At 42.1% G+C, this 72,089-nt stretch overlaps 1 protein-coding gene across 1 annotated transcript; it reads left to right on the plus strand.

Annotated features, from left to right (window-relative positions):
• Positions 1 to 8,441: 8,441 nt before the first annotated feature.
• On the plus strand, positions 8,442 to 21,703 carry LOC136205893 (tricalbin-3-like). Its single transcript, XM_065996738.1, has 9 exons — positions 8,442 to 9,552; positions 10,753 to 10,994; positions 12,594 to 12,612; positions 14,444 to 14,649; positions 15,756 to 15,865; positions 16,900 to 16,998; positions 18,256 to 18,694; positions 19,857 to 19,990; positions 21,158 to 21,703. The coding sequence occupies exons 1-8, from the start codon at positions 8,666 to 8,668 to the stop codon at positions 19,943 to 19,945; spliced, it is 2,091 nt and encodes a 696-aa protein (XP_065852810.1). The 5' UTR covers positions 8,442 to 8,665; the 3' UTR covers positions 19,946 to 19,990; positions 21,158 to 21,703.
• Positions 21,704 to 72,089: the final 50,386 nt, after the last annotated feature.

Genomic DNA, 72,089 nt, shown 5'->3' on the forward strand with positions numbered 1-72,089 from the left:
TTTATGAAAATGTATATAACTTCATTAGATGAAAATACAAAAAGTATAAAAAGAAAACGGTAAGAAATCAAACCTTACAAGATCTACAACGAGATAAAAACAATTACAATGAGCAAAACAAACTATAAAAGGTATAAATAACACAAAAATATATACTTATTGGAAATCCAAATCCGTAAAAAAGCGTCTGCAATCCAAATTTCGTTCTTTCTTAAAATGTGAGAGAGTTGAAAAAAGAATATATTGGGCCATTAAATTCACATTTTTTAGAAAAAGAAAGAAAGATCGAAGTTTTGTTTCGCTTTTGGTATCCAAAATTTTGTTATATGTATACTATCATTTCGTAACATTTTTTCCTCGAAGTATTTTCATACGTGACATTTAATCAATTTTGAATAGAAAATTATTCGCATGACACAATTTTTAATACGTGACAATTGTTAAAAAAAATTCATATAGACTTAATATGTGGATAAATAAGAATTTTTTTTTTTCTTATTTATCCATATAAGTTTGTATAGCAAAAATAATTAAAACAATTGTAATGTGTAAATGCCACGTATAAAAAATTGTATCATGTGATAAAAAAAATTAACAATCAGTTAATTTTTTATTTAAAAATGTGTTAAATGTCACATATGTAAATACCTCGGTTTTAAGTGTTATCAAATGATATAAGCAGATGACAAAAATATGTAAATGTCACATATGCAAATGCCTGCTGTTAGCTATTAGCCGATTATGTTAGCTGTTATAGTTGATTGCCTTTTTAGTTAGCTGATTATGTAAACTTGTTTGATAAAACTTAGCTGATTGTTAATAATTATTGGCATAACACCCATTTGGGTCCCTAAACTTAGGCTTCAAAGTCAATTAGGACCCTATCAAAATCATCAATCAGGTCCCTGAACTAGCTAAAAATCATCAATTGAGTCCCTATTCTAAATAAAAATCTTCAATTGAGGCCTCATCGAAAATCATTCGGTTGAACAATTTCATACTTTCTTTCCCAAACCCATTTTTAATCAACGCAAATATTAATACAGTTTATATCAAATAGTCACAGTTTCCGGTTTTAGGATATGATAGGGACTCAATTGATGATATTTGCTTCGTTCAGGGACCTAATTGATGATTTTGATAGTTTAGGGTCCTAATTGATTTTGAAGCTTTAGTTTAGGGACCCAAATGAGTGTAATGCCATAATTATTTGTGTAAAATGACAAATAATGACATGGTTTAACTGATAGTAATTAATGGTAAAAATGTCGTTCAAAAGAGATGGAACAATAAACTAATTGAAAAACCTTATAAAACCAACTTTTTTAAAATTAACTTTTTGGATCGAAAAGCTCTTTTAAACCTCTTTTTACCCAACACTAATATTAAATGTTTGATTAGCCAAAACTTCTAAATGGCTCAAACCTCTAATTTTACACTAAAAAGGAACAACTTTTTAGATATGTTTTTTTTATTATTATTACAAAAATGTCATATATCATTCTATTAATTTAAAATGTACAAATACAATACAAAAATAAAGAGGAATAAAATATTTCACTCATAAAGGTTACAACCAATGCAAAAAAATAGACTACAAAGAACAATAAAAAATAGGGACAAGGTATCAAAATAGGCCCATGGTTTTTAGAAAAGTATCAATTTAGGTTCCACGTACAAAATAGCATCAATACATACTTAACATTTAAAAAAGATACAAATTTAGGCTTCAATGACGGAACACAACACATCATTCATATTATACCGTTAAGTTCTGATTTCTTTCTCCACATACAATTGATAGAACTTAACAGAGTAATATAAATGATGTGTCACGTTTTCAGGAGCGGAGCCAAGACCTATAGCTCGGAGGGGCTAAACCGTGGACAAAAAAAAATTAAATGCTACTTCAACATATTCATTAAAATAAAATGAACAATATAATAGACAAATTATATCATAAAATGAAAGTAAAAAGTATTTGTGTACTTACAGTAAGAAAATTAATTCCTAACATGTGACAATTTACCCTTCCGAGTTGTCATATTCTGAAAATTTTGTACAATTGCTTCATTTTCGACACCGACAAAAATTCTTTTCTCAACGTAATAAACGAAATTAATCCCCAACATAAAAATCCCTAAATTAGAAATCCAATAATAAACTCTAAATTAAAAATCCCTAAATTAGATTTCCTAAATTAAATCCTAAATTAATTGTAATTACTAAAGAATATTTAAGTAAACAACATATTAATAACAATCCCTTAATAATAAATCCTAATTTAGAAATTATACAAATTGAAAAATACAAAATTTACTTGAAAATTGGTTGATTGAAAGAAGAATAGATGGACAATTGAAGTTTAGAAGAAAGAATGGAGTTTTTTTGAGTATTTTTCCACCCAACTCAAAACCTTCCTCTGCTTTTATTTCTCTGCTCGCGAATATAAAAGAAAAAAAAAAGCGAGGCTAGGCTTTTAATAAGCCTTCTTCTCTTTCCCAACAGATGGGAAGGTCAATTTCATCCGTCTGTTTTATTTTTTGAAACGTAAAGGCCCAAAACGATATCGTTTTGGGCTTTTAGGTTTCAAAAAATAAAACAGATGGGAAGGGCGAAATTACCCTTCCCATCTGTGTTTAGTTTGTTGAAGAAAAAGTCTTTTTCTTCAGCTACCGCCATGGCTGGAGGGACTTCAGCCATGGTCCCTGGCGGAGCTAGGATGGAAAACTTCATTTATGAGGTTTTCTGGCGGGACCGGAGGATCGACCGACCCTTCTCGCCCCCTGACTCCGTCCCTGCACGTTTCGTTATTGAGATCTAAATTGGTATTATTTTTTAAACGTTAAGTTTATATTGATGTTATTTTGTACTTAGAACCTAAATTGATACTTTGTCCTTAAAAAAAAATATCGGTTTTGATATATGCAGCCTGTAGGGTTGCATATAAGCATTAAATACAATAGAATATTCTTTTGTATTTTCAAGATGTATATTTATTATGCATTGAACTTCTAAATACATCAAAATTCATTTAATGCCATCGTAAATTCTTTTATATTTTCTATATCTGTATTAATTTTTTTATTTTTTGAAAAGATATCTGCATTTATTATACATTGAACTTCTAACGTTTTTTTAAAAAGTGCAGATTTACTCGTAACTATGAATTTGTACAATTTTACCCCTAACAATATCAAGTAAGTTCAATTTTATTCTTACACAACAGAAAATTTGAACTTACTGATTTGACAGTTATTTGACTATCACATCAGATATTCCAAAGAAGTTCGTCGATAAAATAAAGCAGTTAATTATATTTTGATGGGTTGTATGCAGTTTTTTGTTTGTAACTTTTATCTATCAGACATAAACATTATCCTTTCGACAGGTTATTTGTAACTGTGTTATTTCGACAGGTTATTTGTAACTTTTATTCTGTTGCTAATACAGTTACAAATAACCTGTCGCAATAATAAATGCAGATATCTTTTTTTAAAAAATAAAAAATTAATATAAATATAGAAAATGTAAAAGAATTTATTATTACATTAAATGAATTTTAGTGTATTTAGAAGTTCAATGCATAATAAATGTATATCTTGAAAATACAAAAGAATATCTTATTGTATTTAATGTTTATATGCACTGCAAGTACCAAAACCCAAAAAATATAAGAGCATCTCCAATAGAGGGTGTCCAAAAGAGTGCCGGCTGATGTGGCATCAGCTTTGGCAACTTTTAAAGGGTGCCCACTATTGGAGTGATTGCGGGTGCTAAGGAAAGTTGCCAATTTTTTACAACCTCTTGGCAACATTGTTTATTATTTTTTAATATGAAATAGGTGGTCCATCTCTTAGAAATAATAAAATTTGTAGCCTTTTATTTTAATATTTTTAATAAAATAATAATTTCTATGATTATAATGGCAACTTTTCAAGCAACCTCTATTGTAGCATTTTTTAAATAAAGGTTGCCAAAAATGATGTGGATGAAAGAGACAATAAAATATTATATTTTAAAATTATGTGTCAAGTTTTGACACTCTTTTAGACACCCTCTATTGGAGATGCTCTAACAAACTCGGTAATGTCCAGGTGGGCTAAAATCCAAAGAAACAAAATCGCTATCCACCTTTAACTCCTCATTTCGAGGCTTACATTTTCTCTTTCGGATTCACATTGCTATCATTTATCACTTTTGTATATTTAATCCGATCGACCAAGATTCGCAACACATCTTTTTAGATTCTTTTTCTTTCAATTAATGTTTGGTAAATTGCACTTATGTCCCTAGAACTTTTATCTTATTTTCATGGCTTAATATATAATCCGTCTTTCTGCTTTTGTTCATACTTATGAGAAAGGAAATCGCACAGCTGATTGATTGGCAAACTTCGTAGAGACACTTCCTTCAGGTACCGTTTAGTACGTTGTAATGAATGTTATAATGGAATGCTCATTACAATGAATGCTTATTACCATGTTTGGATTAGCCTATTGTTTTTGTCGTAATGGAATCAACATTACATCACTCAATTTTTCTTTGCAAATCTATGTAATGGGGATTACATAAAAAATAGGCATGAATTCTCATTACGATTAGTTCAAATATATATTTTTATTATTTATATTTATTATCTATAATTCTTATTAAACGGTAAAACATAAAATGGGAAAAACATGGAAAATGCGAAGAACAGGGAAAATATGAAAACAAAAAACACGAAAATACAAAAATAGAAAAATATGAAAAACGAGAAAAAACATGAAAGACGAAAACCGAAAAAATGAGAAAAACACGAAAGATGGTGAACGTGAAAATGCGGAAACGGAAAATGGAAAAGACGTGAAAAACGTGAAAAATGCAAAAAACAGCAGAACGTGAAAACGAAAAAAACGAACAAAAGTTAACAAGTTTTTAACCATCATATATGATGTTCCCATGCATATGAACATTTGAAAATAATTAAAATTTCTAACTACATTTAACGAAACATACATAAATATTGTAATAATTTCACCATTTTCTTGAAATTTGTCAACAAACATTGTAATGGAATCATTATTACATTGCATTACATTACAACTTTGATTACATTACAACGTTGATTACATTACATTGGATTATGTCATACCAAACGGTACCTTAGGTCATCATAAATATGATGCGCCTCCTGCAGGCCTTCTTGACACGTTATTCCATGACCGTTGTGGCTCTGGTCACAGGCGTAGAATCAATACATTTTCTCCTTGTGTTTCTGGTTCTTAGGGCCTTTATCATTGATTTTGTTATGGGTTTGACTATTATTTAACTTTTCCGTTGAGTTTAGGAGATGAAATGATCGATTTGGCGATTTTAATGTTGAAAATCACAAAATAAGAAAGGAGAAAATCGAGTTTGAAAGAATATACTAGAAATTAATTTCTGTAATTTCGTTTTAGTTTTTAATTTTTATCTCTTCTAGTCAAGTAGTTCTTATTTTTATTTGTCAAATCGTCCTAATGATATATGCAGTCCAAACTCGACGAAAAAGTTAAATAAATGCCTAATTCATAATAGAATCAATGATCAACGGTCCAATGTGAACAAATAAATGATCATGAGGTTAATCCTTAATAGAATCAATGATCCTTAATATAATAAGAAACAAAATGTTTGTGTTTTATAATAATGTGATCTAACTTATCAATATTAAGAGTAAAATTATTTTTAGCTACCAACGTTATAGATAAAATTGCACAATTTTAGATGTTAAAGATAAATTACTTATTGTATAAATATTGGAAGTATTTTACACCTTATCTTTTTAATATCTAAAATTGCAAGTATCATCTTGTCAGAAAAACTTATAAAGCCATCAAATGTTTCCCAATATTTGATTTCCTATATTCTGGGAGAAGTATAAAATTTAAGGAAGAATTTAATATTTGAATTAATATATAATTGCAGATTTGACCTTATAAAATTTCCATATTTGACATTTTTATTTGCTAATTTAGCAGATTCAATGCTAATAGACCAATTATAAGTTTAAGGTATCAAATATAAAAGTGAGCTGCTATATACCGCACCCAAATTCCGGTCCACCGCCCATTTGTGACATATTTGCCCTCCTCACTTTTTGAAACAAGAAAATGGAATGTTCTCAAATCCTCTCTACCTTCTTTGGGTTTTCTCTCCAAAATCACAAACCCGAACAACAATAATTAAAATTATGAACATAATTGATATGTGACAATCCAAACTTTGAAAATGGATGATTACGAGTCGGAAACATTAAGATTTATATTTTTTTATCAAAGAACTCATGAAAATACATATTTTTCATGACGATTTTGCATTTTTCGTCACAAAAATTAGGAGAATTTTTAATTTTTCGTCACAAATTGAATGATTTAGTATTTTTCGTCACTAAAAATTTTACGATTTTGTATATTTCAAAATTTGGCCTAAACGGATGCGTCATACCACCCGACCCATGGCAGGAACGGATGCGGCGTACCACCCGACCCATGGCGGAACGGATGCCGCATCCGTTCCCACCATGGCGGGAACGGATGCCGCATACCGTCCGACCCATGGCGGAAACGGATGTGGCATACCGCCCAACCCATGGCGGGAACGGATGCCGCATCCGTTCCGACCATGGGTCGGGTGATATGCCACATCCGTTTAGGCTAAATTTTAAATTTTCTCTCAATTTTTTTTTCTCAATTTTGACAAAATTTTTATGGCAAGGGCAAAATTGTCCAATGGGGACGGTGATAGCAATTTTGGGTGTGGTATATAGCAATATCCATATAAAAAGGTGATAAATTTAAGTTTATAATAATATATTAAGGATTAAAAATATTATTAAATTAATAATTAAGAGCAGCTATGTTCTTAATATTGACAATAAATAACAAATTTAACTTCTTGAGAAGTTGGGTTAATTTGAGAAATAATTTATCAAAATGTCTTTTCAATCATGAATCGTATCATCTACCCTTCACATATGCGTAATTTTATAACTTATTAGTAATATATTACAATAATCATATGAATAAATGTGAATTACAAAAAATTAAAAAAATTATACTCTATTTTATACGAGTTAGTATTTTGTTGAATTTAAAATATTTATCTCCAATTCTATTATTAAATCACAACAAATATGAATTGGAATCAACCGATAGACAACTGATATAAAATAAAAAACAAAATATTTGTGTTTTATAATAATATCCGAAATTGATCCAATTTACCGACGTAAGGGTAAAATTGCTCTTCGCTATCGACGTTAAGACTAACATTGCAACATTTTGGATGTTAGGAGTAAAACTGTTGTTGACTGTCAATATTAGGGGTGAGTACAGTTCGGAGATTTGAAAATCTCTAGAATTGTATCTAATAAAGTAAACAAAATCCAGTTTGGTCCTAACAAAAAAGTCAACAGTTCAATCCGATTCTGGATATTTTTTTTTTGTATTTTGACCCGGTTCCAAATCTCCAACATATTTAGGGGGTGTTTGGGTGCTCCTTTTCGTGCTCATGTTTACATTTTCAGTTCGAAATGGAGAGTTTTAGGTGTTTGGTTAGTGACATTTCTATTTGCCTTTTACACTTGAAAAACAGTATTAGGTGTTTGGTTAGTGATCTCCTGTTTGCTTTTGACGTCTGAAAATCAACATTTTACAAAAGCAGAGAATCTCTGCTTTTTGGAAAAACAGTTTTTTCCAATAGCAAACAACAAACTGTAACAGCAAACAACAACAACAAGCAACAACAGCAAACAGTAGATAATTTTAAAAATCTCTAAAATTGTACGTTATTAAATCAACGGTACAATACGAAATAGTCCTATAAAAATTGATGGTTTTATTCAATTCTCTCGATCTTTACATTCGGGTATTCGATCCCGTTCAAGAATCTCTCGAATACATTACTAGTACATCACTAGTGAATGTTACAAGTATTTTTTTCATCTACCACTGTACTAAGCCTTTTAATATTGGCTTAATACACAAATAACCCATTGAATTTGTTCAAATATTGTAACTACCCCCTCAACTTTCAATTGTAACAACTTACCCCTTAAACTTGTCCAATTGTAAAACACACCTTCAAATTGAGAATTTTTTTACCCGTATTTGAGCAACCGTAAAAACATTTTTCCGGATTCGTATCGCGCCAAAGATCTGATTATAACATTCTACGAGCGTTGCAACTTTTGTATTTCACATGTTTCTTCAATTGTAGTCCATATAGCAATTTGAGGTTATATTTTACAATTTGATAAGTTTGAGGAGTTATGTTTTATAATTGGATAAGTTTGAGAGGTAAGTTGTTACAATTAAAAGTTGGAGGAGGAAGTTGCAACATTTTGAACAAGTTCAAGTTATTTGTGTATTAGGCCTTTAACATTTTATTCTAAATAAATTGCAACTTCCCTCACACCTCTCTCTAAATCTTTTGTAAACTTCGCTTTTTCTTTCTCTCTCTAGCAAATTCCCTCTATCACACAAACAGTCTCTTCAATCTCCTCCACATTCATCCATTAATGGTTTCTCATTTCATCATCAGACAAAACACTAAATTTTTTCTGCAATTTCAATGAATTTTCATATCTCATCACATTTAAGCTCCCAATTTTGTCTTCCTCTTCTTCTTCGTAGTGAAGATGACTGCAATTTCTTCTTCTTCTTCCCCTTGTAGTTCTTCTTCTGCTGTCTTTGATTTATCCCAATTTGTTCTTCCTCAGCTCTGTCCATGTAAATGCTTCATTCATAATCACCCATTAAAATCAATCCCTTTCTCTAAGAGAAGGCGGAGGAAACTTGTATCCACCAATTTTTCTTATCCGATTTTCCCCCAAAAATTAGGTTTCCAACCATGTTTAGTCTCCAGTAATGGCGAAAACCCTAATGCTAATTTGGATTTCGTTAGCCCTACTTCTTTAGATACTAGAAACCTCCTTTTGAAACAGATTGCTGCTGAATTGGAAAACGAACATGAGATTTCGAAAGAATCGTCTCCTTCTTCTTCTTCGTCTTCTCCATCTGCGTCATCGGTTCAAATGGGCTCGAATTTTACTGGATTCCAGGAAGATCCTATGTTAGATAAGTTAAGGACTCAATTAGGAGTGATACACCCAATCCCATCGCCTCCAATTAATAGAAACATACTCGGATTATTTGTGTTCTTCTTCTTCGTTGGGGTAGCTTTTGATAAGCTATGGACATCGAGAAAGATGGGAAAAATGGGTACCGGGCAAGGGCAACGTGGTCCATGGCCGCAAGTTCCGACGAGTTTCTCATCGTTTTTGGAGAAGGATTTGCAGAGGAAAGAATCAGTGGAGTGGGTAAATATGGTATTGGGGAAATTGTGGAAAGTTTATAGAGGTGGGCTTGAAAATTGGATGATTGGTTTATTGCAGCCTGTGATTGATAACTTGCAGAAACCTGATTATGTTGAGAGAGTTGAGATTAAGCAATTCTCTTTGGGTGATGAGCCATTGTCTGTGAGGAATGTTGAGCGCAGAACATCACGCCGGGCCAATGATTTGCAGTAAGTTCCATCTTTATCTGTCAAATTTCAAACTTTTGATGTTGAGACTGTTCAAATAGAGTGAGAAAATGAAGTTCAATCTGTGATTTTTCATCTTTTGCCTTCTCATTTTTGTAATGTGAGATTAGGGAAAATATTAGAGGTGGCAAAAGTACACACTGCATATGAAATCTACATGTAATTTTAGTGTTTGGGTTTAGCTTTGTAGCTTGATGTGTCATTTTAGTGTTTGGGTTTAGCTTAGTAACTGATGTGTCATTTTTGATTGACACGAAACTGGCAACCAAATTTTCGGGTTGGGTTAGGGTTGATATGCTAACCAAAAAACGACGTGAAATGACACAAATATTTAAAATTATTGTTATATTCTCTCGTATTTTTATATGTCACTTTATTAATAAATGTAATAAAATTGTAAGTATTACCTGCAAATATGATTCGAACTTTCTAAATTGTTATAAACACATTAGATGACCCCCTAACATGATATTAGCAAACTTTTCTATGGTTAGTGTTAACATACTAATCTAAAAATGACCTAAAGTATTTAAAAATAGTACTGTATCTTCTTATATTTTTAAAATGCATAACTAAATTACATGTAACCCGAAAACATGATACGAAATCGACTAACCCGAACATGTTAACACGAAAGTTTTTGGGTTGAGTTTTGGTTTACTCTTTTTAACACAAACCCGAAAATGTCACTACTTGAACACGATAATTGCCAGGTCTAGAAAATATTGCTTCATGGAAGTTAACATTAACATCCCATATGGATTGGCTTTAAAATTTCTTTTGCCCCTAGCCAGGTCAAAAGTCTCAAAACAACGGCAATAAGATGTACAGTTTTTCATCTGTTGGCGTGCAATTAGCACTTGCAGATGAAGATAGAGTGGTGGACAGGGGCGGAACCACCTTAACTACTCCTATAAGTTGTGGTTTCCAATAGCCTGGGGTGCGGTGGCATCCCTGTGTCCTCTGTCTCCGACTCTAGGTCCAGGTAAGAGTTCGGTTTTATGGGTTGCCCAAAATTGCTCCATGTACCATAATCTGGGCGCAAAATTGCTCCAAGTTGGAAACATTGAGTACAAAATTTTACTATTTCTTAGGTTAAGAGTATATCTAAAAGCGTTAGGGACAAAATTTTGACCTTTGATGAAGCATTGGACTTACTTTTATACTCTTTGATGATGTTAGGTATCAAATAGGCCTCCGGTATACTGGTGGAGCTCGGGCACTACTAATGCTTTCTCTTAAATTTGGCATTATCCCCGTTTCTGTACCAGTTGGTATTCGAGATTTCGATATAGATGGTGAACTGTGGGTCAAAGTCCGGTTGATACCCGCTGAACCTTGGGTTGGAGCTGTTTCATGGGCTTTTGTCTCCCTTCCAAAGATCAAATTGGAACTGTCACCGTTCCGGTTGTTCAATTTGATGGGTAAGTGATGGTTGAATTTGTGATGCATTTGAATTCGAAAACCTTTTCTTCTATCACATCTCCATAACAAATAACTATTGGAGCTAGTTAATCTGTAACTTTTGCTATTATAGCTGTCAATAAGTATGCGTGTATTGTTCGAACATCATTGTCAATTAGGAGGTTGCACAGACACTTCTAGTTGGTAGCGTTTCGTTTCCATTTTCGTTTGTAGGCTATTTTATGAAGGCTATGTTTTAGAAATAAGAGAGGGCGAGCCTTGGCGCAACGGTAAAATGTTGTTGTCGTGTGACCGAAGGTCACGGGTTCGAGTCTTAGGTGCAGCCTCTTGCCAAAAAATAGGCTTGCCCCAGTACACCCTTGTGGTGGGACCCCTCCCCGGACCCTCGCTTAGCGGGGACGCGTAGTGCACCGGGCCGCCCCATGTTGTAGAAATAAGGTTTCCCGTGTCCATGTCCGTTTCCGTGTCCGTGCAACATAGGGTTTGAGTATAAACCATACTAAATATTAATTACTCCTGAGGCATAGTTGTGACTAGAGGAAGCTTAGGGTTTATATTATCTTATATTTCTCTCATCAGGCTCAAAAGGCACTAGGCTCAAGGCATGTTGCCTCAGAAGCTAAAAGGCAGGCTCTGTTAAAGAGGCTCGCACCTGAGTGCACCTTTTTGAGCCTAGCGCGTTGCCTGAGGCACGCCTAGGCTCAAATTTAGAAGCTGCATATTGTTTTTTAAGATTCCAAGTTAAAAACAGGATGTTTAATCTTAGCCCTTTCCTATCTATATGATCTAAATAGAAAGAAATAAATAAAACACAAAGAAGATTTGGACGGAAATATCAGAAAGAACAACACAGGAAAACGTTGCTCCATTTTGAAGAGTTCAGAAATATCGCAAATGGAGACTTTATTCTTTAGATTTTTTTTTTCTTCATGAATTATGATTATGGAAGAGTTAGTTAATTTGAAATTTATTTCATGCATTTTATGATTAAGGTTATGGATGATTGGATATGATTTAGTATTTGACTATTTGTTGCATTCTGGAAATGTTGATTGTTATTTTATATACTATTTTTCTTTAGTGCACCTTGTGTCGCTTAGGCGCCCCCCTATTTCTAGGACCCCTTGTGCCTTAGCGCGCCTTGTGCTTTTAGTAACTATGATTTCTCACGTATTGTGAGATAATCATCTTCTATTCCTTCAGCAATTGTTACAATGTTCTTTTGAAGCTGTTGTTTAGCAAGGATCACACATCTTTTTTTTTTTTTGTTTCTGATGAGTTTGTTCGAAGGGGAGATCGATAATGTTGAAGTTATGGTTTTATTTTGTTTTGTTTCGAACATGTCACATTTGTGCCTTGCTTGCTTTAGGAGACTTCATTTTTTTATTTCTTAAATCAAATGATATATTTTAGAAATCAGCCAGTACTTCTCTAAACTTACTTTGTGGTTAATAGAATGAAAATTGTTTGAATACTGACACCATGTAAATGATCAAAGCAGTTCCTTATTTTTTACTATATTCATATCGAAGAAGACTTGGAAGATTCTGACATTTGTTTGTTCTTTTCTCATCCTTTCGTGCATTGGGCTCAAGCAGCGATTCCTGTTCTCTCAATGTAAGTGAAATTTTGTTTCCAAGCTAGTATGAATTTAATCGTGCAAGTTCTTTTTGTTTGTATTTAGTAATTCTTCGTTCCTCTTTTTTGTTTATGAACTGATTTAATTGATTTGGTGGAGTCTTTATGCAAGTTTATATATAAGGTGCAAAAATACCCCTAAGGTTTACAGACATTAGTAATTTTACCCTTAACGTCTAACATGGTGCAATTTTACCCCTAATGTTGGCAGCCAAGAGCAATTTTACCCCTAACATTGTCAAGTTGGGTCAATTTCACACATTATTTATAAAACACAGATATGTTGTTCCTTATTCCCCACCAATTACATGCAAGTTGATTCTAAAAAAAGATTTCATATTTTTTTTTTGTGATTTAATAATAGATTGGAGATTAATATTTTTAAATTCTGTGAAATATTTGATTTTTTTTTGTCCAACACGTACAAAAGACATTATATTTTTGAAATTTTTTTCACGCTGTTACTAACGAGTGATAAAATGACGCACATGTGAAGTGTAGATGACAAGATTCCTGACCGAGAAGACAATTTGATGAATAATTTCTCCAATTGACCCAACTTGTCAATGTTAGGGGTAGAATTGCTCTTGACTGCCAACGTTAAGGGTTAAATTGCACAATTTTAGACGTTAAGGATAAAAGTGCTCTAATGTGTAACCGTATAGTGTATTTTTGCACCTTGTCCCTTTTATTTTCAAACTCCATGTTTACTTCAACTTTCCGTAGTGACCTTTGAACTGTAGGAAGTATTGAGTTCGTGGTCTTTTTCAGTTTTAGTTTTATTTCAATGTTTCGCTTATGTGCTCATATGAATTACAGTTATGTGATTCAATATTCAAATTGTTACCTGATTTTCATAAAGATTGAACTTCTTTTATTTCTAGTTCAATAATGTATCTCAAAACCAATGCCTTCGAGCCATGCTTAACTTTCTTCATAAATTTCAGTTCCTTAATTTCAAAATTGACAAATTCAAGGTGCCAAACAACAAAAAGTTACAAGTTAGATATGTGATGATAGGTCCAAGTATAGGGTTCCAAAGGGCAAAATGTTACAAGTTTAGGTGTGTAATATGTCAAAGTATAAGTACACGGTGTCAAACGGCACAATGTTACAAGTTTAGGTGTTTAATTATGTATTAAGCCAAACATAAAAGTTCATAGTGGGAAAATTTTATGAGATGGTTGTTATATGTTTGTGACATACAATTTTTGTAACTTAGGCCCCGTTTGTTTGCCAGAAAATATTTTCTTGATTTTTCGGTGTTTGTTTGTTTAGGAAAATAAGTTAACCGAAAATTTTAGGTTAGTCAATGGGAAAATTTATGAGGAAATTGAGTAAATGTTTTACCTTTTTTAAAAGAGTAAAACATTTTCCTAAGCTTTTGGAACACTACTTCGTTCCTTCTTACCCTTTTGAAAACAGTAGCCACCCACTAATTCTTCTCGTTTTTCGGTGTTGTAGCCGAATACCGGAAAATATTTATTTTCCAACACAAAATTTTCCATTACCGAATATTTTCCGACAAACAAACGTGGCATGAGTTTTCGTAATTTTATGGATGCATGTCATATGGGAATTTTTTTTATCTTGTGTTTATCTATTTAATTTAATGCTTGGTTAATGATGATCTTTCAATATCTTGATTTGATTTTGCAATTTAAAAGTAAAGTTATGAAATGGTCGTATTTGGTGATTTAAGTTCGATATTTTTGTAATTTAATGATGTTATGCGGACTTTCTGCTAAGATGTTGAAATTTTGATGCGTTTTTTTCAATGAACTGAATTGATTTTACTGGATTTTATTAGGTTTTTGACGAAACTTCTCACCGAGGATTTGCCTCAACTTTTTGTACGTCCGAAGAAGATTGTCCTAGATTTTCAGAAAGGAAAAGCAGTTGGCCCCGTTGGAAATGACTTCAGATCAGGAGAAATGCAAGAAGGAAACAATGATTATGTTGGAGAGCTATCTGTTACTCTTGTTGACGCCCGGAAACTTTCCTATTTCTTCTATGGTACAGATGACTTCTTCCCCTCTTTTCTCCTGTCATGCTTGTTTCTTGAAGCCCGTTTCCTGCTGAAACTTTTGTTATGGTTGCCGTTATGAAAAATGTGGTTTATCTGCTTTGTTAACTACTGATACACATATTGGTGTCCATTTTCGTGGCTATTACGCCTTTATATTTTGATCTAATTTGAAATCTAAATGGTCTTATCTTCTTATGGCTCTTTTACATTGAAATGGTCGTCATTTATTTGTTGTTGTATGCCAAGGAACCATTTCACCCAAATGCTTAAGCTGACAAGTAAGACGGGTCAAATGCACCATTGGTCACTGAGCTTTCATGGCTGTCTTAAAATGCTCACTCAACTTCAATTTTTCTCAATAAAATAATTCAACTTTGAATTTTATCTCAATGAAGTCACTCTTGGCAGACTTCAAGAGAAAAAAGACACCAGAAATTGACGTGGCTTCTATGTCAGCACCAGTCAACTTTCACCATTGACCGAAACAACAAGTGGCTGCCACCTAGCTTACATTTATCGTTTCGGTCAACTAAGGTGGCAGGCACGTGTCGTTTCGGTCAACGGTGACATGCACCACGCGCTAATGCCTCTTGTGTTTGATACAACATTCCATTAACTAATGGAGTTGCCAGGATTTAAACCCTCGACCTCGTGGTCTTAAAGGCTCTGATACCATGTAAACAAAGGTCTGACTCGCCCCAAATTGTACCTTTTTTGAGATGAGCTAGACATTTTGTTTACATTGATGATGCATAAATAATATGCTGTCATCCCTTTGCCATTTCATGCTAAAATTCATGCTTATTGATGAATGGTTGCATCCTTTGATGAACTTAAACAGAAACTGAAAAGAAACAGAGACGGACACCGGAGAACGTTATTTTTAAGAAAATTTAGCTAGGAAACTGTAATGAAAATGAAAAAGAAACTGGAATGGACATGAAACACGGAAACACTAGTGAAGAAGAGTTTCCGTGCAACATAGGTTGCATGTTCTCTTATTGTTATTATATTTTTGTCATACGTCTGCACTATTCCTATATTCGTCAGCTCTGCATCTACTATATTTTGATGATTCCTCTATTTTTTTCAGGTAAAACAGATCCATATGTTGTTCTAAGCCTGGGAGATCAAACTATACGTAGTAAAAGGAACAGTCAAACTACTGTCATTGGGCGTCCTGGTGAACCAATTTGGAATCAGGTGAAGTTATGATCCTTGTTCATATAGTTTGTTGCCTGTTTTGCTACAACTTTCTTTTGGGTAAATTACAGCCATGGCCCCTCAACTTTGCCTTCACTTACTTTATGGCCATTGAACTTCAAAAGCAGACATTAAAGCTCCTGAACTTTTACATTTTACCGCAATGGCGCCTTTTGCCGTCGACCATGCTAAAATGACAAATGATGACCTCAAAATGGAAAAGTCCAAGAATTAAAGTTGTTTAGAACCACATTTCCTATGGAACTACCGTTTTTTTTATTTTCCAAATCACCATTTTCGAAGCTTTCTCTCTCTTAACAAACAACATCTAAATGAACTCAAAACTTTAAAATTAAAGTTGATTAGAATCAGGCCTGTCCCTCCCGGTTGCGGGATCCACCCTATTATTAGTGTTTTCGACCCCCTTGTTTCAGACAAATTAAGATTGGGGTGGTTCATTTAGCTCATTGAGTTCATTTTCAATTATAAAATCCAACTTGATTAATATAGGATAGGAGATAAATTTCCCTAAGTTCGTTCAAAATGATCCAATTTTACTTTTGCAGTTCAAATCTAGCTCAATTTTGACAAGTTTTATAGTGGTACGGAAAAATTGGTTCTGGACCACTCAGATGATAACATGTATATATGTGCAAAAAAGAAATTGAGCGAGTTCGATTTAGCACATTTTTTTATTTTTCGCACGCTGGTGTAAAATTGGCCCCCAACGGAGTAATCCTGTACTTGCCACTGATTAGAATATCATTTCCATCCTCTCTACAATAGAGGGTTACCTACTATGGCTGTAGTTACTTTGGTCAACGGAAAAAGGGCCGTTATGTTAGTAAAAATTAAGGGACTTTAAGTTCCAGTTTTGAAGTTCACGGGCCATTAAGAAACTAAGGGCAAACTTGAAGGGCCGTAGGTGTAATTTATCATTTTCTTTTCTATTATGAAACCATAAAGTTAGTCAAATGGATGCATTCTATCTATGCTGTAACGTCATCAGTTGGATGTTTTTGTGACTTTTGCAGGATTTTCATATGCTTGTTGCAAACCCTAGGAAGCAAAAGTTGCAGATCCAAGTAAAAGACGGTTTTGGATTGAAATATTTGACAATTGGTACTGGAGAGGTAAATTTATAATTGCCAATAATTCTTGACATTGCATGAATTTTCTTTCAATTTCATTTTCAGTTTGGTGTCGGAGTTATTAGTTGACGTGCATAGTAGGTTTTTTCATTTTCATCGACTCTTTCTATTGGTGTCCTTATAAATTATGGACAAGTTTGACTGACATAAAAGTCCCTGAACTTTGCCCTTTACTAACATTAAATTTGACTTGTGAATCGAAATCCTCATTTTGTGGATCGTGAATCGAGTTCAAATTCATAATATTATCATATCAACCAAGTACTTAAAATTCAAATCTATGCAAATGAATCCTAATAAAACTAATTCACAAATGGGTTTAATAACTTAGTGGAGATAGAGAGTTTGAGTTTTTGACTCCGTTTTTTTGCCTTGATAATGATGGAACTGAACTAGTTTGAGTTTATAACTTGATAAATAACAATAGGACTAGAGGATAGTGAGTTTAGTAGTTAGCATTGTTGAAGTTTTTGATGAACGGTGATGAAGATCCGGCTCGGCGCGAATTAGAGCTGAATCAAATCGAATCTTATAATCACTAATTGTAAGATTTTGTTATAATTTAGATCCGCCCTATAGATCCGGCTCAAAATAGAGCTGAATCGAATTGAATCTGACTTCTAATAATAGCATTCCATTGTAGACTTGATGGAAATAATATTCTAATTAACTTTAATTCTTGAACTTTTTGGTTTTGAGTCATCGGTGTTGTTTGGTTACGAGAGAGAGAGCTCTGAAAAAGGTGATTTGGAAAATAAAAAATGCGACTCCATCGAAAATGTGGTTCTAAACAACTTAATTCTTGGACTTTTCCATTTTGAGGTCGTCAACGGTCATTTGAGGTGATTTACTTTCACAAGGGACTTCTATGTTAGTAAAAGAAAAGTTCATGACTTTTATATCCGGTTTTGAAGTTTAGGAGTCAAAAAGAAAGTAAAGCCAAAGTTGAAGGATCATATTAATTTACCTGGGTAAATAATTTATTGGTCCTTACATTTTTACCTAACACATTGTTTAGTCCTCGTATTTTAGTAATATACTGTAGGATTGATAAATTATTTACCCTAATTTACCCTAAAATACGGTCAAATACCTATTTTTTTTTATCATTTTATTAATTGTTTCCTGCTGGTCTTTTTGCCGAAACTTGACTGCATTTTTATTGCGTTCTTTTGCAGTTTTATTTTCTACATTTATTACATGAACAATGTATAAGAAAGAATTCAATTACATCTGCAGGTTGATATAGGATCTCTTCAGGACACTGTGCCTACAGATCGAATCGTGGTTCTACGAGGAGGTTGGGGACTTTTCGGGAAGGGATCTTCCGGCGAGATACTACTCCGACTTACATATAAAGCATATGTTGAGGACGAAGACGACGACAAGGCTGCAATGGAGTCCATTGATACCGATGTTTCAGATGATGAGTTATCTGATGCCGATGAATCAAATGCTACTTTTGTGTCGAGGGCAAAGGATGCGCTCAATGACTCGGACAAAGAGTCATTTATTGATGTACTTGCAGCTTTGATAGTGAGCGAGGAATTTCAAGGGATCGTGGCATCTGAGACGGGAAGCAACAGAAACTCTGATGATGTCTCACCTACATCACCTCGTCTTAATGTTGAGTCCGCCGTGTCTTTGGATTCTAACGGAAGTACTAAAGAGTCTGGAGGTATGTTCTAGTTCTGGGGTAAATCGCACCAATGGTCACTGAAGTTTTGGGTATGTTTTACAAATGTCACTGAACTTTATTTTCTTTCAGTAATGTCGTTTATGCCAATTCAGATAGAAAAGATCACTGAAATAGTAAAGTGAAAGGATGTCCGTTTACCTATGACAAGACAGTAAAAAGAATTGATAATTTTTATTTACTTAACCTAGCTTTTGAAACCGGCACATGGTAGCAAAAAAAATGTAATTTTTTTTAGCTGCCATGTGGAAAAGTAAGTCATCTGTAACGTGGCTACTACATCACTATGCCGGTGGTTTTCTGTCTTAATTGGCGTGAACGACTTTAAAAAAAAAAAAAAGGGCGGCCCGGTCGCATTACGCGTCCCCGCTGAGCGAGGGTCCGGGGAGGGGTCCCACCACAAGGGTGTATTGGGGGCAAGCCTTCCCTTGCCAAATTAATTGGCAAGAGGCCGCTCCTAAGACTCGAACCCGTGACCTCAGGTCACACGGCAACAACGTTTTACCGTTGCGCCAAGGCTCGCCCTCTGGCGTGAACGACTTTATTGAAAGAAAATAAAATTTAGTACCTTTATGAAATAGACCGCAAATTTCAACGACCATCGATACAATCTACCCGCTAGTTTTGCATTTAAGGTTGGTCTTACTATTATTTAATGGAAAAAACGCATATTTAAGCTCTTAGTCAATTCAATTTATACCGATTAACCTCCTGGTCTTTTAAATAGATACATTAAATCTTGGGTAAAGTACAAAAAAAACCCCTATGGTTTTCGCTATTTGCAAACAGGTCTCCCAGTTTTAAAATTGCACAAACAAGGATATGTGGTAAATGCTGTTACCAGAAAAGGAATTTTTTTTTCAGATTTTTAAGTTGTTTTCAGAAGAGATTACCAAAAAAAGCTAGTAAAAATCCCTCGGCGCTTACCACATACCCTTGTTTGTACAGTTTTAAACCTCGGAGACCTGTTTGTATGGAGAAAATCACAAGGTATTTTTTTTACTTTATCCAAAAAACGATAGAGGCAAATTTGGGCCTTCTATGAAGAGCTTCGGGTTAATCAGTAAAAATTGAATTGCTCGGGGTCAAATATGCATTTCGCCTATTTTCATTATGCAAATCTGAATTGTGAATTGAATTGCAGGATCAGTGATTGTTTGGCTGGCTGTTGCAACAAGCATATTGGTTATAATAGCTTTAAATATGGGTGGTTCAGGTTTCTTCAACCCTTGATATAGGCATGGATTACAAATACTTAGTTTTCAACACAGGAACAAAGTAATTCCTAAACCTCCCCTCTTTTCTCACTTTTTCAATATAATCAATCGGGTTTACCTAACACATTGTTTAGTCATCGTATTTTAATAATACATTGTTTAGTTCTTAACTTTTCTTCTATTCAATAGTTTAGTTATAGTTCAAATATTTGAGGCATAGTTATTAAAGGCGCACCTCCGCTAAGGCTCCAGCCTTAGCGCCTCTGGATAACAGAGGCAGGCGCTGGCAGCCAGACGCGCGCCTTGGTGCCTCGGCTTCGTTAGGGCTGTTTAGGGCTTTGGGGTTTTTTTTAAATTCTTTTATTATCAGCCATGGATTACAAATAAGTTGAATGGCTGAGATTAGTTTAGAAAATAAAAGAAAAGGGCAGAAACAAAGTATCAATACTTTTTCATCGAGCTCAGTAGAATATGCCTTAGTAATTAATTAGAACTTAACTCATGCATTTTATGTTTTTATTATTGGTATTTGACTATTTGTGATTATTTGTGACTAGTATTATGAATTTATGATTTTTTTGGTGCGTTTTGCGCCAAGGCTCCAGGACCCTCCTTGCGCCTTTAATAACTATGATTTGAGGGGCTAAATTTTTTAATAGAACAAAATTTAAGGACAAAACAGTGTATTATTAAGGTAAAAAGCATCATGATCTTTCAAATTTTTGGTGGATTAAGTCCATGATCTTTTATTTGGATACATTGAACCCCTGAACTTTTATTTTGTGTCACATTAAGCCATCGCTTGTCAAATTGGTTAGTTGTGAATATCTAATACAATTAAAAAAATTGTTATTAATTATGTTTGCAATTATATATTTTACCACTCGGAATAAGGTTTTTACAGATTTCCTATAGTCACCTTACACATTAAAAACTGTTTCGAACGGTTAAAAATAAAAAACAGTTGAAATGAATAATACTCTGTTAATCGAGTTTATATTCAAACTAACTTTTATGGTCATCAGGGGCTTAATGTGACAGAAAATAAAAGATCAGGAACTTAATGTACCAAAAAATGGAAGATCACGGGCCTCAGAAAGCTTTTTGCCTATTATTAAAATAAGAGAATTAAAACGTGTTAAAAATTTAGAAATTAATAAATTATTTACCCTAATCAATAATAGTTTGTTTTGATTTTCTTTCGTTCTTTTTACTCTCATGTATGTAGTTGGCTCGAGTGATTGGTTATTTCGACATTCTTCTCCGTAGAAGCAAACCTTCTTTGACTAAGGGTATGTTTGGTTCAGCTGAAAAGAACGAGAATCTTAATGGGAAATTCCATGTTCTCGTTCTTTGCAACTTGTATTGTACGAGGGAACGAGAGTCCGCATTGTGAGGTAATGATCAAAGTCATCACATTGGTCCGGAAAACGAGATAAATGGTCAATTTGATTGTTCAAATCGGCAAGCTGGTCGAGTAAGTATAAACTAACCTTCTCCAATCACAAATTGACGTGTTCTCACGATTCGACCAATTAGATACTCAAACTTTATATTCTTCTTAAGTCATATTCTCAGTTATAGAAGAGGAATATTTCTTCTGGCAGAAGAAAATTTTGGTCTTTTGTTTGTATAGTGTATTCTTGGACTGTCAATTTCTGAAACCAAACAATTTTGGTAGAGCAGTCAATTTCTTCTGAAATGTAAGTATATTGGAGTATTTGTGTTTTAAGGATAAATTATATACGTGGAGTACAACTTTTATCATTTATCACCCCTGAACTTGTATAAAGTGTTCATTTTGCCTCTTGAACTTGCATAATATGTAATCAATTAATCATTCGGTTGCAAAAAAAAAAGTAAGAACTTACTTAGTCAATTATAAAATTTGTCTTCTCTAATATTAGAATCGCAAGCTTTTCAGACAAGTTCATGGAGCAAATGATATATTATATCTTTGGGTAAATAATTATAAGGTCCTTGTGATTTTACTTAACACATTAGTAAGCCCATCATATTATTATAAGATCCTTAAGTTTTACCTTAATCAATTCTTTAGTCATTCCATTTATTTTTGTAAATAAAAGTTTAAAATTGCCGCCTAGTTATGTACATAATTTTTTTTATCTTTTAGTGTCAAAATTAATCTAAATATTTTAATGAAAATTTTAAACTACATATGCTCCAAAATTAATATACTTGAAAAAATATATTATCTATTGATTCGGAATATCACCTTGAGGCCCAAAAGGCCCACCAACGTCCGACAATCAAATGGGCCAGGACGGCAGAGGGCCCGCGAGCCCAAGTCAATCCGCTATAAATAGGCCATTAAAGGAAGGAGAAGGGATCGGGTAACTCAATTCTCTATTTGATTCACACTTGATTACTAAACTCTCTAGAACCACTAACTGTCTTAATCTTCGGAGTGTCCACAGGGACCGATCCTCGCACAGAGCCGACCCCCAAAGAAGCCAAACCTCCCCGACGGAGATTCGGATCACTATTCCGCATTCCCTGATTATTTGGTGCGGTGAAGGTGGACTACAAGTGACTTCAGAGCTTCAAACAAAATGCAGACCCCTACTGAATCTGCCCCGACTACAGTACCCGAAATGGGAGCAACTAGCTCCATGACGCACGCCGAGCGTTCCACCCCGAACATTCCAATTTCCCCCAGAAACCTAGGGCCACTGATGGAGGAGGTGAGCCCTGAAGAAGAAGAGACCTACAACACTACTCAACTCCTTAGTGCAATCCAAGGTCTTCAGACAACCCAGGCGATTCATACGGCGACTCAGATGAAGATCATAGACCAACAAAGGAGCTTGCAGGAGGAGAACGCCAAAATCTGGCAATACCTTAAAGAGGCAGCAGAAATGCAGAGAGAAGGGACGTTGCCAGGGGAGCCCGCGGGGCCAGTGGTCATCGCAGGAAGAGGAGCCGGGGCCGTTACGGCCAGTGAGGGCGGAGCGCGGCGTGAGGAGACTGCAGCCGCGAACAGTGAAGACTTGTTGGAACTAAAAGCCCAGCGTTTTCTAGACAAAAGGGCCCTTGGGGGCATCATGGGAGGAAGCATCACCTCCAGCAAAACGCCACTGGTGCAAAGGATCATCGAGACGAGGTTCCCACGGGACTGGAAAGCTCCTCGACTGTCCCAGTATTCAGGGACCGAGGACCCGAACGACCATGTGGCATCATTCATGAGTACCATCAACTTATACTCGAAGGACGAGGACATCATATGCAAGGTTTTTCTGACCACCCTCTCGTCTAGTGCGCAAGAGTGGTATCGAGGACTTGCTCCGGAATCAATCGACTCTTTTGATCTCCTAAAAGATCTTTTCCTCTCCCGGTTTGCCGCAGCAGCGAAGGTTAGGAAGATCAGTTCAGACCTCAACGGGCTCAAGCAGCGAGCAACTGAACCTCTGCGCAACTTCCTCCCAAGGTTTCACCATATGGCCTCACAAGTTAAGGGCCTCAACCTGGAGGTGGCTCATGACGCCCTGGCAAAAGGGACCTCATGCGAGCCTCTAAAGCAGAAATGTTTCCGAAAGATCTCCGAAAGATGCCAAGATCTTTCGAAGAACTCATGACCATGGCACATACCTTAGTAAGATATGATGACTGTGACCGGCCCGCCGGGTACGAGGAGTCAGACAGGGACAAGGCCAGAGGAGACACGCACAAGCAGGAAAAAGGCAGACCGCTCCCGGAGTCACGTGAGGAGGCCCGAGCCCGCAAGAAGGCCCCAATACCTTTTCCGGCTCGGACCGAGCGGGCAAACCTGGAGCGTAGGGGAGATCGATCTCGTGGCAAGGAGGTACATTACGTTGCTCAGAGCCAACCTCGCCGATTCACACAGCAAATTCCATCCGTCGACAAGAGCAAGACCCGTACAGAAAAAGAGTACTGCAAATATCACAAATCTTCCGGACATTCCACGGAAAACTGCTATTAGCTACAAAAGGAGATCGAGCGGATCACGGAGCAGGGCGCGCCACCAAAGGTGATCAGAAAAAGGGAGCAGAGCCCGAATCAGCGGGAAACAGGCCGAGCAGAGGAGCCAAAACGGCCAAGGTACCATGGGGAAATACACGTCATAAGGGAGGGGGCGCCAGCGCTCTCCGTGCCACCGGAGAGCTCCCGTAAAAGAAAGGCAGTTGGACAAACCCTGATAGTACAACCACCCCTCTGGACTAGCCATTCGGAAGCTCTTGTTGTCACCATCAACATCGCCGGCTTTAAAACGCACCGAGTGCTAGTAGACACGGGAAGTTCGGTGAACCTGCTCACCTGGACGGCACTCCGCGCGATGAAGAACACTCACACTGCCCTCCGAGCCGGAACTTTCCCCCTGGTTGGCCTGTCAGAGATCGAAGTCCCGGTGAAGGGAGTTATCGCATTGCCGACTATCTTCGCCGAAGGGGTCGAGAAAATCAAGGACACCGCAGAATGGGTGGTGGTCGATATCCCCCTGGCCTACAACGCCATCATCGGAAGGCCCCTGCTGGCTACCTTGAAAGCCACGGTTGATATCTCCGGATTATGCTTGACCTTGCCGCTTCAGCACGGAAGGATCACCATCCAAGGAGATCGCATGTTGGCCAAAAGATTGCAGTGGGAGACGACTCAGCCTCGGACAGCGCTCTACCTGGAGGATGGCCTGATGGACATGAGGGGTTACAACCCCGTATCCATCGAGCCGATCGATGACTGTGTCCTCGGAGGTAACCAGACAATGAAGATGGGGACTAGGCTCGCGTCCCCTTTGGCCGACGAAATCAAGGCTGTCCTGTCAGAGCATTCGGATGTGTTTGCTTGGTGCACCGAGGACATCATGGGGGTCTCACCTGATCAAGCAGTGCACAGACTGAGCATCGACCCCTCCGTCGAACTCTTGAAGCAGAAGATACGAGTACAGGCAAGGGACAAGCAGGTCGCAGTAAAGGCAAAGCTTGACAAACTCCTAGCTGTAAAGTTTATTCGCAAGGTCCACTATCCGGACTGGCTTTCTAACGTTGTACTTGTAAAGAAAGCCAGCGGAAAGTACCGCATGTGTGTAGATTTTACAAATGTTAATAAAGCTTGCCCCAAAGATTCTTACCCGCTGCCTAATATAGATCAGCTCCTTGATCAAACTGCTGGTCGCAAGATCTTGTCTCAGTTCGATGCCATCGCTGGAATCCAGCAGATCCCTCTGGACCCAGCCGACGTCGAGAAAACCTCCTTCATTACGCATGAAGGCACTTATTGTTACAATGTCATGCCTTTCGGGTTAAAGAATGCGGGGGCCACGTACCAGCGTTTAGTAGATAAGATGTTCGCCCATCTCATTGGCAAGACAGTACAAGTGTACATCGATGACATGGTAGTCCTAAGCACCGAAGAAGGCGACCATCCGCGAGATTTGGCGGAGGTGTTTAAGATTTTCAGAGCCTACAACCTTAAGCTAAACCCGGAGAAATGTTTCTTCAAAATTCGCAGCGGCAAATTCCTGGGTTGCGTGGTGTCAGAGAAAGGCATCGAGCCTAACCCCGCGAAGATCGAGGCAATCTTGGCAATGGAGCCACCGCGCGACCTGCAGGGGGTTCAAAGACTCAATGGAAGGATCATCGCTTTGGGACGTTTCATCTCTTGCTCGGCACAGCGGTGTTTGCCCTTTTATAAAGCAATCAAGAAGGAGCATCCCTTTAAGTGGTCTACGGACTGCCAGGCCGCGTTCAACGCCATCAAAAGTTTCCTCGCCACACCCCCACTGCTGTCGGTGCCAATACCAGAGCGAAACATTCACTTATACTTCACCATCACCGATGAAACAGTAGGAGTCGTTTTAACTCAGGAAGAGGGGACGGAGCTTTACCCGATCTAGTTTCTGAGCAAAGTGTTGAAGGGAGCCGAAATCCAATACTCCGAGGTTGAAAAGGCTCTATTCGCTATAACTCAAGCATCAGAGCGTCTGAGACCGTACTTTCAAGCGCATACGGTTGTGGTCAGAACCAATTACCCACTGAAAAAGGCCGTCCAGAAACCAGAGGTCTCCGGTCGAATCACCAACTGGTCCGTTCGACTATCCCAGTTTGACGTACGGTTTGAGCCCCGCACGACGATCAAGGCTCAGGTTCTGTCCGACTTCATCGTCGAATTCACCGGCTCGTCTATCACCTATGGTAAGTAAGGGTGTGGTGTCTGTGTTGAGGAGTGAAATCACATTCTTTTTCCTATGGTAAGTAAATGCCATTCGAGAGTGAGTGAATTATTCCATTCCGTAGTGAGGCATGTCTGGCAAGTAGGTAACTCCTTATGAAAGAAGAAGTCTAAATTTTAAGATTTAAGGAAGTTCTCGACCAAAAAGGACACAATGTTTAAGACCAGCTTTAACTCTTCCTTGAAATCTTAGTATGCATCTGTTCATTTTCCTAATTGCACCATACAATCTTTGTTTCCCTCTTCACTGTCTGAAACAAATTTCATTCCTAACTCTTCTTCTGATTCCTTCTTACAATTTGTTGCTTGAGGATAAGCAAAGGTTCAATTTGGGGGTATTTGTTAGGCATGAAATTGACTAAGTTTAACTTGATATTTATAAGGGATTTGGGTGTTATTTATGCTATATTGCAAAGAATAAGGACTGATTAATGTCTTTATGCAGATTAGTGAAGATAAATGCTAAACACGCTGGAAACAGCTTGTTTCGCTACGGCCAAAGAGGAGTGGAGCCTTTCTTATGTCCAGCGGTTAAACGCCGGATTATTCAATGACGGACAGCGACAGATCAGAGGTGGCAGAGGCAGAGACAGAGCAGCATGTGGAGAAGTGTAGAGGCGGCATTACCTAAAGAAGCATGATGACATGAAGTATCAACCCTTGAGTGTTCAAGGGTCAAAGGATCTTTAATCATTTCAGTTTATTTTGTTGTAGTTTTTAGTTGACTTATTTTCTGGAAGGGTACGAAGGTTGTACCAATTTTGCCCCTGTCTTTCTCCTTTAAGTAGGCGTAGCAAAGGAAAGATAGGGAGTTCGGAATTTTAGTAATTTTTAGAAGTAGAATAGTTGTCTGTAGAAAGAAAGAAAAGAGAGCTCGAATGGAGTCTCTTAAGGTTTCAAGAACTACCGATTACTCACTGCTCGATATGAGTGAGTAGTCTATTTTGAATGGGCACGGCCAGGCCGAGCCGGTAATGTAAGTTTTACATCGTTTTTAATGAATATTTAGTATTTTGCCAATGCTGTGATTGATGAGGATTTAACTTTCATGCCTCGGCGTTTATGCATGTGTTAGATGGATGATAGGACACTGCTTACATCTTCACTGATATCTCTATTAATCTCCCAACCTCGAAGCTGACTAGTTAGATGGTTGTGTCAAGGGTTTTCTTAATTTGAAATGCAGTTTTGTTCTTAATGCAAGAAAGAACGTATCTTTAGGACGCTAAAGGTTCTAGTAAATCTTAGGAGCTTGAGAACACATGAAAGTTGACTCAAGATCACATTAAAACTGATACTTTGGCTTCATTAGCATTATCTTGTATTCATTGGAATGTTGTAAGGCTTAGCACAACCTGTTCGGCAGTGTCGAGCCTGTTCTATTTTCTAAATCATTACCAGGTTATCTTATTTCTTACAGCGTCAGTCCTCTTGCATCCTTCGTAACCAACATCACACAATCAAATTAAAAAGGAGAAACATGTTTGACCCACACGCTGTTTAGCAACAATTTCTGATATACATTTGAATCTCAATCCCTGTGGAGACGATACTTAACTTATCACTTTATTACTTGTATCTAGTGCACTTGCTAGAGTCTCATTTGAGGACAACAAGTTTTTGGCGCCGTTGCCGGGGATTGAAAGCAACAAACTTTATCTGAAATTTCTGAGAAACAGGGTGTTTTTAATCCATTTGCTAAGGCGTGCAGGAAACAAAGAAGTTCTCAACCTGTTTATGCGTAGAGCTGGACCTCCTGTTTTTCCTATCGATCTCGAGTTAGAGAGAACGTGTAGACGAAACAGAGCGGGAGCCCGATGTGCTAGACAGAGAGAAAGACAAAGAGAGAGAAGAATGGCTAGAAGGGTACCACCCGAACAACCAGTTCAACCAAACCAAGAAGAAGAAGGAGAGAATAACAACCCTCCTGTTATGCGAATCAGAGATTATTCGAGGCCAACCACAGAGGGACATTCATCATGTATCGTGTTACCCAACGAGGGGAACAACATGTTCGAAGTAAAGGGGTCCATGATACAAATGATCCAGGCCTCCGTACAATTTAATGGGTTTCAATCTGAAGATCCAAATGGGCATATTCAAGAATTCATCACGTTGTGCAACACATTCAGATCGAACAGAGGTGTTTCTGATGATGTAATCAGATTGAAGCTGTTTCCTTTTTCCCTGAGGGATAAAGCTAAGAACTGGCTAAGAAATTTACAGCCAGGAACAATCACAAGTTGGGAAGAGATGGTGCGAGCTTTTCTGATGAAATATTTCCCACCACGATAAGCCATCAAACTGAGAAATGAAGTGTCTCGGTTCATACAAGAAGAGGATGAGTCGCTGGCAGAAGCCTGGGAAAGGTATAAAGAGTTATTGAGAAGGGTGCCAAATCATGGTATCCCTATGTGGATGCAAGTGCAAAATTTCTACAATGGCGTGACCAACATTTACAAAATTCAAATCGAATCCATTGCTAACGGTAATCTAGAAGATCTTGAGCCACAGGCTTTGTATGACCTTATTGAGAAGGTAGTCAGCACAAGTTACAACTGGCACTCAGCCAGAAGTGAAGGGAAGAAGATGGGAAATGATGATGTTGTGTCAAAACTGACAAGTCAGGTAGAACAGCTTGCTCGACAGCTGGGAAAGATAAACGTGTCTTCGATCCACAATGAACCACCATTCAATGACATTTGTGATTTTTGCGGAGGAGCTCATTTCAACATAAATTGTCCCGGAGTTAAGCAAGGAAAGGGCACACAGGCTGAATGTGACTACGCAGGGTATAATCAAAGGAACCAGCCTAACCGTTATTCTAACACGTACAACTCTGAAACCAGGAACCATCCAAATTTTGGATGGACAGGCCAACCAGACCAGCTGGGACAACCACGGTATCAAGACCAGCCAAGGTATCAACAACAGCAAGGAGGACAGTACCAACGACAACCTCAGCAGCAATACAAGCAACCTGTGCTACAAAAGGAAGATGTAGAACCAGATATGAAAACAATGATGATGCAGTTCATGAAACAGACACATGCGTCGATCAAGAATCCGGAAACACAAGTTCACCAGATAGCTGCATCCATGACAAAAGGAAAGGGAATAATGCCAAGCAACACAGAGCCAAACCCTAAAGGGGACGTCATGGCAATCACCCTAAGGTCTGGTAAGGAAACTCAACCAATTGTTTTGACTGATAAGAATGCTGAGTGTGCAGGAACGTCTAAGGAAGCTGAAGGGGAACAGGAACAGGTCGTTCCCAGTAGTGAAGAAACAAGGAAGGCAAACTACACAAGTGAGCCGGACCAAGAGGAGGGCGAAAGAATGTATAAACCACCACCGCCGTATGTTCCACCTGTGCCATATCCAACGCGTCTAATCAACAAAAAGCTGGAAGAGCAGAATTCGAAAGTGTTGGATACCTTAAGGAAGTTACACATCAACATTCCTTTCGTAGAAGCACTGGCACAGATGCCGACATACGCCAAATTCCTCAAAGACATCCTGTCGAACAAAAAGAAGCTGGAGAACATTTCCATGATACAACTCAACAGAGATTGTTCGTCAATACTCCAAAACAAGCAGCAGCTGCCCAAGAAGCTAAAAGATCCAGGGAGTTTTTCGATTCCTTGTTCAATTGGAAAGCTAAATATTGAAAATGCACTATGTGATCTAGGGGCTAGCATAAACCTCATGCCGTATTCTGTATATGCAAAACTTGGAATAGGAGAACCCCAACCTACTCGTATGTCTATTCAATTAGCTGATCGTTCAGTATGCTATCCTAGGGGGGTTGTGGAAGACGTGCTAGTCAAAGTAGGGAAATTTATTTTGCCCGTTGATTTCATTATAATGGACATTGTTGAAGACTTGTATGTTCCTATCATCCTAGGTAGACCATTCTTAGCCACAGGCAGGGCATTGATAGACGTAGGCGAGGGACAATTATTTTTAAGGATTAATGGGGAAGAAGTCATCTTTAAGATGAACGAGGCAATGAGACGTGCAAATAATAATGATGACACATGCTGTTTCTTGGATGATTTTCAAAGTCTTTCTACTTTGTAGGAACAGGACACTTTAGAAACTTTATTAGGAGAAGAGGTGAACATATGCGAAGGAACAGGCTGTTCCATTGAATCCAGCCTACCGGCACCTCCTTTCGATCCTACTGTTCCTACTCATCGAGAGCCACCAGAGATACCAACTGTGCCGGTGACTAAACCAGAATTGAAACCGTTGCCTGCACACCTCGAGTATGCGTTCCTTGAACCACCCAGCGGAAGTCCGGTCATCATATCCTCAAAGTTAACTCCTGATCAAAAGGCCCAACTCATGGCGGTTTTGCGAAGAAACAAGGATGCAATCGCATGGAAAATTGATGACATAAAAGGAATTAGTCCTGCAGTCTGTGTTCACAGAATCTTGATGGAAAAGGAGCATAAACCAACTGTCCAACCGCAACGCAGACTAAATCCCCACATGAAGGAGGTTGTGTGAAAAGAAGTGATCAAGCTTCTCGATGCTGGCATTATTTACCCAATATCTGATAGTGTGTGGACAAGCCCTGTTCACGTTGTGCCAAAGAAGGGAGGAACAACAGTAGTCCTCAACGAGAAAGACGAGTTGGTGCCCACAAGAACAATTACAGGGTGGAGAGTTTGTGTTGATTACAGAAAGCTCAATGAAGCCACGAGGAAGGATCATTTCCCTTTGCCCTTCATTGATCAGATGCTAGAGCGGTTAGCTGGATATGCTTTCTATTGTTTTCTCGATGGGTATTCAGGATACAACCAAATTGCAATTCGTAGTGAGGACCAAGAAAAGACAACGTTCACATGTCCGTATGGGACTTATGCTTACAGAAGAATGCCGTTCGGGTTGTGCAACGCTCCAGCCACTTTCCAGCGATGTATGATGTCCATTTTTCATGACATGGTGGAGCGGACCGTAGAAATATTCATGGATGACTTCTCGGTTTATGGAAACTCTTTTGATAGCTGTGCTTGTGCGATGCAAGGAAACTAACTTGGTCTTAAATTGGGAGAAGTGCCACTTCATGGTCACGGGAGGAATTGTCCTTGGGCATAAAATTTCAGAGAAAGGGATGGAAGTGGACAAAGCTAAGGTAGAGGTGATAGAAAAGCTAGCTGTGCCTACCAATGTAAAAGATGTGCGAAGTTTTCTGGGGCACGCAGGGTTTTATCGCAGGTTCATCAAAGACTTTTCAAAGATTGCGCTTCCTTTGTCGGCTTTACTTCATAAGGAAGCCGAATTCTCTTTCAATGCAAACTGTGTGAAGGCGTTTGAGCTCTTAAAGACCAAGCTGATCAACTCGCCTATACTGGCAAGACCGAACTGGGAGCAACCTTTTGAAATGATGTGCGATGCAAGCGATACTTGTGTGGGAGCTGTTCTTGGACAAAGGATTGAGAAGAAGTTCCGGCCTATTTACTATGCAAGCAAGACATTGAACGAGGCCCAACAGAATTATACAACTACCGAGAAGGAACTTCTTGCAGTTGTGTATGCCGTCGACAAATTCAGACCCTACTTAGTGCTATCCAAGGTTGTTGTTCACACAGACCACGCTGCGTTGCGATACTTGTTTGCTAAAAAGGATACTAAGCCGAGGCTGATCCGATGGTTATTATTGCTTCAAGAGTTTGATCTAGAAATAAGGGATAAAAAGGGAACGGAGAATGTCGCGGCTGATCATTTGTCAAGGATTGATCACCAAGGCAGTCAGGAACAACCAGAGATTGTTGAAAGGTTTCCAGACGAACATCTATACACTGCACAGTCTGCGCCATGGTTTGCCGATATTGCCAATTACCTAGAAAGTTCGCTCAAGCCTCACAAACTATCCACTAATCAGAGGAGAAATTTTTTTGCTGAAATTAAATATTACTTTTGGGATGACCCTTATCTTTTCAGGTTGTGCGCGGATCAAATTATTCGAAGATGTATATCGCAAGAAGAGGGACAGGATGTTCTAAGCCACTGTCATGACCGTGAAGCTGGAGGACACCATAGCGCTAGCAGAACTGCAGCCAAGGTCCTTCAATCAGGTTTTTTCTGGCCAACGCTTTTCAAAGATGCCCATCTATTCGTTAGCACTTGCGATGAGTGCCAGCAAACAGGCAACATCTCGGCTAGGAATGCTATGCCCCTCAACAACATAGTTGTTTGCGAAATTTTTGACATCTGGGGCATAGATTTTATGGGTCCATTCCCTACATCCTTAGGAAATAAATATATCTTAGTTGTTGTAGATTATGTGAGCAAGTGGGTTGAAGCAATGGCTAGTCCCACCAATGACGCCCGTGTGGTAGTAAAATTCCTGAAAAGGCTGTTTGCCAGATTCGGTGTCCCACGAGCGATCATTAGTGATCAAGGAACCCACTTTTGCAATGCCAAATTCGAGAAGCTGATGGGAAAGCTTGGAGTCTCTCACAGAATTGCCACACCTTACCATCCACAAACAAGTGGACAGGTAGAGATTTCCAATCGTGAAATCAAAAGAATTTTAGAAAATACTGTTGGCAATTCTAGGAAAGACTGGGCAAACAAGCTAGACGATGCTCTTTGGGCATATAGGACTGCCTATAAAACACCAATTGGAATGTCTCCGTTTAGATTGTTATACGGAAAATCTTGTCACCTTCCTGTTGAAATGGAACACATGGCCTTTTGGGCATTAACTTTCTTGAATTTTGAGCAACAGGCTGTTGGAGATCAGAGAAGACTTCAACTCTGCGACATGGAATTGTTCAGGTTGTTCTCATATGAGAATGCCGTGAATTACAAGAACAAGACAAAGCTGTGGCATGATAAAAAAACTCCAGACAAAAACATTCCAAGAAGGTCAGAGAGTCCTCCTGTACAACTCAAGACTTAGGTTGTTTCCTGGGAAGCTAAAGTCAAGATGGACGGGACCTTATATGGTGAACAAGGTGTTTAATCATGGAGCGGTTGAGATTGGCAAGGAAAGTCAGGAACCTTTCAAGGTGAACGGGCAGAGATTAAAACCATATTTAGAGAATGATCACACAAGGAAGATTGATACCGTTCATTTCCAGGACCCCCCAAGCCAGTAAAAGCACAAAAAGGGTGTTCGCTACAAACACCAATTGTAGCACAAGTAATTTTGCATTTTAATTATTTTAATTTAGTTAAATAGTGTCAATTGTAGTAGATTCATTTAACGTAGAACTGTGATTCGTAATAGGTATCTCATGAACAGGCACAGTGGTAAAACTCAAGCCTTTTCCTAAAGGTGTAGTTTTACAAATGTACCTGTTCCGTAGGGGAGCAGTATCTTGGGAAAATTGGGCGGCAAAAAAAAAAAAAAAAAGTCAGAAAAAGTAGAGACGTCCAATCCTATCCCCATAGGCACCCATCTCGCATGTCTTCCTCGATGAAATCAAACGGATAGGGAGCAATTAATTCGAAATTTAAATCGTGACCGTTCGTCACCCTTGCTCCTATTTCGAATGAACATGCCGTTTTGCCAATCTGTCCAGGTGGCATCCTCTGAATCGACCTCATAATGACAGATTGGCAACGAGACGTTTCTGCTCTCCCTACTTAAGAGCTCTACTTCATTACGGTCATTCGCTCACTGTATTTTTTTCTTTCTTTTCTTTTTCTTTTCTTCGTTCGTTCTTTTCATTTAGACATTCCATGCTTTGTGCCCTTTACCACTGGGAAACATTATTTAAACTCGAGCACAGCATGAGAACCCGTGGTTCAGGAAAACACGTAAAAGTTGAGGGCTCATCCAAGAAAGAAAAATCGAAAGGGAAGATGACGGAGCCCAATACTGTAGCTTTTGTTCTAGACAAAAAACTGGTAAAGAAACTTTCCCAGTTCAAAGACGCAACCGTGCAGGCTTACTACGAAGAGCTGGCTAAGCTTGACTTCGGACCCATCCGAACAGTTTGTTGGGAAACCCTAAGGCGGCTAAAGCTTGATGCTCGTGTGCGCGCACTCATGGAGGCAGGCCACTTTGGATGCTTCTTTGAGATGAAGGAACCTGCCTATCGGGAACTGACACTCGAGTTCTTGGCCACTTTTAAGCACAACGTGGAGATAACCGATCCTGAGGAAGAGGGAAAGTTCAGCTTCCGACTCATGGGACACTCCCAGAGGCCTTCGCTCAACTTGTTCAACCAGATGTTAGGCGCTGCCGATGACGATGACCTTGAATCGGAAAGCTACAAAGAGGCATTCACCAAGACGCCAGATGTCTTTGACCCTACGGCTTTCTGGGAGTCAATTTCGGGACAGAAATACTATGACGGTAGCGTGTCCAAGGCTTCCAATGTTGATGACTATGCAATCCGCTATTTGCACAAGCTAATTTCCGGCACAATATTTGCCCGTGAAAATCAAGCCACCATGCCACATGCAGATCTCACCGCCTTGTGGAGTATGGCAGTTGGGCCGAGAATGAATCTAGGCTACTGGTTCGGAGAATACATCAGCACTTTCTGCAAGAACTCTTCACTCATCTGTTGTGGGAGCATCGTCACCAGGATTGCTGAATCGATCGGAGTTTTTAAACCCGAGGACCACTCTCGTCTCACGATTGTAAACCACCCGGACCAGATTGACCTCCGGAGCCTACAGAAGATGTTGTTCGGAAAGATGGTAAATGGGAAGTGGGTGTGGATGTCGGACTTTGTTACATCAAGGCAAACAGAAAGCCGAAAAAGGAAAAACGAACCAACAGTGTCGGTCTCATCGGATTCTGAACAGGTCGAGAAACCAAAGGACCTGGCCTTCTATCAGAAGTGTGCAAAGCTTTCCAGTGAGGATATAATGGACCGATTCAATGCCTTGTGTGCCCAAAATCAGGAAAACCGCGAAATGATATTCACCATGGAACAAAAATACGAGTCACAACAGAGGTCGATCGACATGCTCAAAACCATTTGTATTAAGGAGCATGACAAGGAAAGTCCCTCTGGTTTTTCTGAAAAGAGTCCGATAAGAAAAGTGCCTGAAACACATGCTAGTGCTCATGTTAATGCTAATGCTGGTACGTCCTCGAAAGAGGATGGCATTCCTACCACTGTGGATAGAGAGGTTAACTCTTCTCTCTCCCAACCCGCCTGATCTGTCCAAATTGTCGCTGTCCTAGCATCTGGTAACCTCTAACACCCTTACTCTCTCATGTTATGCTCTGCCTGTATTATTATGCTTTCATTTATCTACAATCTACTGCCGTGTTAATAACATTGAGGACAATGTTTGGTTTTCATTTGGGGGTGGGGATTGTGTATCACAATTTATGCGGGCATGACATGATAAATGCTTTAAATTTTGTTTGTTTAATTAGTAATTTGATGAAGAACAAATATCCCTTGAGAATCTCTGTTGCATATGTCCTTGGTAATTATTGTGATGCTTGTGTTAATTTTCTCTTCTGACCATTTATTCACCATCTAGTCAATTGTTTTGTGTTCAGCGGGAATCAAAGAACAGACTGTGCATGTTTTGATGTAGTAGTTTAGTGTTACTTGCTTGTTTGCATTTTGTGTCCCCAAATCAGGAAGTTCCAAAATTTTTCAAATTTTTAATTCCTCTTTCAAAATTAGTAACCCTTGCCTTACTGCATTTTCCCAAATATAGTGAGAACTTGAGCCTAAGATTGCATCTATGGTATGCATTGATTCTTTTCTGAGTGGGCCAGCGCTCACTATCTTTAGGGAGAATTTGCCTTGGTGCCCTGTTGAAATGGTGATTGGTTCTGACTTTCATAGGAGGAAAAAGGCATTTAGTTACCCTCTCCGCTACACAAAAAGACACATGTGCTTTGCACTCCAATGATTAGGATAACCAAGTCGAGCCATGACATGTTCTTTCTGAAAAACCACGAATGATAGCCCTCTCCCTTCACTTAAAACTCTAAAACACCCTGAGTTCTATCTTATGCTTCGAAAAGCCAATCGTTTAAAATAGAATCACGTGCTTAAGTTATGCAAAAATAAGCGGTTGAGCAAATATTGCTTAGGAAAAGACTGAAAGGACTTGGGAATATAATGTGGTGAGGAAGGAACCTTAATGAAATAACAAAAAGAGTACTGGGTCATGAGGAAACAGGTTGTATAGATAAGCAAAAAGGGTGAATAACAGTAATCAATGTCGGTTGTGTAGGTTAAATAAATTGCAAAAAGACAGAGTTCATACACTGAAATAGCCTTTCACTGTCAAACCTGAACCTAAGCCTAAGATTACAACCTTTATAAAGTCCTTTGGACTATGTCTGGAGGAACTTTGACCCTTAGATTCGGGACCAATAGGCAAACTCGCACCCTAAGGGTGTGGTGTCTTTGCTGAGGAGTGAAATCACATTCTTTTTCCTATGGTAAGTAAATGCCATTCGAGAGTGAGTGAATTATTCCATTCCTTAGTGAGGCATGTCTGGCAAGTAGGTAACTCCTTATGAAAGAGGAAGTCTAAATTTTAAGATTTAAGGAAGTTCTCGACCAAAAAGGACACAATGTTTAAGACAAGCTTTAACTCTTCCTTGAAATCTTAGCATGCATCTGTTCATTTTCCTAATTGCACCATACAATCTTTGTTTCCCTCTTCACTGTCTGAAACAAATTTCATTCCTAACTCTTCTTCTGATTCCTTCTTACAATTTGTTGCTTGAGGACAAGCAAAGGTTCAATTTGGGGGTATTTGTTAGGCATAAAATTGACTAAGTTTAACTTGATATTTATAAGGGATTTGGGTGTTATTTATGCTATATTGCAAAGAATAAGGACTGATTAATGTCTTTATGCAGATTAGTGAAGATAAATGCTAAACACGCGGGAAACAGCTTGTTTCGCTACGGCCAAAGAGGAGTGGAGCCTTTCTTATGTCCAGCGGTTAAACGCCGAATTATTCAATGACGGACATCGACAGATCAGAGGTGGCAGAGGCAGAGACAGAGCAGCAGGTGGAGAAGTGTAGAGGCGGCATTACCTAAAGAAGCATGATGACATGAAGTATCAACCCTTGAGTGTTCAAGGGTCAAAGGATCTTTAATCATTTCAGTTTATTTTGTTGTAGTTTTTAGTTGACTTATTTTCTGGAAGGGTACGAAGGTTGTACCAATTTTGCCCTTGTCTTTCTCCTTTAAGTAGGCGTAGCAAAGGAAAGATAGGGAGTTCGGAATTTTAGTAATTTTTAGAAGTAGAATAGTTTTCTGTAGAAAGAAAGAAAAGAGAGCTCGAATGGAGTCTCTTAAGGTTTCAAGAACTACCGATTACTCACTGCTCGATATGAGTGAGTAGTCTATTTTGAATGGGCACGGCCAGGCCGAGCCGGTAATGTAAGTTTTACATCGTTTTTAATGAATATTTAGTATTTTGCCAATGTTGTGATTGATGAGGATTTAACTTTCATGCCTCGGTGTTTATGCATGTGTTAGATGGATGATAGGACACTGCTTACATCTTCACTGATATCTCTATTAATCTCCCAACCTCGAAGCTGACCAGTTAGATGGTTGTGTCAAGGGTTTTCTTAATCTGAAATGCAGTTTTGTTCTTAATGCAAGAAAGAACGTATCTTTAGGACGCTAAAGGTTCTAGTAAATCTTAGGAGCTTGAGAACACACGAAAGTTGACTCAAGCTCACATTAAAACTGATACTTTGGCTTCATTGGCATTATCTTGTATTCATTGGAATGTTGTAAGGCTTAGCACAACCTGTTCGGCAGTGTCGAGCCTGTTCTATTTTCTAAATCATTACCAAGTTATCTTATTTCTTACAGCGTCAGTCCTCTTGCATCCTTCGTAACCAACATCACACAATCAAATTAAAAAGGAGAAACATGTTTGACCCACACACTGTTTAGCAACAATTTCTGATATACATTTGAATCTCAATCCCTGTGGAGACGATACTTAACTTATCACTTTATTACTTGTATCTAGTGCACTTGCTAGAGTCTCATTTGAGGACAACAGCAGACCATGGATTCCGATGCCATGCGTTTAGTTCGCAGTTGTCAAGCATGTCAGATACACGCCAACACTCATCATGCCTCGGTGGTTCCATTCAAAGGCATTGTCACACCTTGGCCATTCGCGGTATGGGGCATCGACCTACTCGGCCCTTTCCCGATGGCTTTAGCACAAAAGCGTTTCGTTGTAGTGGCATTTGATCACTTTACCAAATGGATCGAGGCTGAAGCAATTGCCAAGATAACGACAGATAACGTAATCGGTTTCCTCAAGCGAACAATCATATACCGATTCGGGGTCCCTCACTCCTTCATCACTGATAATGGGAGGCAATTCGACTGCAGTCAATTCCGCGAGTTTTGCGCGGAATGGGGCATCAAAGGGCGGTACACCTCGGTGGTGCACCCTCAGAGCAACGGCCTCACTGAGGTAAGCAACCGAACACTCCTGCGAGGAATTAAAACGCGTTTATCCGGCCAAGGCAGGGCATGGCCCGACCACATTGCGGCAATATTGTGGTCATACCGCACTACCCCTCACTCGGGTACAGGACGCACTCCTTTTTTCCTCGCTTACGGGGAAGAAGCAATGGCACCTTCTGAGGTCATCCTTCACTCCCCTCGACAGACCAGTTTCGAATAAATCGACAACAGCGCGGAGCTCGTGGAAGCTAGTGACCGACTAGAAGAGGAGCGCCTTAATGCTCTATTGCACATCACGGCCCATAAGCAGAACATAGCGCGTTATCACGATAGGAGAGTTCGCCCCAGCACTTTTCAGGTCGGAGACCTTGTGCTCAGAGACGCCGCAGCTGCACAGTCCCCATTGGCTCAAGGCAAGCTCGGCCAATCATGGGAAGGGCCATACAAGATCGACACTGTCCTCCACAATGGAGCTTACAAGATCGCCTCTTTAGACGGTTTGGTCTACGACAATAGCTGGAATATCCAGACATTGAAGAAGTATTATCAATAGCTTGTAAAGGAAATCATCAATAAAGGGTTCTCGTTCTCTGTTTTCCTTTTTTGTTGAAAAACCCCATCTTGATGACAACCGGAAGCGAGCTACCTAATTCGGTTCTCGCAATACAAGAGCATCTATATGATATTTAAAGGGCCTATCGAGCATCTCGATCGCCTTCGTAATCGACCAACAATCCCATATTGTTATCGATTGCTCAAAAGCGGGCACAACAATGCGTTTTCCTCTACAAGAGCATCTATATGCTATCCAAAGGGCCTATCGAGCATCTCGATCGCCTTCGTAATCGACCAACAATCCCATATTGTTATCGATTGCTCAAAGGAGGGCACAACAATGCGTTTTCCACTACAAGAGCATCTATATGCTATCCAAAGGGCCTATCGAGCATCTCGATCGCCTTCGTAATCGACCAACAATCCCATATTGTTATCGATTGCTCAAAAGCGGGCACAACAATGCGTTTTCCGCTACAAGAGCATCTATATGCTATCCAAAAGGCCTATCGAGCATCTCGACCGCCTTCGAACTAGCCTAGCAATCGCATATTGTTATCCATGATTTGCAGGCCGACATCGCATTATCAAAATGCTATCCGCAAGGCTAGTCGAGCACCTCTGGTGGTTTCTGGGCCACCGAAACAATCTCGTGTTATAACCACATTATCACGAACAAGTACTTCGATTCATGCTCCGTTAAGCAGCACTAGACAAACATATTAAACGCTCACTAAGGAAGAAATTTCAGGGTATACACCAACAAGCAAAACTGCATAGACTTATATTTTATAACAAGAAAAACATTCCACAAGTTCATAACAGAAGAAAGGCCCCAACCACGGCCAAAACACAGAAAACTACAGATCAAACACGTCACAATCACTCGAGAGTAGCACGGACACTGTCAGGGTTCGGGATAGCCTCCGCATCCATAAGGGCTTGATGCACTGCTCGCCAATCAATGCATTCGTCGGTGTTATGCCCGTTCTGCCTATGGTATAAGCATGCTTTCCCCACATGAGTCACTCGGTGTGCCGGATCGGCCGGTATAGGCCCCAGAAATCCCTGTCTTGAGAATTCAAGAAAAACTACGCTGCGAGGTTTCACCGGATCGACGAACGTCGCCCCATGGGGACGACTTGGCGAAGCATGGCGCCCAGGACGACGGTTCTCCAGCACAAGAGGAAGGTTCATAACCCTGTCTAGTTCATCGGCCAACAGCCGCCTAACCCAGGCAGGATGAGGATTTGTCACGGGCACCACTGACTCATCGGGGTTCAAGAACCCAATCCCATCCTGCGACCAGACTTTCTTCTCAGTGGAAGAAAAGGCGCTGATAACAACTTCGCATGAGTCCATCGCAGATCCAGTATAGGGTGCGGAACTCTCACTCTCCCCGTTTCGACTTCTCCGCGAAAGACTCCGGTTCATCCATACAGGAGAAGCATATCGCACTTTCTTGTCTAGCTCGTGATCATCCCTAGAGGGGCAATACACATAGGGATGGGGCATCGCCAATATAGCTTTCTGGACTTCGAGCACCTTAGCAGAATCCACGACATCCCGGAGCGACATCACAACGAAACTAGGAGTAAAAAAGGCGACTAGAAATATGAGCGCTTGAAGTAAGAGCACCACATGAACGAAAACCGCAAGCAAAAATCGACTCCTATTTATAGCGAAACAGGACAAGACTTGAAAAACACATCATGCAAGCTCAAATCAAATCAGAATGCAAAATGATGATCACATTAAACTGCCAAAAGATCCACAAAGATACCAACCGTACAGAAATTATTACACCTTTGAAAAACAAAAACATTGGATAACAGTCTCAATCACTTCTTCTTGAATCGACCGCAGAACTCTACGGCTTTCGCCTGGGCCGCCTTATCGTACACATTCGGAGAAAATATAACCTCCGGAGGCACATCATACCCGGCGGAGTGAGCAGCCGCGATCATCATCATCCTATCCATTTTGATCAGCTTCTCCTCGCGCTGACCCGCAAGAGCACGCAGCTCGCTAGCCTCCTTCTGAGCAGCTTCAAGCTCTCGCCTCAGTTTCTTATTCTCCTCACACAGCGTGTCGGCTTGCTTGGCTCTCTCGTCAATTTTCTCCTTCATTCGGCGAGTCCATAGGGTGGAGAACTTGAGCATAACCCTATAAGAGCGAATTTTCTCCACTTCCAGTTTCAATTTTTTCGCCAGCTCCACCCTGCCTCCTGTCTCCACCTTTAGCTTCTCGGCCAGCACAGCAATCTCGCCCTCTCGGCGCTCCAACAGCTCCCCGACGGCGGCTACTTTCCCATTCGCCGTTTCCAGCTCCTTCACCGCGTTCTGCAGGCCTTACTCCATATCCCGAAACAGGTTCTCATCATTAACACACATGTCAAAGACAGTGTTAGCATTTTGAATAGCCTGTATTAAAATAGCATAACTCATTGCACAGTGGTTAGAAACAAACTTAGGCGAACAAATCAAGAGAGCTTACCACACCAAGCACCGATAGGGTCTCCACGCCAAGGTTCATCTTGGACACACCGTCCATTCGGACAACTTCCCCGGGGACCTTAGCTACGCGAGCCATCGCCCGAGCTAGGTCAGATGTCGCCATATCCGAGTGGACCGACAAGCCCATGACATACTCGCGAAACTTGGCAATCTTAACATCCATTCTTTTCATCATTTCCGGATGATCGCCTATGCGATCCATCATCCCTGCTCCGAGATCGGAACCACCCTCGGTACACACTCGTTTAGAGCTGTCGGTTTCTCCACCAATATCATCTCCAGCACGAACTTGGTCGCTCTTCATCCCAGCAACGGCCTTACCTTTTTCTATCTTACGTTTCTAGGTAAGGGGCCCCTGAAGCTGCTTCTCAACCTGCTCCTCTTCAACAGCCATCACATCAGCAGTTTGCTCGGCCTCCTGCTCCTCCACGGGCATCCCTTGCGGAATGTCTCCAGCAACCTCAAGATCCTCATGCGCCGAGAGCACGCCCCCCATGCTCTGAACCACCTAGTTCACATCTTCAAGCGAAGAAAACGACGCCAGGGATCCGGAAGCAACATCAAAAGCTTCCTCCGCAGTATCGAGGCCAACACCAAACTCGTTTGGATCAAAGTCCATGCTGACACGGGAAAATTTAGACTACATAGACTACATAGTAACAACATCACATCGAAAGAAATGAACAAAACCTACAACCCCGACCCCTCACCTACAACAGCGACGTTCACAGAAATCGCTTCTAGTTTCGCCAACTCTCCGGCTTTGAAGTTGTATCCACGTTTCCACCTCTCAAAGTCCGCCGCTGTCCATCCGAATATCTGAGCCATTCGCCATTGATTCCAAATATAGTACCCGGCGGCTAAGAAATGATGAACAAGCTCGTCGACGTCTTGCTTACGATCTTTATCTGTCGGAAGCCCCTTTAAGTATGACACGAGCTACTCCTCAAAAGGCAACTTTTCTCGAGACTTCAGCCAACGGCTGGGATCCATGGACTCCTCGTTCCACACTACTCGGAAAGGGAAGTCGTCGTCCAGCTTTCGCACCAAAAAGTAATGGTGCCTGTACTCATGAACTTTGTCTTTCAACCCGCCAATCACCTTGAACTTTTGGTGCGAGAAGGTAACGTGTTGAGATCAGGGCCCCTTATTTGGCCGAAAGAACTCGCAGAATACCAACCCAGTTGCCCGATACCCAACCGATCGACATAGTGAGTAGAAGGCCACCATCATCCTCCACCCGTTCGGGTGAATTTGGCCTGGACACAGGTCATACTCCTTTAGAACCTCCACAAAAAAAGGAAGTAGGGGCAACCGCATCCCCGATTCAAGCTGCTCCTCGTAAACGATAAGCTCGTTCGTGCCACCCGCATGATGAGCATGGATATCTTCCTCGAGCGCGACTAACTCGTAGGGCTTCCCCAATCGATACACAGCAGACATAGCAGCCAAATCCTCGGTAACAATAATACTATGCGCATCTTCGACCGAAAAAGATTCTGGCCTTTTTGGCCGCTCCACTCCCTCAAACCGCCGACCATCAATACTAGTGACCTTCGCGGCACGAGTCCATACCCTCTAGCGCATCTCCTCGTAAATCAAGGCCAGGGGACGCTCTTCAGTAATCAAGCCCTCTGGTACTACAACCACTACCTCAAGAACTCTGGCGGCAACTCCTCCTAACGGCAGCTCAACACTAGGCGGCGCACGCTCTACGGTTTTCTTCCTCTTTGTCGCAGCAGAAGCACTCTCCTCTCCCGCGTTCGCGAAGCGTCTCGCAGCGTAAAATCACCCGGTGTCACTGGCGGCAATCTTCTCAGGGCTCCCCGTGAAGAACCCTCTGACATACTTCCCCTCCCTAGAAAAAACAACTAAAGAAAAGAGCGAAAGATAGGAGAAATTAGAGGTACGACTGACCTCGCAAAGGTTACGACAGACGTCGTAAGGAATGATCAGCAAAGCTCCATCAACTAATATGTCCGGTACCCAAGCAAGCGCGACTAGAATAGAAGAGCACCGACGGAACGATTGACAAGAAATAGCGGCTTCAAATATAGCACGAGACGGTACAAAAACACAAAGGGAAGAAACTCTGGCAAAATAAACCGCAAAAGAGGTTTTCCCCCTGCTTTTTATAGCCAGCCAAAAACGGAGGCGTCGGCAACACACGATGTTCAAGGTGTCTTTTACGGCGCATGCAGGGGCATTTAATGCAGGGGCAATAAATTATGCACTAATATCCACGGACGCATGCATAGTTCTGAAAGGTCTCAAATGGGCAAATCGGGCACCTTTCCATCCAGCTGTCCACCACTTGTTAAAAGGGGAATAAATCCTATTTTCATGTCTCCTCGCATGAAATGCTCGGCTAACATCGCCGGGGGGGACCACTTGATTCAGAATATCACATTGAGGCCCAAGAGGCCCACCAACGTCCGACAAGCAAATGGGCCAGGACGGCAGAGGGCCCGCGGGCCCAAGTCAATCCGCTATAAATAGGCCATTAAAGGAAGGAGAAGGGATCGGGTAACTCAATTCTCTATTTGATTCACACTTGATTACTAAACTCTCTAGAACCACTAACTGTCTTAATCTTCGGAGTGTCCGCAGGGACCGATCCCCGCACAGAGCCGACCCCCAAAGAAGCCAGACCTCCCCGACGGAGATCCGGATCACTATTCCGCATTCCCTGATTATCTATTTTCTTAAATTTTAATTAATTATTTTTTATTTTATAATATAATATCTTTAAACAAACATTAAATATTATTGTTATAATTTTTCTATGATTTTTTAAAAATAATATTTTTTTGTTCTTCTTTCCTAAAATGTAGTAGAGATGTAAACAATTACTTTTTACAATATTAATATTATAGTCTGACTCTTATTGAAACATTTTTCATTCATTTTTTTCAATAAATTTTACGTTATTAAATTAAAGTCTATAATTATATAAGAATTAATTAGGGAATGCGGAACAGTGATCAGGGTCCTCGTCGGGAAGGTCTGGCTTCTTCGGGGGTCGTCTCTGTGCGGGGAACGGTCCTTGCGGATACTCCGACGGTCAAGACAGTTAGTAGTTCGAGAGTGTATTCTAATCAAATGAGAGTGAGGTCGAAAATAGTTACCCGATCCCCTTTCCTTCCTTCATTGGTATATTTATCATGAATTGTCTTGGGCCTGTGGGCCTTCTGTTACCCTGGCCCTTTCGCTGGTCGGGCTCCGTTGGGCCTCTTGGGCCTAAGTGATATTCCGAATCAGGTAGTCCCCCCCGGTTAGATTAGCCGAGTATTGCATGCGAGGAGACGAGAATTTCAGCGGATCATGCTTTTCTCAACGAGTGGTTGACAGCTGTATGAAAGGTGCCCGATTTCCTCATAGAGACCCTTCAGATTGCTGCATGCGCCTTTGGGTTTTAGCGCGCAATTGATCGCCCCTTCATTAAATGCTCCTGCACACGCCGTAAAAAGACATTGAATGTCGTGCGTTGCCGGCGCCTCCATTTTTTGTTTGATATAAAATGCAGGGGGAGGCTCCATTTCTGTCTTATTTCGTCAAATTTTCTTCTCCTTGTGCGATTTGACCATCTCTTTTTCCCTTTGGAGCCGCTGTTTTTTGTCGATCTTTCCGTCGGTGTTCTGTCATTTGCTCGCGCTTGTTGGGCACCGGGCATATTGATTGACGGCGTTCTGGTGAAGATTCTCTACGACACTTGTCGTAACCTTTGCGAGGTCAGCCGTACCTCTTATTTCTCCTATCTTTAGTTCTTTTGTTTAGTATTTTTTTTTCTGGGGAGGGGGAGTATGTCAGAGGGTTCTTCACGGGGAGCCCTAAGAAGACTGCCGTCAGTGACACCGGGTGATTTTACGCTTCATGACGCTTCGTGAACGTGGATCGTAAAACGTAAAAGGCGGGCGAAGACGGGAGAGGAGAGTGTTGCTGCTGCGAGAAAGAAAAAGAAAATCGTAGACCGTGCGCCGCCTAGTGTCGAGCGGCTGGTAGGAGGAGTTGCTGCCGGCGTTCTTGAGGTAGCGGTTGTAGTACCGGAGGGTTTGATTACCGAAGAGCGTCCCCTGGCCTCAATTTATGAGGAAATGTGCCAGAGGGTATGGACGCATTCCGTGGGGGTCACTAGTGTTGATGGTAGGCGGTTTGAGGGAGTAGAGCGGCCAAAAAGACCAGAATCTTTTTCGGTGGACGATGCGCACAGTATCATTATCTCCGCGGATTTAGCTGCTATCTCCGCGGTGTATCGACTGGGGAAGCCATATGAGCTAGTTGCGCTTGGAGAAGAAATTCGTGCTCATCATGCGGGTGGTGCGAACGAGCTCGTGGTTTACGAGGAGCAGTTGGAATCGGGGATGCGGTTGCCCTTGCTTCCCTTTTTTGTGGAGGTTCTAAAGGAGTATGACCTGTGCCCTGGTCAGATCCATCCGAATGGGTGGAGGATGATGGTGGCATTTTACTCGTTATGTTGATCAGCTGGATACCGAGCAACTGGGTTGGTATTCCGTGAGTTCTTTCGGCCAAACAAGGGACCCCGATCGCAACATGTGACCTTCTCGCATCAAAAGTTCAAGGTGATTGGCGGGTTGAAGGACAAAGTTCATGAATATAGGCATCGTTACTTCTTGGTGCGAAAGCTGGACGGCGACTTCCCTTTTCGAGTAGTGTGGAACGAAGAGCCCATGGATTCCAGTCGTTGGCTGAAACCGCGAGAAAAGTTGCCTATTGAGGAGCAGCTCATGAAATATTTAAAGGGGTTTTCGACAGATAAAGATCGTAAGCAAGATGTGGATGAGCTTGTGCGTCACTTCCTGGCCGCCGGGTACTATATCTGGAACCAATGGCGAATGGCTCAACTATCTGGCTGGATGGCAGCGGACTTTGAGAAGTGGAAACGCGGGTACAACTTCAAAGCCGGAGAGTTGGCGGAACTAGAGGCGATCTCCGTGAACGTCGCTGTTGTTGGTGAGGGGTCGGGGTTATAGGTTTCGTTTATTTCGTCCTGTGTGCTGTTGTTACTATATATTTGATGCGTGGTTTAAATTTTCCGCTCTTTCTTGCTTTGCAGGTCCAGGAGATCCTCGTGTCAGTATGGATTTCGATCCGAATGAGTTCGGTGTCGGCCTCGACACTGCGGAGAAAGCATTTGCTGTTGCCTCCGGATCCCTAGCGTCGTTTTCTTCGCTTGAAGATGCGAACCAAGTGGTTCAGAGTATGGGGGCGTGCTTGCGACGCATGAGGACCTTGACGCTACTGGTGACATACCGCAAGGGATGCCCGTGGTAGAGAAAGAGGCAGAGGAAACTGCGGAGGTGATGGCTGTCGAAGAGGAAAAGGTCGAGAATCAGATTCAAGGGCCCCTTACCCGAAAACGTAAGAAAGACAAGGGTAAGGCTGTTGCTGGGATGGAAGGCGAAAAGATACGTGTTGGTGATGATACCGTTGGGGCAAACGACGGCTCTAAACGAGCGTGTACTGACGGTGGGTCCGAGCTTGGAGCGGGGATGATGGATCGGGTAGGCGATCACCCGGAGATGATGAAAAGAATGGATGTCAAGATTGCTAAGTTTCGGGAATACCTTATGAGCTTGTCGGTTCACTCCGATATGACGACGTCTGACCTTGCGCGTGCGATGGCTCGCGTCACTAAGGTGCTCGGAGAAGTTGCCCGAATGGACGGTGTGACCAAGATGAATCTTGGTGTGGAGACTCTATCGGCGCTTGATGTGGTAAGCTCTCTTGACCTTCTCGCTTAGGTTTGTTTCTAACAACTGTGTCCTGAGTTGTACCATTTTTATGCAGGCCATTCAAAATGCTAACACTGTCTTCGACATGTGTGTAAATGATGAGAATCTGTTTCGTGATATGGAGCAAGGTCTGCGGAATGCGGTGAAAGAGCTGGAAATGGCGACTGGGAAGCTAGCTACTGCTGGAGAGTTGTTGGAACGCCGTGAGGGCGAGATTGCCGTGCTGACCGAGCAGCTGAAAGTGGAGACGGGAGGCCGGGTGGAGCTGGCGAAGAAATTGAAACTTGATGCGGAGAAGCTTCGCTCTTACAAAGTTATGCTCAAGTTTGCCACCCTATGGACCCCCCGAGTGAAGGAGAAGTTTGACGAGAGAGCCAAGCAAGCCAACGCGCTGTCTGATGAGAATGAGAGACTTAAGCGAGAGCTAGAGGTGGCTCGGAAAGAGGCTAGCGAGTTGCGTGCCCTTGCGGGTCAGCGCGAGGAGAAGCTGATCAAAATGGATCGAATGATGCTCATTGCTGCTGCTCACTCTGCCGGGTATGATTTTCCTCCGGAGGTCATATTCTCTCCGAATGTGTACGATAAGGCAGCCCAGGCGAAAGCCGTAGAGTTCTGCGGTCGTTTTAAGAAGAAATAAGTGTAACTGATGATATCATCTGTTTTTGTTTTCTGATTTCAAAGATGTAATAATTTGGCTGTACGGTTGGTATCTTTTGGGATCTTTTGGCAGTTTATTTTGATCATCATTTTGCACTTTGATTTGATTTGAGCCTTCATGATGTGTTTGTCATGTCTTGTCCATTCTTGCTATAAATAGGAGTCGGTTTATGTTTGTGTTTCTCGTTCATGTGGCATTCTTGCTTCGAGTGCTCGTATTCTTAGTCGTTTGTTTACTCCTGTTTTCGTGTGATGTCGCTTCGGGATGTTGTGGCTTCCGCTAAGGTGCTTGAGGTGCAGAAGGCCATTTCGGCGATGCCTCATCCTTATGTGTACTGCCCCCCGAGGGATGATCATGAGCTGGACAAGAAAGTGCGATATGCTTCCCCTGTGTGGATGAACCGAGGTTTTTCGTGGAGAAGCCGAAACGGGGAGAGTGAGAGTTCCGCGCCTTATACTGGATCTGCGACGGATTCGTGCGATGTAGTTGTCAGCGCCTTGTCTTCTACTGAGAAGAAAGTTTGGTCGCAGGACGGGATTGGGTTTCTGAATCCCGACGAGTTGGTGGTGCTCGTGACGAATCCGCATCCTTCCTGGGTAAGGAGGCTTCTTACCGACGAGCTCGATAGAGTTATGAATCTTCCTCTTGAGATGGAAGGCCGCCGTTCTGGACGCCATGCGTCGTCGAGTCGACCTCATGGGGCGACCTTTGTCGACCCGCTGAAACCTCGTAGTGTGGTTTTTTTTGAATTTTCTAGATAGGGGTTTCTGGGGCCTATCCCAGCTGATCCGGCGCATCGAGTGACGCATGTTGGGAAAGCATGCCTGTATCATAGGCAAAATGGGCATAATACCGATGAATGTGTCGACTGGCGGGCAGTGCACCAGGCTTTAATGGATGCTGAGGCCATTCCTAATCCTGATAGTGCTAACGAAATGTTGTAAGAGATTGGATTTATCTTGTGTCGAGCGTCTGTGCTCCAGTGTTTGTATTAAGGACCTTTTGCTTAAGCATCCCAACTTTGTGTGGTTTATTATGCCTAATGAAAATTTGCAATTTCGGATTTCCTTTGTTAGTACTCCTGACCAAATCGATCCTGCTTGATATTTGTTCGCCCATTGCCTCCTCATGGGCACGCAGTTAAAGTGCTCAAAATTTGCACGACGCTGTGTGAGCGAGGATCGCGTTTGACGCCGCCCTTGGTTGGTTTATTGGTTAGGTGCTTCTTTGAGAAGCTTAGGAAGACTGTTTTGGGTCAATCCGTGCGAGGACCGTATAAAGTAGCTCGCTTGTTAGTTAATCGGTACCAACATAGGGTTGTTGGCACGATTTGAGAGGCGTTTCGTGATGAACGAGAAGCCTGGAGAGTAACGTTTTGAGCTATTCAGTGTGAGGACCGTATAGGGTCGCTCGCTTCTTGTTTAATCGGTAACAACATGCGGTTGTTTGTGCGATTTAATGGGCGTTTCGAGATGATCGAAAAGCCATGAGAATAACGTATTGAGTTATTCAGTGCGAGTACCGTATCGGGTAGCTCGCTTCTTGTCTAATCGGTAACAACATGGGGTTGTTTGTGCGATTTAATGGGCGTTTCGAGATGATCGAGAAGCCAGGAGAATAACGTATTGAGTTATTCAGTGTGAGGACCGTATTGGGTAGCTCGCTTCTTGTTTAATCGGTAACAACATGGGATTGTTTGTGTGATTTAATGGGCGTTTCGAGATGATCGAGAAGCCAGGAGAATAACATATTGAGTTATTCAGTGCGAGGACCGTATCGGATAGCTCGCTTCTTGTTTAATCGGTAACAACATGGGATTGTTTGTGCGATTTAATGGGCGTTTTGAGATGATCGAGAAGCCAGGAGAATAACATATTGAGTTATTCAGTGCGAGGACCGTGTGTAGCTCGCTTCTTGTTTAATCGGTAACAACATGGGGTTGTTCGTAAAAAACAAATTCTTATTCATGATTCGCATTACAGGAGGCTATTGATAATACTTCTTCAATGTTTGGATGTTCCAGCTATTGTCATAGACCAAACCGTCTAAAGAGGCAATTTTGTAGGCTCCGTTGTGGAGGACAGTGTCGATCTTGTACGGCCCCTCCCATGACTGTCCGAGCTTGCCGTGAGCTAGCGGGGACTGGGCAGCAGCGGCGTCTCGGAGCACAAGATCTCTGACTTGAAAAGTGCGGGGACGAACCCGCCTATTGTGGTAACACGCTATACTCTGCTTATGGGCCGTGATGTATAATAAAGCATTAAGGCGCTCTTCCTCTAACCGCTCACTTGCTTCCGCAAGCTCCGTGTTGTTGTCGGCCTCCTCGAAGGTGGTCTGCCGAGGAGAGCGAAGGATGACCTCAGATGGTGCCATTGCTTCTGACCCATAGGTGAGGAAAAAAGGAGTGCGCCATGTGCCGGAGTGGGGGGTTGTGCGGTATGACCACAATATTGCCGTGATATGGTCAGGCCATGCTCGGATAGGCGCGTTTTAATTTCTCGCAGGATTGTTCGGTTGCTTACTTCAGTGAGGCCGTTGCTCTGAGGGTGTGCCACCGAGGTGTATCGTCCTTTGATGCCCCACTCTGTGCAAAATTCGCAGAATTGACTGCAGTCGAACTGCCTCCCGTTATCGGTGATGAAAGAGTGAGGGACTCTGAATCGGTATATGACTGTTCGTTTGAGGAAACCGATTATGTTGTCGGCGGTTATCTTGGCGATTGCCTCAGCCTCGATCCATTTGGTAAAGTGATCGACTGCGACCACTACAAAGCGCTTCTGTGCTAAAGCCATCGGAAACGGGCCGAGAAGGTCAATGCCCCATACTGTAAATGGCCAAGGTGTGATAATGCCTTTGAGTGGAGCCGCCGGTGCGTGATGAGTATTGGCATGTAGTTGACACGCCTGACAACTGCGAACCAGACACATCGCATCAGAATCCATGGTCTGCCAATAAAGCCCCTGGAGCCGGGCTTTCTTCGCAATCATTCGAGCGCCCAGATGCGAGCTACAGACGCCCTGATGTATCTCCTTTAGACAGTGATCCCCTTCCTCTTCGGATATACAGCGCAACCAAGGGTGTGTGGTGGACTTCCGATAGAGTAAGCCATCATGCATCGTATATCGCCAGGAATGCCGAACCACGAGGGATGCCTGCGTCCGATCTTCCGACAGTGTTCCATCTTGAAGATACCTGATTATCGGACTTCTCCACTCGCTTGCTGCTGCGTCCGCCGTGTCGATCTGTAGCGAGCACTCTGCGTGAATGGCCGGGGCCACATCAGTCTCGATGAGGGTATGCAGATCACTGGACTGCTCTCCTGCTGCGAGAGCGGCAATAGCATCCGCCTCTTCGTTCTCCTCCCGTGGGAAAAGCATAAGGTCAAAGGTTACTCCTTTGTCTTCGAGATCCTTCAACAAGGATTTTGCAAGGGCCAAGTATTGACACATCGTTGGGTCCTTCGCCTTGTAAGCGCCGCTGACATGGCTAACGACGAGTTTAGAGTCCGAATATACCGCCAGATGTCCGTTCACCATTGTTGTGGATAACCGAAGAGCTGCGACCAGGGCCTCGTACTCTGCTTGATTGTTTATGGTCGGGAAGTCGAGACGGATGGCATACCATATTCGGAGATTATTAGGTCCCTGAATCACAATGCCTGCTCCTGCCCGTCCTAGGCTGCAGGATCCGTCCACACTCATGGTCCATATGTCGCCGTTGCAAATTCTTATCGGTGTGGGGCTGCTGGTTGATGACCCGGTAAACTCCACTATGAAATCGGACAGCACTTGGGCTTTGATCGCTGTGCGAGGTTCAAAACGTATATCAAACTGGGATAGTCAGACCGACCAGTTGGTGATCCGACCGGAGACTTCTGGTTTTTGGAGTGCCTTTTTGAGAGGGCAATTGGTCCTGACCACGATCGTATGTGCTTGGAAATATGGTCGAAGGCGCTCGGACGCCTGTGTGATGGCGAACAGAGCTTTCTCAACCTCGGAGTATCGGATCTCAGCACCCTTCAGGACCTTGCTCAAGAAGTAAATTGGGTAGAGCTCCGGTTCCTCTTCTTGAGCTAAAACGATAGCTACTGTTTCATCGGTGATGCTAAAGTATAAAAGAATGTCCCGTCCTTGCTTTGGTACTGACAGTAGGGGAGGGGTAGCGAGGAAAGTTTTGATGGCACTGAATGCCGCCTGGAAATCCGTAGACCACCTGAAAAGATGCTCCTTCTTGATTGCCCTGTAAAAAGGTAAACATCGCTGCACCGAGCAGGAAATGAACCGTCCCAAGGCGATTATCCTTCCGTTGAGCCTCTGAACTCCCTGTAAGTTGCGCGGTGCTTCCATCGCCAAGATTGCCTCAATCTTTGCGGGGTTTGGTTCGATACCTTTCTCGGACACCACGCAACCAAGGAACTTGCCGCTACGAATTTCGAAGAAACATTTCTCCGGGTTCAGCTTGAGGTTGTAATTTCTGAAAATTTTAAACACTTCCGCCAAGTCATGCGGATGGTCGCTTTCAACAGTGCTTAGGACAACCATGTCATCGATGTATACTTGTACAGTATTGCCGATGAGGTGAGCGAACATCTTATCTATCAGTCGCTGGTAGGTGGCCCCCGCATTCTTGAACGCAAAAGGCATGACATTGTAGCAATAAGTGCCTTCATGCGTAATGAAGGAGGTTTTCTTGGCATCGGCCGGGTCCAGAGGGATCTGCTGAAAACCAGCGATAGCGTCAAACTGAGATAAGATTTTCCATCCAGCTGTCTGGTCGAGAAGCTAATCTATGTTAGGCAGCGGGTAAGAATCCTTGGGGCATGCTTTATTAACATTCGTAAAATCTACACACATGCGGTACTTTCCGCTGGCTTTCTTTACAAGTACGACGTTAGAAAGCCAATCCGGATAGTGAACCTCGCGAATAAATTTTACAGCTAGAAGCTTCTCGATCTCTTCCTTGACTGCAGCTTGTTTGTCCTTTGCTTACACTCTCATCTTCTGCTTCAGGGGCTCCATGGAGGGGTCGATGCTCAGTCTGTGCGTTGCTTGCTCGGGTGAGACTCCCGTGATATCCTCGGTGCACCAAGTGAACACGTCTGAATGCTCTGATAGAACAACATTGATCTCGTCGGCCAAATGAGGCGTGAGTTTGGTCCCAATTTTCACTGTCTTGGTGTCCGCGATGGCACAGTCGCTGACCGGTTCAATAAGTATGGGATTGTATCCCCTCATGTCCATCAGACCGTCTTCTAGGTAAAGCGCTGTCCGAGGTTGAGTAGCCTCCCACTGCAATCTTTTGGCCAAGATGCGATCGCCTTGGATGGTGATTCTGCCATGCTGGACCGGCAAAGTCAAGCATAATTCGGAGATATCAACCGTGGCCTTCAGGTTAGCCAGCAGAGGTCTTCCGATGATGGCATTGTAAGCCAAGAGGATATCGACCACCACCCATTCTGCAGTGTCCTCTACTTCCTTATCGCTTTCGGCAAAAACTGTTGGCAGGGAGATGACTCCCTTTACTGGGACTTCGATTTCTGACAGGCCAACCAGGGCGAAAGTCCCTGCTCGGAGGGCTGTGTGAGCATTTCTCATTGCGCGGAGTGCCTTCCAGGTGAGCAAGTTCACCGAGCTTCCTGTATCCACCAGCACTCGATGCGTTTTAAAGCCGGTGATGTTGATGGTGACCACGAGTGCCTCCGAATGGCTGGTCCGGAGTGGTGGCTGCAACGTCAGGGTCTGATCAACTGCTTTTCTCTTTCGGGAGCTCTCCGGAGGCGTGCAGAGTGCCGAAGCTCCCTCCTTTATGACGTGGATCTCCCCGTGGTACCTAGGTCGCTTTGGCTCATCTGCTCGGTCGGCGTCCCGCTGCTTCGGGCTCTGCTCCCTCTGCCTAACTGCTTTTGGTGGCGCGTCTTGCTCAGTTATCCGCTCAATCTCTTTCTGGAGTTGGTAGCAGTTCTCCGTGGAGTGCCCGGAGGATTTGTGATACTTGCAGTACTCCTTTTCTACACGGGTTTTGCCTTTATCGACCGGCCGAGCCAGGTGTGCAAATTTGCGAGGCTGGCTCTGAGCAGCATAATGCACCTCCTTCCCGCGGGATCGGTCCCCTCTGCGCTTAATGTTAGTTCGCTCGACTCGAGCTGGGAAAGGCATCGGGGCCTCCTTGTGCGCCTTGCCTTCGTCACGTGCCTCTGCGGTCGGCCTGCTCCTTTCCTGTTTGTGCGTGTCGCCTCTAGTCTTGTCTCTTTCTGACTCTTCGTACCCTGCGGGCCGATCGCAGTCGTCATACTGGATGAAGGTTTGTGCTATGGTCATGAGCTCTTCGAAGGATCGCGACATCTTTCTGAAGCACTTCTGTTTTAGGGGCTCACACAAGGTCCCTTTTGCTAAGGCATCATGAGCCACTTCGAGGTTGAGGCCTTTGACTTGAGAGGCCATATGGTGAAACCTGGAAAGAAAGTTGCACAGTGGCTCAGTTGCTCGCTGTTTGAGCCCGTTGAGGTCCGAACTGATCTTCCTTACCTTCGTTGCCGCGGCGAAACGGGAGAGGAAAAGGTCCTTTAGGAGATCGAATGAGTCAATTGATTCCGGAGCGAGTCCTCGATACCACTCTTGCGCACTAGAAGAGAGTGTGGTCGAAAAAACTTTGCACATGATGTCCTCGTCTTTTGAGTACAAGTTTATGGTACTCATGAAAGATGCCACGTGGTCGTTCGGGTCCTCGGTTCCCGAATACTGCGATAGCCGCGGAGCCTTCCACTCTCGTGGGAAACTCGTCTCGATGATCCTTTGTACTAGCGGTGTTTTACTGGAGGTGATGCTTCCTCCCATGACGCCCTCGAGGGCCCTCTTGTCTAGAAAACGCTGGATCTTCAGGTCCAACATGTCTTCATTACTCGCGGCCGCTGTCTCATCGCGCCGCGCACCGCTCTCTCCGGCCGTGGCAGCTCCAGCGCCTCTCCCTGCGAGGACCCCGGGTCCTGAGGGCTCCCCCGGCAGCGCCCCCTCTCTTTGCATTTCCGCTGCTTCTTTAAGGTATTGCCAGATTTTGGCGTTCTCCTCCTGCAAGCTTCTCTGTTGATCTATGATCTTCATCTGAGCCGTCGTATGAATAGCCTGTGTGGTCTGAAAACCTTGTATCGCACTGAGGAGCTGTGTGGTATTGTAAGTTTCTTCTTCTTCAGGGATCACCTCCTCCATCAGTGGTCCCAGGTTTCTAGGGGAAATTGGAATGGTCGGAACGGAACGCTCGACGTTAGTCATGGAGCTAGTTGCTCCTACTTCTGGCGCTAGTGTCGGAACAAACTCAGTTGGGGTTTGCATTTTGTTTGAAGCTACGAGGTCACTTGTAGTCCACGTTCACCGCACCAAATAATTAGAGAATGGGGAACAGTGATCTGGGTCCTCGTCGGGAAGGTCTGACTTCTTCGGGGGTCGTCTCTGCGTGGGGAACGGTCCCTGCGGATGCTCCGACGGTCAAGACAGTTAGTAGTTCGAGAGTGTATTCTAATCAAATGAGAGTGAGGTCAAAAATAGTAACCCGATCCCATTTCCTTCCTTCATTGGTATATTTATTGTGAATTATCTTGGGCCTGTGGGCCTTCTGTTACCCTGACCCTTTCGCTGGTCGGGCTCCGTTGGGCCTCTTGGACCTAAGTGATATTCCGAATCAAGAATTAATAAATTAATTACTTTATATTGAAAATATTGTGATTATATATATAAGAAAAAATAGATGTTTTATTATTAAAATGTGGAGTAAAGGGTAATTTTGGTATTTTAAAATTTATTTAATATAGTTTAACTATTGACTCAAGGCATAAGGACTAAAGAGTTAACAAAAGCAAAAACTGGAGGACTATATAATTATTTTTAAAAACAGAGGGACTAAATAATGTATTAGGTAAAAACACAAGAACCCTATAATTATTTACCCTATATCTTTTAGTTTACAACTTTTAATTTTGCACATAAATAGATTCCACATTTATGAGAGCATCTCTAATTAAGGGGTTTTTTGAAAGAATGACTTCCATTAGAGTAACTAAGGTTGCTTAGTTTTTTTTATGGCAATAATGCCCTTTCACACCCATATTTTATCTTTTTTTTTATATTAAGAAAATATGATTTAACTGTCTGCTGTTTGTGCATTTTTATCATAATATTTATAATTAAAATGAATTGTAAACAAAATAATGATTTATGAGACCTTAGTGACAACTTTTAAAGTCATTTAGCATTGCGGCATTTTTTTAAATATTTTGTCAAAAGTGATGTTAAGTTTTGATAACTTTTGAGGGTGCTTGAATTGAAAATGCTCTGAGTGGTTTCACATTAAATGATTGTTCAACATGTCATGTTATTCTCTCGCTACTAAAAACGATATGTATACAACTTCTTTGAGTGAATGGATCCATTTATGAATCAAAGGGGAAAACCTGTCATCCTTGAATGGTTGCTAGACATAATTGAAAAAGAACGTGAAAAACTGAAATAAGTTTAACGAGAAAGAAACAAAAAAATTAAAATGGAAAGAGAAAGATAAGGAGAAGTAGATTGGAAAGAGAAAGCGGAGATGGTAATGGGTAGAGAAAAAATCGAGCAAGAATGTGCAAATGGATCGTGTTTGTGTTGGATTTGTGTATATTTTCTATTAAGTTAATGAAATTGTTCTTGAAATGACTCTGTGTATTTCCTTTGTATTTCAGTCGGGGCGGATATAGGGAGGGGCTCAAGGGGGTTCGGACCCTTCCATCCGCCGGAACCACCATGATCATGGATAGTTTCGGTCCTTCCGGTCTCCATAAAATTTGAGGCTATGGTGGTTTCCGCTCATCCATCTCCAAAAATTTTTAATGGGGTGTTGAATTAACACCCCAAAATTGATCCAGGCCCTGTTAGACTCTTTCTAAATTCATAATTTTAATTTTTTTTGCCTGTTAGACCCTCCAAATTTTTTAGCTTGTTAGGTTATTCTTAAATCTAAATTTCTGAATTTTTTTGGTGTATTAGGCCCTCCCATAAATCCGATTTTTTCTATTAGACGCAATGTTTTTTACATGTTAACAATCTTAAACACAAAGTAGCTTAATTTTTTAGAATTTTTTTTATTGGTACTTAAAAATTGATTATTGACCACTCAGATTGTAACACGTGTATAGACCAAAAAAATTTGAACAAGTTTGATTTGTAAAATTTGTTTTTTACACACGTACGTGTAAAATCGGCCCCTCCAACCGACCAATCCTATATGCGCTACTGATTTCGGTATTTGCAACATGCTTAAAGAAGGAAAAAAACTTTTATGTATTGGAATGCAATTGTATATTATTGTTGTTTACAGGCAACAACAGAGACATTGATAGTTTATAAATTTAAATGCAATAGCAATAAAATTAAATTTGCAAGACGATCATTATTAGTAAATTAAGATACTTAACGTTGAGACATTAAGTTTTCGACAACCTAAAAAAATAAAAATATTTGCATTCTAAATCTGTCAATATTGCAATCTAAACCAACAATATGTACATCCAAACAGATACCAAAACCATGCACCAAAAAATGTGGCCAAATTTGACCAACTTAGACCGATAAAAATATATCCAAATCTGGTAAGACCCAAAAAGATTTGGGCACCTAAGAATAACTAGCTTTACTGCAGGTGGGCCTGAAATGTGCTGAAGAGTCAAAGTTATGGTACATTGACAGCGCATGCTCGAGGCATATGACTGATGATGAAAATCAGTTCATCACACTTGTACATAAACGTGGAGGAAGCGTAAGTTTCGGAGACAACAAAAAGGGTAAGATAGTTGGGTCAGGAACCGTTGGTGGTAACCCTACGATTGAGTCAGTCTCCCTAGTCAGAGGACTTGAATAAAACCTACTGAGCGTAGCTCAGCTGTGTGACAGCGGTAGGAAAGTTATATTTGATGCCTCTGGATGTCAAATACTCGAGGGCAAAACTAATGAGTTAATTTTAACTACCCCTCATGTCGATAATGTCTTTATGCTAAATTTGGAAAAGAAATTTTCAAAAAATATATGCTTAGTGTCAAAGGAAGAAAATTCATGGATATGGCGGTTACAGGTTACCATTAAGTTGGCGGTTAGCTAATTGATAGCTCATTAATGGTCTTTATCGCCGGATCGGCCCAGCCGCTCTAATGGCGGATTGAGTGTTTATGGAGATTTGCCTCACAGGTTCGCCCGCAGGTCTCTTTTGGCGAGTCCTTGGTGATCCGCCCGTCGGATCTCTTTGTTACAATACGCCGTGGTATTCCCGTATCAGGTGATCAACACGTGGCGTTTTTAGGCGAATATCTCTTTTGATCCTTGGGATAATATCACGATGTTATCAGAAGCCCCCCCAAAGTTCCCTTAAAGTCCTTTAGGGCTTTTGAGCTTCTTTACGCGCCGTTATGATTACCTGCATTAATGTTCACTCTGTTCGATGCCAATTGTGGGGTGACACGTGTGGCAGGCGCACCGCCCGAGGAGAGAGAAGACGCCTTCTTCATTTTTCCTTTTCTCTTTCTTCCTTATTCGTTCTTCCTCTCCATTTTCCTTTGCGCTTCTTTGCAGAGTTTCTTCGGAGTTTCAGAATCCCTTAAGCCTTTATTTTTCATGTAAGTCCATCTTTTCATTCTATATATTGTTTTTTTGAATGTTTAGGAGCTCTTCTTCATCCTCCGGATCAACCTCTGAACTTTTTAATTTGACCTCTCCCTCTAAAATCGTAATTAGTTGGACCACTTCTTCGTCAAAAAATTCTCTTTCCTCTGAAGGTACGGTTAGCTCCGATTTAGCTGAGTTGCTCGACTCGGCGTGTAATCGCGGTCGGACTCGTTTAGGTAGAAGTCAAAACCTTTCTGTTCCTATCACCGGTATTGCTCCGGCTATAGATTCTAAGCGATTTTCCAGGATGGCGGCCTCTTCCTCTGCTCCGCCCAGGAAAAAGGCACCTCGTGCAGAGTCTACCTCCTCTCGCATGAGTGCCGCGGATCTAGCAGATCTGGCGAGTAGATTCCCATGGATAAATAACTATAAGACCCAACTGGCGGAGGCTCATCAACGACCCGCCTGTCCGCCAAGCGGATTCTTGTCTGTGTACTGTAGTCACGTAGAAAGAGGATTCCGACTGCCTCTTCCAAAGATGATGGCGGACATCCTTGCTTACTTTGACATTACCGCTAGCCAATTACATCCAAATGACTGGTTAGATATTGCTTTAGATTGTTACCTTGCCTCGAACTTAGGGGTAATATACACTCCTCGTATCTTTCGAGCTTTTCATAAACCGTCGAAGCGAAAGTCTGAGTCTTTCCTCACCTTTGCAAAGTTTGGAGTGTATTCGCCGTTTAGCGGCAAAATGTCCAACGTCCATTGTTGGGACGAAAAATTCTTCTACGTAAAGATAAACGAGGGCGAATCTATAGGCTTGCCAACATTCTGGAATCCCAAACCTTTGCACATGGCGGGAGATATGCGTATATTGACGAATAGTGATGAGGTAGTGGCGGAGCTCATGAAGAGTGTCAAGGCGGATGCCTGGACATACGCTGACGCCTTAGACTTCATGATGAATGATATTCCCCTGATTCGCCGAGAAGGGGACAAGTTTATTTACTCAAAGATTGCCCAGTTTGATCAAGGTAACTTTGTGTTTTCTTTGAACCTTGATTGCTTTATTGTTCTCTTTGGCAGGGGTTTATCTAAGGCCAATCACGCTCTTGCAGAGAAGCGCAGGAAGTTGAAGGAAGATGAAGCTCGCAAGAAAGAGCAGGCGGTGGATCCCCAAAAGGGTGCAGGGAAACGCCTGGCGGATACAACGGTCGATCCGCCTCTGAAAAAGAGGAAGCCTGCAGCTTCTGGCGGTCAAAATTTTATGGCGGATGCCATGAAATCCGTCGCGTCTTTGGTGGAGGGGGAACATGCAAGTTGTTCTTACTTTAATCTTTTTTCCATACTTTGGATCTAAGTTGTGATCCTCTCATCTTCATGCAGATGGCGAAGCCTGACCTAGGCAGTTACTGGTTCGCCAAGTATGGTACCAGGGGATCCTTGAGAAATGAATCTGTTATCAATGACTTGGACGAGGCTCTAGGTCAGTTGGGCGAGGTACAGAAGAACCAAAATCAGATCCCAGGATCAGCCCATGTTCAAATGGGAAAGATTGAGCTCCTAACGGTTAGTTCCTTCTGGCCTTTGGCTATAAATGATCCCCTTTTGGTAGCTTTTGAATGAACCGTTCCGTCTTAACAGATGTATACTCGCTTACGCACCATGGAAGTGGAGCTCCTTCAAGGTGTAGCGGACAAGGCTACTATAGAAAAGTTAGAGAAAGAAGTTGCTGATGCCAATGCGAAAGCCGCGTCCGCCATTGCCCTCAAGGATGCCGAGATCCAAAAGCTAAAGGAGAAGATTGAAGCAGATGCTAAGGAGCATGAGGATGCTTTAGGAGATGCAGAGTACATGGCTGGGGAGCAAGCTTTCTATTACGGCGAGCTGATCATGGCGTATTTCTAGCTGGCGTATCCCGAGATCGATTTTACTGATCCGGAGTTCGCCATTCCGGACCCAGATGAGGTTCTCAAATATAGCAAAATCTCGGACATCAAGGACCACCTCCGTGATTACGTTCGGAAATGGATGAAGGGATCCGTCGAAGAAAGCAAGCCTTCCGCCAGTGTCAAGCTAGTGGACCTCGAGGAAGTGCCTCCAAAGGCGGGTGAGGAGCTGATAACCGATGGCACCCTTCCTCTTGAGGGAACACCTTCTGTGGAAAAGGAAGTCTCCTTGGTAGGCGTATCTGGAGCTGTTGAGAAGGAAGCTTCTCAAGCAGGCGCCTCAGGCGAGAAGAATGCTAAGGAGGATGCTCCTGTTAATGTTTAGTTTTTGTTGTTTGTAAAACTTAAGTACAATTGTTTAATCCTTACGGTTGTTATTTATTTTACCTTTACGTTTGCGTAAGTAAATATATAAGCTTTCAGGATTTATTTGGGAGTAGGTGGCCAGCCATACTCCATTGCGCGAACCTTTATGAAGGTTTGAAGCTGTTTTATTCCTTTAGAGGAAGTAAAGCTGCCTTTAGGGATCAACTTGCTACCTATCTTTGAGGTGAAGCGATCCGCCTTTAGGACTTGTGAACCCTTCTTTAGGAAGGGTGCAAGAGAGTGTAAAGACCTTGCGTCCAAGGAATGTTTTAACACTATCTCGAATGGTGATCATCTAAAGATGGATCCGCCCATGAGATTGTTCTCCTATCTTTGAGGAGAAAAAGTAGCTATGTGATAGCAGTACTTTTTAGTGTGGGAAGCGTTGGATGCCCCCCTTCTTTTTGAGACTGGAATATTTATATTGCTGCAAGAAAATACTTAAAAAGAATATAGACAATAGAACAATTGCTTTTTATTGATAGAAGATACGCTTTATTACAGCAAGCGGGTCTCATATGTGAGCCTCATTAAAACCTTTAATAAGAAAAACCTCATGGGAAAAAAGCTTATTAAAGGAAAAAGAGTACTCAAGACCTTGTTTACATTCTATTTTCTGGCAAAGTATTTGCGGAGATTTTGGAGATTCCAAGTGCGCGGCAATGTATTTCCTTCCATGTCTTGAATCTTAAATGTGGCGAACCCAATCTTGTCCACTATTTGATATGGACCTGTCCAAGTGAGCCCTAGCTTGCCCTTCCCTTCTCTAGATTGGATTTTGTCGGCCTTGCGGAGCTCGAGATCTCCCACATTCAGGTCTACAAGTTTGGCGTTTTTGTCATGATAAGCTGCGATCCGCTGCTTGTATGCCGCCATACGTACATATGCCTTGTCTCTCCTATCCTCCACTTGATCAAGACTTTCTTTCAATCTCTGACTGTTTTCATCCTCGCAATAGAATGCAACTCTGTCACTTGGAACCAATATCTCGACTGGGATTACAGCTTCCACGCCATGAGAGAGGGCGAATGGGGTTTCGCCTGTGGCCGTTCGAGGAGTAGTACGATACGCCCATAAGACACTTGTTAACTGATCCGCCCATTTCTTATCATGCTCACCCAGTCTTTTCTTTATTCTTTTTACGATTGTCCGATTCGTGACTTCAGTCATACCGTTGGATTGTGGGTAATATACGGAGGCGAATCTGTTCAGAATGCCCAATTTTTCACAGAAAGCTTTGAACTCGCCACAGTTGAATTGCATTCCATTATCAGTGATGATCGTGTGTGGAACTCCGTATCTTCCCACAATATTATCTTTGACGAACTCCACCATTCGTTCAGCATTGATGGAGGAGACAGCTTCAGCCTCTACCCATTTAGTGAAATGGTCTACTGCCACCACCACGTACTTCCTCTGTCTACGAGTAGGAGGAAATGGTCCAACAATGTCAATTCCCCAGACAGCAAAGGGTTGACCTTCGATGATGGGCCTCTAGAGATGTTTGGTGGTATGAGATTCATTCGCATGAATCTGACAACTATGGCAAGATTCCACCAGTTTCTGTGCATCAAGTTCCGCTGTGGGCCAATAAAATCCTGCTAACCTAGACTTCTTTAAGATGGAAGCAGATGCCTCATGGGCTCCACATGTTCCTTCGTGCAGCTCCTTGAGAACCTGTTGTCCCTCTTCTGGCAAAATGCATTTTAACCAAGGGTGGCTAAAAGATTTTCTGTAGAGGCAATCATTTATCATGGAGAAATAGGCCGCTTTCCTGACTATCCGCCAAGCTTCCTCCTTGTCCGTAGGTAGTGCTCCATCTAACAGATACTGGCGGATTGCCGACCTCCAATCACCTTCTACTGTCGTGAGTAGGGATACTTCCTCTGAGGCGAAGGCCGGAGCTGCTTTAACTTCGAATGGACATTGGGGATCCGCCCAGTTCTCCTTGCTGGAAGCCATTTTAGCTAGATGATCCGCTTCAGTGTTTGATCCGTGAGGTACATGGATCAATTCCCATTTAGTTTCTTTGGCTTCAAGGTGATCCAGCAATTTTTTAACTTCAGCAACGTATTTGGCCAAAACGTCATCCTTTACCTCGTAATTTTTTATCACCTGGTTGACCATCAACTTGGAGTCACTATAGATCACGATCCGCTTGGGAGTGATTTCTTTCAATAGGCGCAGTCCCAATATTAAGGCCTCGTACTCCGCTGCATTGTTGGTTGCAATAAAATCCAATTTTGCTGCGTACCGTAGTTTTATATATTGGGGACCTGTGATTACGATGCCTATACCAGCTCCTTTTGCTGAGGAGGCTCCATCTGTATACATCGTCCATTCCTCGACTTGAGATTTAGGGAGATTCATCCCCTCTTCAGTGAATTCATTCACAAAGTCTGCCAATACTTGACTCTTTAAGGCTGACCTGCTCTCGTATCGTACATCAAATTCTCCAAGGCGGATTTGCCCACTCCATCAATCTCCCTGAAGTTTCCGGCTTTTGCAATACCTTCCTCATAGGTATATTCGTTCGAACTATGACACTATGAGCCTGGAAGTAAGGCCTAAGGCGGATTGCTGTGGTGACAACGGCCAACGCCATTTTATCAAGCTTGGAATATCTGGTTTCTGTATCCTTTAATACTTTGCTTACATAATAAATTGGATACTGCTGGCCATCCTCTTCCCTTATCATGACCGTGCAAACAGCTTTATCTGTAACCGAGACATACATGTAAAGATTCTCACCTTTCAAGGGTCGGCTCATCAAGGGCGGTGCTGTGAGAAACCGTTTGATTCCCTCGAAGGCTTTTTCGCAATCCTCATTCCATTCAAACGCCTTTTGCTTCTTGATCACCTCATAAAAGGGCTGACACCTACGGGCCGAACATAAGATAAACCTGCCCAAAGCTACGATCCGCCCGTTAAGACGTTGCACTTCCCTGATATTCCGTGGCACTTGCATCTCCAGAACGGCCTTGATCTTGTCAGGATTTGGGCTCACTCCTTTCTGGCTAATCATGAATCCTAAGAACTTTCCATACGTTGCACCAAAAGTACATTTTTCCGGGTTCAGTTTGATGTTGTGACGTCGGAGTACGCCCAGTACCTCCCTTACATCATCTGCATGCTTTTCCACAGTGGTACTCTTGATGATCATATCATTTACATAGACAGAGTAGTTATCACCTTTGCTTTCCGCGAATATTTTATTCATCATCCGTTGATAGGTTGCACCTGCATTCTTAAACTTTAAAGCAATAAGTGGCTTGGTGAGTCACGAACGAGGTTTTGATTCTATCTGAAGGCTCCATTGGGATTTGGTGATAACTCGACTTTATGTCAGTGAAAGAGTACATGGCGTATCCTGCGGTTCCATCTACGAGGATATCAATACACGGCAAAGGGTAGTTGTCTTTGGGACAAGCTTTGTTGAGATCTGTAAAGTCAATACACATGCGGTATGATCCGCCCGCTTTCTTGACTAGAACCACATTTGCTAGCCATTGTGTATAAAGTACCTCTTCGATGGCATCCGCCCGCTGGAGCTTGGTGATTTCTTCTTCTATCATCTTCTTCCTTTCAAGACCATGGTTTCTTCATTTTTGGGCTACCGGAACCGCGTCTTTGTCGATGTTGAGTTTGTGAGTGATCACATCTGGACTAATCCCGGGGAGGATCTCATCTTTCCATGCAAAGACGTCTTCTGCCTCATGGAGAACCTTGGTGATTGCTTCTTTAATTTCTCCCTTGAGCCCTTTAGCCATTCGTACCTGTTTTTCATCCGCCATGAGGTACATCTCTGTTTCGCCCAAGGCCATTGTGACGAGTTCTTCCTCCTCCTCATCTTTAGACTGGGGGCGGATCATTAAAGATGCCGAATACGTCTCATGAGCTACCTTTTGGCTTCCTCTGATCATTACACCTCCCTTGGCCGTGGGGATATAAAGAGTTAAGTGGCGTATGGAGATAAGGGCTGCTGCTTCGGAGATAAAGGGTTGCCCAAGGATAATATTGTAAGCTAACTGGTCGTCCAGGATAGAAAATTCCAGATCGCCTTTCCAGACTTGATCTTCATCTGTTAACTCACAATCTAATGTTACCTGGCCTTTTGTTTGGATGGTATGTCCTGTCACTCCCAGGATGTCCACTACGGTGGTTTCCACTTGGATTGGGTCGACCATAAGCTTGGCAAAGGCTCCTCTTGTGATGACATTGCACGAACTCCCGGTATCGATCATCACTCTTTTCATCTCCCAGCCTTCCACCATCATAGTAATGACCAAGGCATCCGCATGAGGAGAGATCTCTGGGCCAACATCTGCAAAAGGGCGATTAAGTGATGCCTTGTCAAGAGCAGTGGTTCTTGCCTTTTTCAGTACAGGTTGGTACCCAGGTCCGCCTGCTATGACATTGATGGTCCCTTTTCCTTTCTTCTTCGGATCATCTCTAGATCTATCACCATCTCCCTTCTTGCCATCATTTTGGATGAACCGGTCCAATTTTCCTCTCTCGATGAGACGTTCTATTTCTCTGGCTAACTCCCAACATGCGTCTGTGTCATGGCCATTTTTCCTGTGATATTTGCAATAATTTTTGGGATTTTTCCCAGTGTTAGTGTACTCTCCCCCTTTTGGTTCGGGGTATGAAATGCTCCGTTTGTGCTGGCTGTTCTCTATCCACATTAGCACTTCGCTTTTAGAGGCATTAAGAGGTGTGAAGGACGTGACAAATGCCGATTTGTTCTTAGAGCCCCTCCACCGGCTTCTGGAGGAGGAATCCTGGTGCTTGTCTTTCTCCCTATCTCGATGGCGAGATTCGCCTTTGTCCTTTCTAGGCGGAGATAGTGATTCGCGGCGAATGTCGTCTACCTCCATAAAATCCTTGCACAACAACAACAACAACAAAGCCTTAGTCCTGAAATGATTCGGGGTCGGCTAACATGAACCATCATATAAAACCGTGAAAATCAAGTCGTGTCAGCGACACAGATTCGCTCCCTCCACTCCGTCCTATCCACTACCATATTTTCCTCAATTCCCAATAAACTCATATCACTCTCGATCACCCTCCTCCAAGTTTGTTTAGGTCTTCCCCTACCCCTCACCACTACATCCCTTTGCCACTCTTCGGTTCTCCTAACCGGCGCATCAAGCGCTCTACGTCTCACATGGCCAAACCACCTTAGTCGATTTTCTCTCATTTTATTCTCAATAGATGTGACCCCTACTTTTGTCCTAATTATTTAATTACGCACCCGGTCCTTTCTCGTGTGACCACACATCCATCTCAACATACGCATCTCCGCCACCGACATCTTATGGATGTGGCAGTGTTTCACTGCCCAACACTCCGTACCATATAACAATGCTGGTCTAATTGCCGTCGGTAGAATTTTCCCTTCAATCTATTAGGCATGCCGGGATCACAAAGGAAACCCGTAGCACTCTTCCACTTCGACCAACCAGCTTTAATCCTATGAGCAACATCTCCATCTACTTCTCCATCCGTTTGGATAATAGATCCTAAATACCGGAAGCAATCCGAGGCCTGAACAACTCTCCCATCTAGGATGATTGTCCCTGCCTCCCTACTCCTACGGCCGCTAAACTTACACTCCAAATATTCTGTCTTACTTCGACTCAACTTAAAGCCTCTAGATTCTAGAGTTTGCCTCCATAGTTCCAACTTCATCTCCACTCCTTCTTTCGTCTCCTCAACCAACACAATATCATCTGCAAACAGCATGCACCATGGTATACCATCTTGAAGTGAACTTGTTAGTTCATCCATAACGATGGCAAAAAGAAATGGGCTTAGTGCGGAACCTTGATGCACTCCAATCGTAATAGGAAACTCTTCAGTCTTCCCAACACTAGTACGTACACTCGTGCATACTCCCTCATACATGTCCTTTATGATGTCAATATATTTCCGCGAAATGCCTTTCCTTATCAAGGCCCACCAAAGTACTTCCCTTGGTACCTTATCATATGCTTTCTCCAAGTCAATGAAAACCATATGCAATTCTTTCTTCTTATTTCGATAGTGCTCCATTAATTGTCTCATTAGATGGATGGCTTCCATAGTTGATCTTCCCGGCATAAAGCCAAACTGGTTTTCCGAGATCTTCACCGTCCTCCTTAGCCTTTGTTCAATCACTCGCTCCCAAAGTTTCATAGTGTGACTCATTAATTTGATTCCCCGATAGTTGGCACAATCTTGGACATCGCATTTGTTCTTATACAAAGGGATTAAGGTACTTTTCCTCCATTCTGATGGCATCTTATTGTTTCTCCAAATTTTGTTGAAGAACGTCGTCAACCATTCGAATCCTCTTTCTCCCAAACATCTCCAAATCTCAATAGGGATGCCATCAGGTCCTACTGCTTTCTTCAACTTCATCTTACTTAATGCCATTTTGACTTCACCCTTTTGAATTCTCCGCAGGCATTCATGATTTATCATATCGTGATGGATACTTATATCTCCAACATCTTGTTGGCGATCTCCATTAAATAAGTCATCAAAATAGGACCTCCATCGTTCCTTGATATCCTTATCTCCAACTAGGACTTTCTGGTCCACATCCTTCACACATTTAACTTTTCCGAGATCTCGTGTCTTCCTATCTCTCATCCGAGCAATTCTATATATGTCTCTTTCCCCTTCTTTCGTATCCAATCTTGTATACAGATCCCGATTCACCTTTGCTCTAGCATCTCGTATGACCTTCTTTACTTCCCTTTTAGCCTCTTTGTATTTTTCGTAGTTCTCGTCACTCCTACATTTCCCCAATAATTTATAGGATTCTCTCTTACTCTTTACTGCTTGTCGTACTTCTTCTGTCCACCAAGATGTGTCCTTACCCGGTGGCATGCTACCTTTAGATTCCCCTAGAACTTCCTTCGCTACTTCCCTTATACTATGCTCCATCTTATTCCATATCGAATCTATATCTGAATCCATATTGCAAGTCCAAATATCTTTTTTGGTCATCTCATCCACAAATTTTTGTTGATTCTCCCCTTGCAATTTCCACCACTTAATCTTAGTCTCTACTTGAGGTGTTTGTTTTCTTATACATTTCCTACTTCGAAAATCTAGCACCACTACTCTATGTTGGGTTGTCGTACTCTCACCAGGGATCACCTTACAATCAATATAACTCTTTCTCCAAGCACTCCTTACTAAGAAGAAGTCAATTTGGCTCGCATTACCGCCACTCCGATAAGTCACTAAGTGGGATGTTCTCTTCATAAACCATGTGTTCATGATACTCAAGTCATAGGCTGATGCGAATTCCAAAATATCATTTCCTGCTTCATTCTTATCTCCAAAACCATACCCTCCATGAACACTCTCAAACCCATCTCGCCTAGAACCCACGTGTCCATTGAGATCACCCCCTAGTACCATTTTTTCATCCCTAGGAACCTGTTGCACCACTTCCTCTAAGTCATCCCAAAAAGCTTGTCTTATAGACACATCTAATCCTATTTGTGGCGCATATGCACTAATGACATTCACAACCTCATCCCCTATCACTAGCTTAACACTCATAATTCTATCGCTCTTCCTAGACACCGCTACTACCTCATCAATATACTCCCTATCAATAAGAATACCTACTCCATTTCTACCCTTATCCTTTCCTGAGTACCAAAGCTTATAACCCCAAGGAGCTATCTCTCTAGCCTTAGCTCCAACCCACTTGGTTTCTTGTAGGCATAATATATTTATTCTCCTCCTCTTCATAACATCTACAATTTCAGCTAATCTTCCTGTCAAAGAACCTATGTTCCATGTCCCAAAGCGTAACCTACTACCCTTACCCCTACCCCTACCATTACCATGGACTAGCTTATTTACCCGCAACCCTTGCATATTTGACACCACCCCCGGGTCCTGGGGTGGCGCGCCGCTTCGGGGCGACGACCTAGCAACCCTTGCACATTTATCACTACACCCGGGTCTAGGAAGTGCAGCGCGTCGCTGAGTAGGGAACGCCCCAACGGTATTTATATTATGGTTCATGTCATAAGATGTGACTAAGTTTTACGCTGGCCGCCACAAACCTACCGCAACCCTCCTCCTTTGTCCGGGCTTGGGACCGGCTGTAAAGGCCACCAAGTGACCCTCACAGGCGGAGTTTAAAATCCTTGCACATTTCGATTAATTCCGCCATATCACGGGGCTTTTTCCGAATTAAATCTTCTTGCAAGCTTTTACATGTGGTGTTTTTTGCTAGAGCTTCCGTCGCCATGGAGACATCCACGTCGACAATTCGTATGCACAATTTGTTGAAATTGTCTACATACTCTCGAAGGGGTTCGTTCGCCTTCTGCTTCAATTCGAAAAGCTTTCGTGATTTGACCACTGGAGGGATACATCCGGCGAATTTCGCACAAAACTACCTACTTAATTGATCCCAGCTATTGATTGACCCAGGAGGTAAAGATTGGAACCAATCATAAGCGGGGCCTCCTAAAGTGGTGATAAACATCCGACATAAGATTGCCTCACTAGCACGGTTAAGGCTGAGCAACATTCGATACTTTCTTGCATGAGCCTCCGGGTTGTCCGCACCCGTGTAAACGGGTATATTAGGTATTTTTTGATGCCTCTCCGTTTCCTCCGCTTCAATCCACGTTGTAAAGGGCGAATCACGATTGGCGAATGGATTATGTCGGGCATCCTCTTCATTAATGCGGAGCACCGCAGCTCGAACTCGATCATCAAAATTCTCCGGCCCTGCCCTGGGGCGTCCTCTTCGTGGCGAACGACTCGGAGGTCTCCTACGGGGAGATCTACTTGGAGAAGATGATGAGCTAGAACCAGATGACGGATCTGATGGCGAACGTCCGCCTCCACCACCGTGTCCGCCACCACCTTGTCCTCCACCTCCTTGCCCGTTGCCACCTTGGCCTCCACCCCCTTGGCCACTACTGCCTCCATGGTCTCCAGAAGGAAGGTGTCTACCCTCTCCTTGGTGTGGCGGTGGCGGTGGCCTATCTGATCGGGGCGTCTCTAATGGCCTCTTACTTTGTCTACGACTAGTAGATGGAGGTGATCTACCCCTACGGGAGGATTTTGGTCTCCGGGGCGAAGGTGATTTCGACCGCCTACTTTTCTCTTTTCGACGCTTTTTGTGTCTTCGACCTTCCGATCCGCCCTCAGGGAGACTTGACCGCGGGCGGCTTGGATTAGCTGATCCGCCCAGATTCATCCTTTGACTTCCACCTGCTTCATCAGAAAATAATTATCGATTGAGTGGCGGGTTATTACCAGCTACGGTAGTAGTCACCATGGAATCCGTGGGTTGAGCTTGGAAGAATGAAGAATCATGGGCGCCGTATCCAACAATGGCCTGCTGCCATTGAGATGACATAGGGTTGGCGCACCGAAGCTCTAGTACTATCATGAACGACCTTAGGCGTCTCTCCATTTCAGGGCCAAACGCTCTTCCTATGGCTCCTGCACATGTCTCAATGAATGCATCTGGCGACAGACTCCTTCCGTCCAGAGTTGCTGGAGTGCTCACATCAACGCGTCCAGCGCTTGATTCAGGGTGGCTTGAGGGTGTTACCAAGGGCGTTTCAACCCCTGAGGAGGGGTTCTATTCTCCATTTGTCATATCTTTTCTAATGTAAACGGAAACCCTTTATTTGATTAAGGATTCCACGTTCACCGCACCAATTGATGACTTGTGGAGAATTTCTGATTAACTTCCGTCTCTGTGGGGGCGTCATTGGGTTCGATGGGGGGAAGCTCCGATGCCAAAGTCAGTAAGGAAGAACAAGAGAGCAAACTGAATTGACAAAGGGTAAGTGAATGTGTACCTTGATAGCCTGAGACATAGGCTATATATATAGTCATGAAGTCGTAACTTTCAGTAACTAAAAAGTCTCCATTAATGTCCCATTAATGGCGGTTACTGGTTACCATTAAGTTGGCGGTTAGCTAATTGATAGCTCATTAATGGTCTTTATCGCCGGATCGGCCCAGCCGCTCTAATGGCGGATTGAGTGTTTATGGAGATTCGCCTCACAGGTTCGCCCGCGGGTCTCTTTTGGTGAGTCCTTGGTGATCCGCTCATCGGATCTCTTTGTTACAATACGCCGTGGTATTCCCGTATCAGGCGATCAACACGTGGCGTTTTTAGGCGAATATCTCTTTTGATCCTTGGGATAATATCACAATGTTATCAATACTCAATAGGGCTCTAGTCAGACTAATACTGAGGAAAACCCCCTATGAACTTTGGAAAGGATGAAAACCTAACAAAAGTTATTTTCGTGCCTTTGGCTGTAAATGTTTTATTCTAAATACTAAGGACAACCTTGCTAAGTTTGATTCAAAGGCTGATGAAGCCATCTTTTTAGGCTACTCAACAAACAACAAAACATATAGAATTTTCAATAAACGAACTCAGGTTTTAGAAGAGTCTGTCCATGTTGAGTTCGATGAAACTAACCCTGCAGAGAAGGTCAATCAGACAACTGAAGATGATCCCAGCTCAGCACCTGCTGACCTAGGCGCAACTACTGAGTCACTCCCTCAAGGGCTGACTAAAGGTAAAGACGAAACTCAAATCATTTTCACTGACCAATCTATACCTGCAGAGATTGTTGAAACACCAACTACTGAGGACATTACACTGCTGAGAGAGATCAGAATCCCAAGAGGGCATTCTGAAAGCAATATTCTCGATGCTGCTGAGAATCACCTCATGATAAGAAATCAACTCAGGAGGTACCTCAGCAATATAGCTTTCGTCTCAGTTCTGGAACCGAAGAACTTTTCAGAAGCTGAAAACGATGAATTCTGGATGGGTGCCATACAAGAGGAGCTTGACCAATTCAGAAGGAATGATGTTTGGGATTTAGTGCCAAATCGAAAAAGCCAGAAGACGATAGGAACAAGAAGGGTCTTCCGCACCAAGCTTGATGAACAAGGGAACATAGTTAGGAACAAGGCAAGACTCGTAGCCAAGGCTACAGTCAGCAGGAAGGTATTGACTACGGTGAGACTTTTGCCTCAGTGGCAAAGCTAGAAGCTATGCGTGTATGCTAGTTATATGAACTTTAAATTGTTTCAAATGGATGTCAAAAGCGCATTT

This window comes from Euphorbia lathyris, chromosome 9, assembly GCF_963576675.1.
Source record: "Euphorbia lathyris chromosome 9, ddEupLath1.1, whole genome shotgun sequence".
Classification (NCBI taxonomy): Eukaryota; Viridiplantae; Streptophyta; class Magnoliopsida; order Malpighiales; family Euphorbiaceae; genus Euphorbia; species Euphorbia lathyris.

Excerpts from the sequence above, each read along its gene's own strand:
- LOC136205893 (XM_065996738.1), top strand. The coding sequence starts at position 8,666 with ATGACTGCAATTTCTTCTTCTTCTTCCCCTTGTAGTTCTTCTTCTGCT. Across the intron at positions 9,553-10,752 it reads CGCCGGGCCAATGATTTGCA|GTATCAAATAGGCCTCCGGT; the intron begins GTAAGTTCCATC and ends TGATGATGTTAG. Across the intron at positions 14,650-15,755 it reads ACTTTCCTATTTCTTCTATG|GTAAAACAGATCCATATGTT; the intron begins GTACAGATGACT and ends TATTTTTTTCAG.